Source organism: Nicotiana tabacum, chromosome 1 (assembly GCF_000715075.1).
Source record: "Nicotiana tabacum cultivar K326 chromosome 1, ASM71507v2, whole genome shotgun sequence".
NCBI classification, from domain to species: domain Eukaryota; kingdom Viridiplantae; phylum Streptophyta; class Magnoliopsida; order Solanales; family Solanaceae; genus Nicotiana; species Nicotiana tabacum.
The window spans coordinates 216,938,381-217,007,491 of NC_134080.1; the positions used below are offsets into that span (position 1 = coordinate 216,938,381).

A 69,111-nucleotide genomic window follows, 5' to 3' on the forward strand; every position below is an offset into this window, starting at 1 on the left:
AAAAAATTATATTATATAGATACCTTTTGATTTTTATAGACAAATATCTATTTATGGTTACCTCCTACTCTTAAGCCATAAAATACTCTTTGTATTATTTTTCTCTCTCATTTTTTTAGATTTTTCTTCACCCTCTTTCTCTCTCAACGCCAGTATTTCTCCATGGTTATCTCATCTCTCTCTCCGCCTCTTTCTCCATGTTTGAATGTCTAAATGACGAGTTATCTAGGTTGGTGAGCATCCGTACAAGGAGATTGTATTGGTGGTGATCTATGTCCCAAACACTTGGGTATAAAGAAGTGTGGATCTATGGTATGTTCAATTCTTAGAATATCTTGAAGGATCTGACACCCCACCTTGATTTCCAATTTGAATGTCAGTTACAGGTTTGGAACTGTTCATAGGACTGATTCAGTTATCACTACTGCCGGTCCCCGTGACTATCTATTCATTTAATTTATGCGAAGAGACCACACACATGGGTACACGTACAAAAAGCTATGCAAAAGTCATGAAAGAAGGGTTTTGATTTGCGTATCGGCGGTTGCTTCTGCTCAGGAAGTGACCTCGGCTCCGGCATCGCCGGACCAAGGCGGCGCGTTTTCACTACCGGCTTTCGGTGAACGGCGGATTCGCCGGAAATTAGGGTTTGTTCTTGAACAAAGACGACGGAGTTTGGGGCTGAGCAACTTGATTTTCTGTTAATATATTTCAATGTATTTTCATGTATTTCATTGTATTCATTGTCTTTTTTTCATTGTAATTCAATGTATCTCGTTGTATTCCATGTATTTCATTGTATTCACTGTCTTTTTTTCATTGTATTTCAATGTATCCTAATGTATTCTATGTATTTTATTGTATTCACTACCTCGCTATATGCCATGAATGTATTCATATATTTTTTTTAATTAATATAATTTATGTATTCAGATGTATTATATAATTTCTCTAAAGATTGCTATATTTTTTTGGTATTTTTCGGATGTGAATTTTTTTTGTAACTGAAAATACAAAATTTGTGTGTTATAATTGAGTTTGTTGAGTTATATTAGGAATCTATTATGTTAATTGATTCACTTTCCATTTTAAAAACAGTGTAATCCCCTATTTCACGTCGTGAATACAGTCGAATACAGTTGAATATAATAATTTGTCCAGTTGTAATCTCATATTTCACTCCATGAATACAATCGAATACACTCGAATACAACAACTGATTGGCTGGAGTTCCCTGATTCATGCCTATTTTTGTTACTGTATTCATGAATAGAATAGCTTAAATACATCAAATACATCTTATAACCACACAAAAGGTATCTGTAATCCGTTTTATAGCAAATGGTATCTATAGATGACTAATTAATACTAAAAAATAGTGATTTATGAAAATTTCTCTTAAAAACTGCAGTCTTGGTTTAACTAACACTAATATATCTATGTTTGAAAATGTCACTCAAATTTTCAAGTAGATCATATATTTTGAAGGACATACGAATAAGAACTTTGAATTAGAAAAAGATTTGGCTACCTTTCACATGACAATGTTCCTCCCACTCAAAGTGACACAAAAAGTCAACATAATATATGTTGTAAAACTTCGCTTCAAAATTTTAAAAATCAAAAGTGCACATTAAATTGAAAAAAGATTTAAGTCTCTAGAGAATTGCATATCCTAAAATAAAAAATAAAATCACTAAAAAGAGGACTTATGGTAAATACAATTTTTACGTATAATAGGCATTAAATTGTGTATCATGCACTTGCGACTTGATCTATTTTGCTATAAAATATAAAAGTAAACAATGACATGTTATATCTATATCTATCTATCTATCTATATCTATATTTTCTATATATATATTATTATAAAAGTATGAATATAATGTTGATTTACAAAAATAAACTTATAAGTAATATTAACCATAATAATTCACAATATAAGGACATAATAGGAATTCTAGATATTAACCTTATAATCCTATTAATTATTGGGCATAATACTACACGTTAAGAATCCTACATGATTACCTTTAGAAATCTTATTATAGTACAATTACTTCAGGGCATAGACATATAATACTATATGTTAGCATGTAAACCTAATACCTCTAGAAACATGTTAAATTTTCTATTAATAATTTCCGGATAGAGACGTATTTTTAGCCATGTAATCCCATTACGTTTAGGATATACTTCTTAAAACATTCTATTACTAATTTAATTTGAAAACGTATTATATTGTCCTATTACTAATTTAATTTGAGAATGTATTATATTGTCCAAATTCATTTAGAAAAAAAAGAGTTTATATATTATTAGAAAAGTACAAATACAATATTGATAAACCAAAATATCCCTAAAATATTAAACAGAAGACTCATAGGGAAAAGACATCAGTAATAACTTATTTGTTTTGGACTACAATACCTTCTATATGAATTTTTTTAATAAATATTTAAGATTTTAAAATTAATAAAATATTTCCTATTAAATTCTTATTAAAAATATATAGGAAGATTTAATAAAATTAATTTTATAAGAATCCTCCGTATTTGCAATATATTACCACTCTATAATGTCTAATACCCAAAAAATAGAAGTAATGTTAAATGAATTGAATAAAGCGTTAAAATTGAGAAAAAAAATATTCCCACGATAATATCTTTTTATAATATATTTGAACTAATTTGCTACTCAAATAATATTTTATTATTATCAATTTTTGGGTAATATTGAAAATATACCCAATTATTAAAAAAATAACTAAAAAATATTGAAGAATATAAATGTGTGAGAAAGAGAAAGAAAAATAGTTAATAAGAATTAATACCAATAATGATTTTGCAAACATAAAGATCTAAAAGTGAAATGTTAGATCGATCTTTTTACTCTTTAAAAAAAATTATAATGAATAAATTATAATTACGGTTAAATATTCAAAACAAGAGATGTACCAATAATAAGAATATGAATCAACATTAAATAAACTATTTTTTATGTTAAGATCCAATAATTTAATCTTTCAATTAATTATTTAGCAAGAGATCCAATTCAATTATTTTTTAAATTCATTTGAGTAAAATAATTTTTCAAGTTATAAAAAAATCTTAGGGTACATAAATTTATTCCATAGAAATAGTGTTAGACATTAAAAAAATTAGAACACAAAGTAAAAAAAATGTCCAGTATAGTATTAAGAATCAAAAGGTCATAAAAGTGTCCGAGGAAGCACAATCAAAACTAAATCCTAAACAAAAATAAACTTTCAAGACAATATTATAAAGAGTCGACTCAGCTATAGCGGGATTATCCTTTGTAGATGCCTCGAGCAGAATCGAAATAATATTCTTATGTCATGCATTACTTGCAAATATTAGATCAAGATACTATTAGCAATAATAATAAGCGGTGTACCAACATCGATTTTATTATGAGATCATACAAGTCACTTTAGATTTGATATACCTCTTCAAAGAACTGAAATAACCATCACAAATATATCAAAGCAACACAATGGTACTAAATTTATAAGGAAAACAAAATTGATAATATAAGATGAAGCGCTTACAGCTAAGCGTCAACTGATCGAAACAATTGACTAGAATTTAGAGATATATTAGATATCAATGAACCATTTGGCAGAAAAATAATGGTTTGGGAGGTGATTTCTTTCAAGTACTACCAGTAGTTTCAAAATCGACGAAAGTAGAGTCTGCAAAAGCTAACTTGCCAAAATTATACTTATGGACTCAAATAAAAAAGATTCAACTGACAAGAAATATATATATATCCAACATTCAATGACTTCTTGCTTCGCGTTGGAAACGAAGAAGAGTATCCAATAAAAGATGATTTTGTTCTTCTAGAATATTTTGTTATCAACTCCAATGGTAAGAGTAATGCATTTAATAGGGAAATATTTCCATCATTATATTAAAACGTAATTCGTGCAAATTATATGATAGAGATTAAAGAGATATCTTAGCTAGCAAAAATGAATATGTTGATCAACTAAATAAAAGGTTGATTGTTAAGTTTCATGGTAAAAACGAAATGTTTTTCAATATTTGACTCAACAGAAGATGATACCAACAATTAATATCAAGAAAAATACTTAATACCAAATGACCTTCTACCATACATATTTGTTGTCAAGTTGATTATTTTTTATGTATATTAGTGTCACTATATATACAATAGACTAAGTTAAAACTGATTTTTCATTGCATATAGATTGATTTTAAAGAAAAATATGCTTGTCATGCTACTAAACACTTAGATCCACCAAATAGGTTATGTAATAGCACACATATGGTATATAAAAGTTTTGACAATAACGTCATACATACAAGAATTATTATACTGGTCAATATGCTTATAAGTATGTGTTTATCTCCGAATTCAACTTTCGTCTTCAGAAAGTAAAGAATATCATTTTAAATTTATGTGAAAATAATTTTCAGTATGTTTATGTTTTGCAATTACAATAAATAAAGGACAAGGACAAACATCCTAAATATTGGACTATATTTATCGCAATATATTTTCTTGCACGAACAACATTATTGTACTCAAAAAGGATATCAATATCGACAACAAAAGTTCTGGTTATGGCAGAGCAACCAAAGCATTAGAAGAAAACATACATAATAATATCGTCTACAAAGAAGTGTTCGGTAAGATACCATCATATTAAATACTTTTAAGCTATAATACATAATTATCTAACTAACTTGACTAAATTGATCATTTGTGTAAGTTCTGATAATGCCCTTTCATTTTGAATTCACGCATTATGCTTATGTAATAATATTTCTTCGATATTTAGATGAGTTGTATTATTATGCATAAAATTTCTCTCATTAGATAAATTTTATTATTCCTTCATATAAATAAATATATAAACTATCATGTACCGTTATTAACGTGCAACGCATATTCATAGATACTAGTTAATTTAAAAAGTACTTCGGAGCAGCATGTGTTTCGTCAAATTTTTAAAAAGTACTTACAAATGTATTTTCTCAAAAATGCTTTCCAAAAAAGTATTTTTGGCGAGAAGCTATTTTTTTCTGCTTCTCCAAAATTTCTTCTACTTCTCCTTAAAAATATTTTCTTCTTCCAAAACCTTGGCCAAACACTTCATCTTTGAAAATAAAACATTATTTTTTTGAAAAAAATTGCTTCTAGGTTTGGAGAAGCTAGGCCAAACAAGCTATAATATTAGGATCATTTGGTTACCGGGATTAGGATTATAAATTCAGGTTAGAATTTGATATTATATTTAGTTATGAGTATTAGCTAATACAATATTTATTTTATACTAAAATAGTGGTATTAACTATTACATATTAGATGTGGAATTAACTATCTCTGGATTATAATCCTGAGATTTTTAATTCTAAGATATCTGGCTTTGCAACTGAATGACCCTAGTTTGTGAAATTGAAGTTATGGAAGCTTTGCAAATTTTATTCTTACCAACTTGATCTTGTTGCTCTTGATAACAAACATGCATGAACCATTTCACGAAGTATGAATCCAAATAGTCCAATGTCTTTTAATTAGCTTTTGATCTTCCGGTCAAAAAATAATGTAAATGAAGGCATGTAGGTATACTATTTTGTGGTGACAGTTGTGACTTTTTCATAAATTCTCATATGTCCTCTAGGGGTGTTCATAAAAATCCAAAAACCCGAACCAAACCAAAAATCAAACCAAACCGACCAAAAAGTCCGATACTTTTTGGTTTAGTTTGGTTTAGGTTTTTAAATTTAAAAACTGATCAAATTTAGTTTGGTTTTGATTTTAACTAAAAAAATATCGAACCAAACCGAATATAGGAGTAGCTATATTAAATTTATTATTACACCTATATATATGTATACTTTTATACAAAGTTTTAAATTTTTTATCGTAAATATTAATTGTTTGCACTTTTAGTATAGTTTTTTACCTTTACATTCTAGTTTAGTTGGTAGTTTTCTTTTGTTAAGTGTGAGAATCTATTTCATATTAAAAATAATATATTTTTAATTGAGTCCTTAAATTATTCATCACTATTTGATTCAATTATCATCAATATATCTTGGTAAATAACAGATTTCTCAAAGGGCAATTGATATGATAGTGTTACGTTGAAAATGTGATCGCCGAAATGTGTGTTTGGTAGTATATGTCTTATATTTAAGAAAAAACCGACAAATAACCGAAAAACCGACATAAACCGAATCGAGAAAAAACCGACTTAATTGGTTTGGTTTGGTTTGGTTCTAATATTTGAAAAACCGACTTGGTTTGGTTTCTTTTTAGGAAAAAACCCGATTCAAACCGAACTATGAACACTGATAGTAGGCTATATAGTCGATATTTACACCTTTATAGGACCATACTTTGTTGTTGTTTTATAGATAATTTGCCAACAAAATGCTCTAAATAGTATTCTTTTGTTTAGCAAGGAATATTATATGAGAGGAAGCAATATGGAGTGTTTTGGAGGCGATAATGTGAAGAAAAACACCCACTCGAGAAGTACCCGAACACAAAGAAGCATAGATGGCCTGGGCAAGAAGGCCACCGTGACCGCGGTGGCACCGCGGCATATTAGTGAAGTGAGGCAGAAAGGTTGGCGTTCACCGCGGTTGGCCGCGAACGCGGTGCACTGTTCACGCAGCTGGAAGTTTGAGGACCAAAGTATAATTTTGGGGAAACTTTTGTAAATCCCTTATAAGCTTTAGAAGCTCGCCCAACTGAAAAAAAAAACAATCTAATTTTAGACTACTTTTGGAGGAAGAACAAGTGTGAGAAGATCAACCAAACATTAGAATTTTTCTATCTCCTTTTAATTCTTGCAATTTTACATTATGAATAATTTAGTAGTTATTTCTTATTTTGTTATGAGTAGCTAAACATTTATCTAGGGTTGATGGAACCAATTGTTGGTTGCAGTTTTGACTCAAGTTGTTATAATCGAGCCAGATTTATGATATGATTGTTCAACTATGTTTTGTATGGTGATTAATTGAATGGGCCCTTGATTAATCGTGTCTAATTACCTTATATGGCTTGAAAAAGAATATAGGTTAGATAGTTGTTGAACAACACCACTTTTGGGTAATTGAAGAGATTCATTACTTGAACTTAAAAGTGGGTTTAGAGATAACAAAACTTAGGTGGGATAATTTAGAGTTGCATACCCATTGTCAGCTAGAGTAGTTCGAGAGAATGCTCTAGTAAATTATTGTAGTTGATTGAGAGATAATTAAGATAGCCCATAACTCTTAATCCTCATAGAGTATTACGGCGAGATTATAGCGGAAGACTCAAGACCTAAACTAGCAATTGGGAAAATCACTGCCCTAGACCTCTTTACCATTGAATTCTCTTTGTTTTAGCTTACTGTTGTTTTTAATAGTAGTTGAAGTAGTTATACAAAAAAAAATCAATCTTTATTGATCAAAAATCTTGCATCTAGATATTAATTGAGTTGATAATAACATTACCGAAGAGTGTAATAGATAGGTTAGTTCCCTGAGGATTCGATTCCGGACTTAAAATCGGATTATATTTGCAGCGACTGCTTTGTCCTTTGAAAGGCATAGTTAGGCGTTATCAAATTTTGGCGCCGCTGTCGGGGAGCTAATGGTGTTATTTATTACAACTTAGAAGTAGTGTTAAAAATTATTAGTTCAAATCAATTTTCAAAGGTGTTAAACAATTTTCATTGAAATTCTAACGTTTGAACTCTTGTGGGATTCAGGTGTATGCCTAGAAATTCTTCGAGGACTAGAGAACTGCTTGAAGGACTTTCAGACCCCGAGAAAATATTCAGGGCATTGAACCGTGCCAACAGGAGGATCCAACAATCACAACAACTACACCAGCTTGAATTTGACATGGGTGACGTAGAGAACGTCAACGGAAACATCAGGATTGATCCAGCTGACCCAAACGTTAGAGTGGTGGCACCTCTTGTGCCAGAAGCTGCACTTTATGATTGGGCTCAACCCACAGTTGACAACCTGGCAACTGCCATAGTTGTGTCTGCAATTCAAGCGGAGACATTCCAGATCACCAACAACATGCTACATCTGCTACAGAATAAAGGACTGTTTTCCGGGTCACACATTGAAGACCCTCAGCAACATTTGAAAATTTTTCTGTCAATTTGTGTTCAAAGGCAACCAAATGTGACCCCAAAAGCTATCAAGATATTACTGTTCCCGTTCTCTGTGACTGGGGAAGCTCAGACTTGGATGAATTCGCTCCCAATCAATTCCATTGTCACTTGGGAGGAATTAGTAAAGCAGTTTTTGAATAAGTTCTACCCGCCCAACAAGACTACAAGGCAGATTGATGAAATATTGCAGTACAAGCAGCAGCCGACTGAAACCTTGCAAGAAACTTGGGAAAGATTTAAAGGGATGTTGGTGAAGTGTCCACACCATGGCATCCCAGACCAGATGCTTGGCCAGAGATTCTACATGGGATTAGCTGACAATCTAAAGGCCAATGTGGATGCTTCAGCTGGAGGTGCATTTTTGAGTAAGACATTCACCGAGTGCAAAGTCCTTCTTGACAAGATGTCCCAGAATTCGGGGTGGATGACTAGAGGTACAACACTGGCACCTATAGTGCATTCAGTGCCTCTTAACCCAAATAATTCGCAGGCAGAGAACATGGCCACACTCATGACTCAAATGAGTATTTTGACAAAGAAGATAGATGAGATGGGTACCAAACAAGTGCATATTGTTGAAACGACAAATGGAGGACTGTGCACACCCTGTGTTAATCAGTCTTATGTGTGTTCATGGAGCGGAGAAGGTGAAAATCAAGGAGCAAGGGAAGATATGAATTATGTTAACAACTTTGGGGGTCAGAGACAAGGAGGACAACAATGGAGACCCGCACCAAATCAGCAATACAGACCCAACATGCCTCAGCCTGGGGGCATGTAAGATCAAGGCCAAATAGTGCCATACCACCAAAGACAATAGGGCTACCCACAGCAGAACCAGCAACAGTTGACATATCAGCTACCTCCTTAGCAGCAAGATAACAACATGGTAGAGATCAGGGGGATGCTCCAGCAACTCATTGGGGCAAATGGTAAGATGCAAGAAAGGTTGGCAGTACATGACTCAGCTATAAAGAACATTGAAACTTAGTTGGGGCAGTTGTCTATGGCTTTAAACAATCGCCCCCAGGGAACATTGCCAGCGGATACAAATATTAACCCCAAAGAGCAAAACCTGAATCACTGATGGCAGTAAGTCTTCGGAATGGGAGAGATTTAGACAAAGAGCAGGAGGTTGCACAAGCCAGCAAAGAGACTACGCCATCCACTCCAATTCTACTAGAGGTAGATGAACTAACAAATCTGACTGAAGTGGTAGTTGAACAGGGTCAAGATAAGGGTAGGGCTAAGGTAAATGAACAAGTTGCAGAACAGGTGGTGCCTCTTGTGCCACAGAACCCCAACAGAGAGAAGCCAGCAAGCAGTGAACAAAGTGTGATACCTGCACCATTTCCTCAGAGACTGGTAAAACAAAAGAAGGAAGATCAATACAAGAAATTCATGGAGATGCTGCGTCAAATTCAGCTGAATATTCCTTTGATGGATGCCTTGAGGGAGATGACAGGTTATGCAAAGATGATGAAAGACCTAATGTCACGGAAGTTTGATTTTCAGGACCTATCCACAATGACTCTGATGCAGACTTGCAGCGCAGTAGTGACCAGACCGATGGCTCAAAAGATGTCCGACCCGGGTAGCTTCACTATTCTATGCATGATTGGGAGTTACGCCTTTGCAAAGGCATTATGTGATTTGGGAGCCAGCATAAATTTGATGCCTCTGGCTGTATACACCAGACTAGGCATTGGCAGAGCTAGACCGACTTCGATGCTGCTGCAACTAGCTGACCGCATGGTAAAAAGGCCTACTGGGATTCTTGATGATGTGTTGGTGCAAGTGGAGAAGTCCGTGTTCCCTGCAGACTTTGTTATTCTGGATTGTCAGGTAGATGAGGAGATACCTATCATTTTAGGTAGGCCATTTTTGGCCACTGGGAGAGCCCTGATCGATTGTGAGACTGGGGAATTAAAAATGAGACTGAACGATGAAGAAGTCATATTCAATGTTCAGCAATCTATGAGGAGACCTAGTGAATATGTTAATTGCTCTCTAGTGGAGGCAGTGGATGTGATCCTGCAAGAAGATGATATGACCCTGACTGCTAAAGATCCATTGGAGGCATGTCTGACAAATTTAGAAGAAATGGATGGTGAAAGATTGGCTGAGTGGGTCATGGCACTTGAAGGCCAAGGATTCTGGAAAAGGGAACCTCAGTTCGAGCCCCTTGAGTTAGAAAAAAGGGCTACACCTCCAGCAAAGCCATCGGTAGAGGAACCACCCAAGTTGGAGCTGAAGCCGCTTCCAGCTCACCTCAGGTACGTTTTCTTAGGCCCTGATTCTACTTTGTCTCTTATTATATCATCCAGTTTGTTAGATGTGCAGGTAGAACAGCTCTTACAGGTACTGCAGGAAAGCAAGACTGCCATTGGCTGGACCATGGCAGACATAAAGGGTATCAGCCCAGCCTTCTGTATGCATAAGATTCTCTTGGAAGAAGGGCAAAAACCTTCCAGAGAACATCAACGGAGGCTGAACCCGAACATTAAAGAGGTAGTAAAGAAGGAAGTGATCAAATGGTTAGATGCAGGAATCATCTTCCCCATCTCTGATAGCAATTGGGTTAGCCCTGTCCAATGTATGCCGAAAAAGAGGGGAATGACTGTTGTGAAAAATGAGAACAATGAGTTGATCTCAACTCGTATAGTCACGGGATGGCGGATTTGCATGGATTACCGAAAATTGAACACAGCCACCCGGAAGGATCACTTCCCCTTGCCTTTCATTGACCAAATATTGGACAGGCTGGCCAGGCGCTCACACTTCTGTTTCTTGGATGGATATTCGGGGTGCAATCAGATATCAATAGCCCTTGAAAATAGAGAGAAAACATCCTTCACTTGTCTATATGGCATCTTCTCCTTTCGGAGAATGCCTTTTGGGCTTTATAATGCACCGACGACATTTCAACGGTGCATGTTAGCCATTTTCACAGACATGGTGGAGGATATTATGGAGGTTTTTATGGATGATTTCTCCGTGGTGGGAGATTCATTCGAGGATTGTCTTCACAACTTAAGAAGAGTGCTCAAAAGATGTGTGAAGACAAATTTAGTGTTGAACTGGGAGAAGTGCCATTTTATGGTACAGGAAGGCATAGTTCTAGGACATCGAGTGTCCAGTAAAGGAATTGAGGTTGACCATGCTAAGGTTGACGTGATTGAAAAACTACCATCGCCCACTTCAGTCAAGGCGGTGAGAAATTTTCTTGGGCACGCCGGGTTCTACAGGCGATTCATAAAAGATTTCTCCAAAATTGCTAACCCATTATGCAAACTCCTTGAAAAGGATCACCCCTTTGTGTTTTCTAATGATTGCAGGTTGGCATTTGAGGAGCTGAAGAAGAGATTGGTGACTGCACCCATCATTGTTGCACCCAACTGGGAGCAACCATTTGAGCTCATGTGCGACGCAAGTGACTACGCCATAGGAGCAGTCTTGGGGCAGCGATAGGGTAAAATAATGCACCCAATTTATTATGCAAGCAGAACGCTGAGCGGTGCACAACTCAATTACACTGTGACAGAAAAGGAGATGTTGGTTGTTGTTTTTGCATTCGACAAATTCAGGTCATACTTGATTGGCTAGAAAGTTATTGTTTACACTGACCATGCAGGAATTAGGTACCTGATAGAAAAGAAGGAGTCAAAGCCACGCTTGATTCGTTGGGTTCTTCTGTTACAAGAATTCGATCTGGAAATACGTGACCAAAAAGGGACAGAGAACCAAGTAGCTGACCACCTTTCAAGGTTGGAAGGAGCTGAAAAGAAGGTAGAGGTTGAGGATATAACAGAGACATTCCCGGATGAACAACTACTGGCAATGACAATGGAGGAGGCACCTTGGTATGCTGATATTGCTAATTATTTAGCAAGTGGTATTGTACCTTATGAACTCTCCTCAATTCAAAAGAAAAAGTTCTTTTGTGATTGTCGGCATTACTATTGGGATGAACCTCTATTGTTTAAAGTATGTGTAGATAACATGATCCGGCGGTGTATCCCCGAGAAAGATCAACATTCTGTTTTGCAGGCTTGCCATGCTTCACCATATGGTGGACACTTTGGAGGAATTCGGACAGCAGCTAAGGTGTTGGAGTCAGGCTTGTACTGGCCTACTCTATTCAAGGATGCCCATTCTTGGGTTAAAATCTGCGATGAATGCCAAAGAACTGGCAACATATCTCGTAGACACGAGATGCCAATGACCACGATTCAAGAGGTGGAGATTTTTGACATGTAGGGGATTGACTTCATGGGGCCATTCGTCAGCTCGTATGGTAACAAGTACATATTGGTAGCAGTTGACTATGTCTCCAAGTGGGTCGAAGTAGTGGCTCTCCCGACCAATGATGCCAAGGGGGTACTAGGCTTTCTAAAGAAGAACATTTTCACGCGTTTTGGTACCCCAAGAGCTATACTCAGTGATAGTGGAACCCATTTCTGCAATAGAGCATTCGCACGGCTGTTGAAAAAATATGCAGTTCGTCATAAAGTGACCACCCCGTACCACCCATAATCGAGCGGGCTAGTTGAAGTGTCCAACAGGGAGATTAAAAGTGTCCTCACAAAAACAGTGAATGCAACAAGGACTGACTGGGCAAAGAAATTGGATGATGCATTGTGGGCATACCGCACAACCTTCAAAACCCCAATTGGTAAGTCATCGTACAAGTTGGTATTTGGAAAGGCATGCCACCTCCCAGTTAAGCTAGAGCATAAAGCACTTTGGGCATTGCGGCATTTAAACTTAGACATGGAGACAACAGGTACTAACAGAATCACTGGGTTACATGAGCTAGAGGAATTCAGGTTCCAGGCCTTTGAGAGTGCTAGATTATACAAAGAAAGGATGAAATTAATGCATGATAAGCACATCTTGGATCGAAACTTCAAACCCGGAGATCTAGTGTTGTTATACAACTCGAGATTGAGATTGTTCCCAAGTAAGTTAAAGTCCCGATGGTCAGGACCCTTCAGAGTGGTGCAATTGTTCTTGAGTGGAGCTATAGAGATTGAATCAGAAAATGGGACAAACAAGTTCACAGTAAATGGGCAAAGGTTGAAACATTACCTTGGCATGGCTGAAGAAAAAGGGGATAGAGTGGTAATCACTTTGGGAGAGCCCCAGTGCGCAGATGAGGAGTGATGATCAAATGCTTGCGTCGTGTCGCGACGTTAAATCAGACGATGCGTGGGAGGCAACCCACGAGTGTGTTGTTAGTGTGTTCATGTAACTTCATATATTAAAAAAAAATCAGCGCCAGCACCGCGACCGCGGTGGAAGGCAAACATTCTGCCTCATATTTTTCATCTCACTGCGACCGCGGTGGATCGCGGTAAACCGCGGTGAGGCGTAAACTTTCTGCCTCAGATTTTTCATCTCACCGTAACCGCGGTGGATCGCGGTAAACCGCGGTGAGGCGTAAACTTTCTGCCTCAGATTTTGAAACCCACCGCGGTCAGTCCCAGGTAATTTTAATTTTTTAATTTTTTTTCCGTTTTTCTTATTTCTTTTCCTCCTCTTTTAATTTTACAACCCAAACTCCCCCTCTCTTAAACCCAAAACACCGATCCCCGCCCCCATATTCCCAATTTCTCTCCCCCCTAAACCCTAACCCCTCCAATACTCTCTCCTTCTTCTTCTTCTTCTTCCCTCATACTAACATCTCCCACTTCCATTCCTCTCCCCATTCTTCAACTACGGTATATTCCTCACCTCTTCTTTCTCTTTCTTTAGTATTGTGTTGTAGTTTATGTAATTTTATGTTATGTTGGGATGTACTTGTTGGTGTACTCTTTTTCTTCTTGTTTTTGCTTTTCAATTTTGTTTTTGAGTTTGATTAGTGAAGGGCTGTGCATTGCATGTTTGAACGGTGTTATTGGTGGGTGATTGACTGAAGTAAGTGTGGGGTGTGTTGGTGTGGTAGTATACTTGATTGGGGAGGAGTTTTGATGTACCCATGAGGGCTATACGTGTCTGGATAGTGCCTTGCTCACAAGGTGTTTGGGAAATTGCCCCAATGGAGATATAAGGAGCTATTGTGACATGGTTTTGGTGAAGTCTGAGTAACCATACATAGTCACATATTTTGCGCACTCACTAATAGGCGTTTCGTTGTATGATAGGTACAATGAGTTCTTCCAGGAAGAGACGAAACACCGGACCCTCTATTAGTGGACCGGGAAGCTCCTCACGAGCTAGGAGCCAAGCCAGTGCACCTCAGTTCGATAGCACTCGATTTGTATCCAGGGTAGCGGAGGATAGGTACAACCAGAAAGCAGCCAAAAAGCTACAACCTGAGGTGCACATTGATCGAATGGCTTTGGAGGTGGAATGCCCCAATATGTTTAATGAGCTGCGGCGGTGTCAGCTGGACATCTTCTTCGAGGTACCAGAGGAGGCTAATATTCAACTAGTAAGGGAGTTCTATGCAAACTTGCTAGAATATGAGAATGGGGTTGTGATGGTGCGCAATACCCCGGTAAATGCATCCCTTGACGCTATCTGCAGGGTATACAGGCTACCTGTGTTTCGGGGTGAATTTGATCCTTATCGTACTTTTAGTGGAACACGGGTCTTGTGGGGCACTCTTCTTGAAACTATCTGTGTTCCTGACGGAGAACACCTATGGATCAAGCACAAGATTACTCTCAACTCCCACTATCTGAACTGGGAGGCCAAGTGTTGGCTCACCATTGTCAACAGTCGATTATTGCCATCCAGCAACACGACAGATGTTAATCTACCACGGGCGTCCGCAATCCATTATTTTATGTCCCACAGTGATTTTGATGTGGCCTGGCTCATTCATGAAGAGATGTCCATTCGATCACCTGAGCTAACCAAGGGCCACTACTTTCCTTCGTTGATCACTCGGTTGTGCCGTATTGCTCGAGTCCCCGAAGACCCTCGGGTTGATGGGAGATTGCCACTAAAAACCCCGTTTCAGGCGAGAAAAATTGGAACTGGACGAGAGCCGGTGGTGAATGTTGATGACTCTGATGATGATTCGGCTGATGATGATGATGATGCTGAGGTAGTTGAGGTTCCCCCTCCTCTGAGAGTTGATGTGGCAGGCCCATCACAGCCACAGTGGAGCACCCGTATGACAGCTTTGGAGCAGGATATGGCTGGGTTGCGTACCTCAGTCACTGATTTGGGTGTTCGTGTTGATGCGGTGGCTGAGAGGCAGGTGAAATCGGAGAAGAAATTCTTGGGTTGGTTGAGAGCGCTGGGACGTGCATGCAACGTGAACCTAGACACTGTCTCTGATCAAGAGTGAGCCTTCAGGGAAGTTCCTTAACCTCACTGTTCTTTAAATTTTAAACCATGGGGACATGTCTTCATTTTAAGTGTGGGGTGGGGATACTTTATTGTATGTTTGTAATTGTAATAATTGACTGTTTGATTTTGCTTGTTTTGTCTTGCTTTGATTGTTTTGATGAAGAGTAATAGTTCATTAGGAAAGCTAAAATAGTAAGTGACTTGCCCCGATGATGGATCTCTTTCGGCGGGGTTCTTGAGGGACTAAGTCGGAATAAAAAAATTGGAATATGGAGACTCTTCCTGATGACAGACCCGTTAGACAATTTTCTTGAGGGAAGTAGTCTAGAGAAAAGACCAAAAAGATTTATTTTATTTTATTTTTAGGTAGTGTAGTAACTCCCCCTTGGTTTTTCTTTGGGCCACGGTTCTTTTCCAAGAGTTTAGCTTGAACCGGGTATAGGTAGTTTTTGTTTTTGTGCTTTTTAGTTTTAGGTTAGGATTAATGGGCTATGAGCGAAAAATCGATTTTTTTTACACCTGAACACAATAGACACTAGAGTGTAACGCCTAGCTTCATTGGTTAAATCCTGTTAGAGTGCCTTAAAATTGTACGTTTGTATCTAACTTGAACACTTAAAAGAGAATGTCTTGATAACCCAATCCGGAGTAAGTCATGTGTCATGTGTGTGTGAGTTCTACTGCCATGTTTCATATTTGATGCCTAGAACTTGCCCTATGTGTTTGCAAAGCGAAATAATAGTTTCTTTCAGTTTTAGAAGTGATATAGGCATTTCTTTGTTGAGCCGGATATATAAAGTAAACCCACCTGAATGTAATATATCGTAGTTAACCCCGTTGAGCCTATAAGTTTATTTCTTTGGCAACCACATTGCGAATCTTACCCAATTGTTTGAATAGCTTGCCGTTTGAACCCTTTTACCTCCCAATAAGCACTTGAACGGCAATGGAAATATGCAAAAGTAAAAGTGTGGGGTGGTGGTTTGGTTTTTGAGTGAAACCATTGAGATAGAGAAAAGGTGTGGAAATTGAAGCATAAAAAAAATAAAAACATATGGGTTATAAATAATGATAATGGTTGATAACGAGGTGGAGTGTTTAGTTGGCACAACTATTGTGAGCACGTGATTTTTGCCTCACATGAATTACTCCAAAAGAATTCCTAAAATTAGGTCTTTTCTCTAATTATTTGCTAAAATTAGGAATTACTGTGCAATTTGCCTGAGTGTTTGCATATTTTGTGCATATTTAATTTTATTAATGCATTGAAAATACAAAAAATATAGCATCTACATTTAGAATTTAGTTTTACATTTTTAAATTAACTAAGTAAATTGTTGTTTTACAAAAATGAAAAATCCCAAAAAATAACGTATTTTGCATTTTTAGTGTTTAAGGTCAAAATTGTGTGATTTTCTTGGTATTCAATTATTGGTGATAATTATTATTTAGAGATAATTAAGTTAATTTGATAGAATAATTTGGTTTGGGGATAAATTAAGTTTTTATTTTAATTTTGAGAGGAGGAAAAGGAAAGAATAAAAGAGAAATTGGAATTCTTGGGCCATGTTTAATTAATTCAAAGCCCAAATCAAATTACCCCAAAACCCGTCCGGTCCAGGCCAAAAACATGCCCCATACCCGGTCCAAACTTTTAGTCTCTGAGACCATTGAAATGACGTAGTATAGGGACAGAACTACGTCGTTTCGATTTCAACAGATCTCAACCGTCCATTCATCTACATCCAACGACTAGAACTTAGCCCCATTTCCCATTACCCGACTCTGACCGGCATTCCCCGTGCCCGACCCAACCTCAATCAACCAAAACGACCTAGTTTCCTTTAATGATTTAATCAGAGTCGTTGGATTCCAATCATCCAACGGTCCTAATTAAATCAATGATTTAGTATACCTAAACCCCAAACCCCCTTACCCCCTAAAAACCCGCCTCCTTCGTCTCTCGTCTCTCTTCAGAGACCAACCTCACATCGCTACTGACCGCCCGCCGAAAATCGCCCGCGGCGGCGGACGGTGGCCAACCAGCCCCAAATTTACACCGTAGAACCCCCTCACTCCCCTCTTCCCAAATCCGTAACCCGTTACCTTCGAACATCCCTGGAGCCCTTCGAATATCGATTCGAATGGATGAACCCTAGCGCCGCCCTAACTTTCTCTGGTGGTGGCGCCACCTCCAATCGACCCCAAACTAACACCCCATACCCTCCATAACCCCCTCATGCCCAATATATCATTAGTTTCCCTCGAATGTATCCAGGACTCTTCGAATATCAAATCTGAGTTCGAGCCTTAGAACCCTAAATTCTGACTAGTGCATGAAAGGTCATTTTGCTAGATTTCTTGGCTTATTCAAGCCTGTTTCATCACAAAATAATGACGCTCGTTTTTTCTCCACCAAGAACAAACGTTTGATATTATTTTGGGTTGATTCAGAGTGCCAATTCCAAGTTCGAGTCTGGCCGGTGAGTTCTTTCCTAGTTTGTGTTTATTCTCGTTAGTATTATTCTATTGTTCGTCTTTCCCCATCTCTTTTTCTTTTCTCTGGTCGATTTCAATTGAAAACTCGACCAATCTTCTGATATAAACTATCTTATGTTCGTTGTTTTGTTTTTTAGAATGTTTGGTGAATTTGTTCTTGGTTTCATAAGTTTGTGTGGTCAGTATGTTTAGAATTTGGAAATCATATCTCGTTTAATAATTTAGTCAGTTAAATTAAGGATTAGCTTGAGTTTGGTTAAATGTGTATAATAATCGGTTGATTAATGTAAGTTTAATTCAAGTGTTTACCTACTTAAAAAGTTTCTAGTGGATAGTAGGGTTAGGATTGCACTAATGGAGTAGATGATTAAAGAAATGAAAAGTTGAATTGATAGTGGTAAATGCACTAAGTTGAATGCCTATATATAGATACTAAGTTCATATAAAAGGGGCAGGAGTCTGGTACTCTGAAAGAGTTAGAAGAGAATACTCTAAAAATACTAAACAATATACACACACACACACTGAGTTCAAAGACAAGGAGATCCAGAAATAGTGAAAGAGAGGACTAAAAAATACAAACACAGATAGAGATTAGAGAGAAAATTTTGAGAGAAATCACAAACGACTGTGTTCTACTGTTTCATTAAGTTTTTTTTCCCAGGATTTTCTGATTTCTTTTACTTCTGAAAACAAAGGTCCTTTATTCTAATATTTGAATTGGATTGACATTGGTTTCAAAAGTTCTTTCTGATCCAAGCTTATTAAGGGTCACTGTTTCATTGAGTTCTTTCTATGATCTCTTCGGTTTCTAATTCCTGAAATAAGTTTCTGATCTATCTGGACTAAAATGATTTGAATTGGGTGGTTTAAAAGTGTGGTTTGAAGTTTTGGTAGAATCCTGTTGATTGTTGCACCTCATTTCTTGGCTTAAAGTTGGTTTTCCTTGGTTTTCTCTGCTGCTGATCACTGTCTTGCTACTGTTTCTGCTGCTGATTCCTCACTTTTGTGTTGTTTTCGAATTCCAGGTACTTTCTCAGCCCCCTGGATGTTTTGTTGAAACATGTAAATTGAAAGAAGGGTTGAATACAAGCTGCCTTGAATTTCCTTTGATCTTTCTGTCACTTTAGTATTCTGCAATAAATATATAGTTTTACATGTTATTTAGGCTATTCACCTACACATTTAAAGCTGTGTATATTCATTAGTCATAGGTGTAAGTAGCGGGGTATGTATGCTTAACTATCATGTGAAATCAGTAGGTAATGTCAATCTTGCAAGCATGTTCTGCTTTTATGCTTGTTCTTGAATGGGCTTCGAGTATCCTTTGGTACAATTTTTCTGAGACTCATAGGAGCTGGGTTTTAACCTACTGATTGTCATTGTCAGGAAAATTTAATTGAGAATAACTATGTTTATCTATAGCTTGTCTGTATGAGCATGTTTGGTTGTTTAAATACATGGTTTTTAAATCATACAAGTTTGTTTATCTATAGCTTGTCTGTATGAGCATTTTTTTGACGGAATCTGTATTCTTACTCTGATGTTGATGGCTTAATTGATTTATAGTTCTTTTCAACAACCCAAAATGTTGAAAAGAACTCGTTTATGTATGTGTGAATGTTATTATGGATTACAATAGTTTTTCTGCAAATAAACTCCCTTGGACTAGATATACCAACTGATTCATGTAGGCTCCTTTGGATTATATGCACATAAAGTGGATTAAGGATATAGATGATTAATATATTTGACTCCGAATTATTTTTGCAATTAAGTCCTAACTGTTGTTGTTTCTCTAAATGAAGTAAGAGTTTATTTTTATGCTCTTCGTCTACTGGGATTTCAACGATAACATGGCATTCCTTTGTTTCTGCCATTGATGGAAAATGATTTCTTGGGAAAAATGGAAAATGAAACTAATTGAAATAGTAATAAAAAAAAAAATACACTAGCAATAAATTAGATCTATGAGCAATGAGCATATAGATAAACTAGAAAAGCTTTGACATCATGCTGTTGACACCAACGATAGAAATATAGGCTGCATAAATGAAATTGTGGTTCACAAGACATTTTGGGGAATTGATCTTCGGGATTCGACTAAAGGAAGTAGTGGTTTGGGCTAAAAAATGAGATTAAAATGAATGTTTGGCTGACATTTTAAGCCTTACATGAGCGTAGCCTTACATAACATCTTAATTCTTTTAAATTTCGAGGCGTGCCATTTAGCGAAATTTCCATGGCCCTCGCAAATTAAAAATGTGTAGTTGCTTTAGGCGCGTTGTTTTAATAATTTACCTTTTTAAAACTCGGGTGCGCATTTATGTGACCCAAATCCAAATCTCAACAATGTTAGATAAAATATATTGCGGACCACTGGTGTATTTATGTGACGTGGTTCAAGACGTGTTTTAGATGACGTTGAATTTTTCTTAAAAATTAATTAAATAAAAGCGGTTATAAAGTTAAAATTGCACATAGGTTTAAAAGTGTTTTAAAATCAGATAATTGAGCCAATAATAACAGTTGAGTGACCGTGCTAGAACCACGGAACGCGGGAATGCCTAACACCTTCTCCCGGGTTAACAGAATTCCTTACCCGGATTTTTGTGTTCGCGGACTGTAAACGGAGTCAATCTTTTCCTCGATTCGGGATTAGAACCGGTGAAAAAGCACCACGAAAAAAATATATGGGTTATAAATAATTATAATGGTTGATAAGTGGTGGCTTGTACAAATTGCACCTAATGGATGAGGATGTTTTAAACAAATGAGGTGAAGTGTTGGTTGGCACAACTATGATCTTTAAGTTTAATGTAATTGTATTAAAAGTGCTTAGGGAGGTTAGTCACTATATCTAAATATATCCTACCCGTCCCTTAGCCTACATTACAACCAAGTAAAGTCCTATTGATCTTAGACTGAATGGGCTCAATTAGTAAAGTATTACACTACGGGCAAGCCTATGGTGCATCTTTGTGGCATGTGAACGTTCTTTCTGAGAGTGAGCGAATTTTGTCTATCTTAGTTCCTACTTGTTCTAATTATCGTTATATGTGGAACTACTCTCGTGTGTGGTGTGAGGGCATGTGATTCACAAAGGAAAGGTAAGTCTTGACTCTTGTATAGAGTAGTTTGAGTAAGTGCAAATGTTGCATGGTACAAAATGTTTGACTCTTGAGGTAAAGGTTGTTCACTACTAGGTGCAAATTGTTGTAAAATGTTCATGGTGTTAGTCGTTAAAGGAAAAGATTAGGGAAGAAATTTTGATGGAGTGTGGTGGATTGCTCGAGGACTAGCAATGATTTAAGTGTGGGGTGTTGATAGTAGGCTATATAGTCGATATTTACACCTTAATAGGACCATACTTTGTTGTTGTTTTATAGATAATTTGCCAACAAAATGCTCTAAATAGTGTTCTTTTGTTTAGCAGGGAATATTATATGAGAGGAAGCAACATGGAGTGTTTTAGAGGCGATAATGTGAAGAAAAACACTCACTCGAGAAGTACTCGAACACAAAGAAGCATAAATGACCTGGGCAAGAAGGCCACTGCAACCGCGGCGGCACCGCGGTGAACCGCGGCGAACCGCGGCATATTAATTAAGTGAGGCAGAAAGGTTGGCATTCACCGCGGTCGATCGCGGTTGGCCGCGACCGCGGTGCACTGTTCACGTAGCTGGAAGTTTGAGGACCAAAGTGTAATTTTGGGGAAACTTTTGTAAAACCGTTATAAGCTTTCGAAACTCGCCCTACTGAAAAAAAACAAGCTAATTTTAGACTACTTTTGGAGGAAGAACAAGTGTGAGAAGATCAACCAAACATTAGAGTTTTTCTATCTCCTTTTAATTCTTGCAATTTTACATTATGAACAATTTAGTAGTTATTTCTTATTTTGTTATGAGTAGTTAAACACTTATCTAGGGTTGATGGAACCAATTGTTGGTTGAAGTTTTGACTCAAGTTGTTATAATCGAGCCGGATTTATGATATGATTGTTCAACTACGTTTTGTATGGTGATTAATTGAATGGGCTCTTGATTAATCGTGTCTAATTACCTTATATGGCTTGAAAAAGAATATAGGTTAGATAGCTATTGAACAACACCACTTTTGGGTAATTGAAGAGATTCATTACTTGAACTTAAAAGTGGGTTTAGAGATAACAAAACTTTGGTGGGATAATTTAGAGTTGCATACCCATTTTCAGCTAGAGTAGTTCGAGAGAATGCTCTAGTAAATTATTGTAGTTGATTGAGAGATAATTACGATAGCCCATAACTTTTAATCCTCATAGAGTATTACGGCGAGATTATAACGGAAGAGTCAAGACCTAAACTAGCAATTGGGGAAATCACTGCCCTAGACCTCTTTACCATTGAATTCTCTTTGTTTTAGCTTACTGTTGTTTTTAATAGTAGTTGAAGTAGTTAAACAAAAAAAAATCCAATCTTTATTGATTTTGCATCTAGAGATTGATTGAGTTGATAATAATATTACCGAAAAGTGTAATAGATAGGTTAGTTCCCTGAGGATTCGATTCCGGACTTAAAACCGGATTATATTTGCAGCGACCGCTTTGTCCTTTGAAAGACATAGTTGTGCGTTATCAAACACCCCTATGTCCCTCAACAACAAACCTTGCTTTTTTATTTGGAGGATCAACGAATCAAATGCTATTTCTGTTCCAATTTTTGCCTCTTCTTCTCCCTCTAATTTTTTAGAAAATAGGTAACAAATAATGTTATTTATATATTTGATAGTATTGTAATTTGTAGCACATAGCTATGATTAAGAAAAAAATTAGGTTTCAATTTAAGATCAGGATGAGATTCTTCTAACCATATAGCAATATAAAATTGCACGGGAATCCTATTTGGTCGCCCCCATTTAATCTATACCTATTTTTTAAAAAACTTTTAACTTGTATCCACTTGTTAAAAAACTTCAGCTCCTTTTCTCCTCCCCTTCTCCTCCTTCATTTTCTTTTTTCTTCTTCTACAATTTGATTCCATCGAATCCATACCTGTAACAGTTTTTACTTCTTAAACTCATCAAAGCCTCTGTTATTTTATGACCACGTGAATTTACGTGTTGTTTCAACTGCACATCTATTTAAATTATCAATGGATTGACTTAAGCACAGAAATACAGTATATTTTCATACATTAATATAAAGAGTACGTAGTTTATTTTTTCGAAATATGAACTGAGGAGGAACTTTACAGTGTTTGCGTACTAGACTAGATATTGCAGGGCATACGTAAAGGTGAGGGAAAAAGAAAAAACAAAAAAAGGAAGGCAAATCCCTATGTACAAAAAACTTCAGCTCTAGAGCTGAAGTTTTTATTTTATAACTGGCAAACTTTAGCTCTAGAGCTGAAGTTTTCGGGTTACTAAACAAAAACTTATAAAATAAAACTTCAGCTCTAGAGCTGAAGTTTCCAGTTACAACACAAAAACTTCAGCTCTAGAGCTGAACTTCAGGGCCGGCTACTAGAATGCTGAAGTTTTGTGTAATTGCCTTTGCTACTTCAGCCTCGTATGTTGAAGTTATGTGAAAAAGCGGGTGCGCTTGCAATTTTTTTTGCAAAGCGAGCACAAGTTAAAATATGATACAAAAAACGGGTATAGATGCAAATGCCCCACATAGCAATACAAACATAATTCGAGTCTCGAGTGTAAGTAAAAACATCTGGTCTATATTGAAAATCTTTGAGGTAAGGAATGGAATTGGCATGTTTTTATACTATGCACTATGACATTCCCCACCTTTTGTTGCTAAGCTTAACAGCAACAACATATCCAATGAAATTCCACAATTAAAGTCTGAGGAGGTTAGTGTATATGCAACCTTACCTCTACGTTTATAAGGTAGAAAAGTTGCGTCTGATAGATATTCGGCTCAAGAAAAAATGCAAGAAATTAAACTTCTATGAGTGACCCCTCAACTTAATATTAAAAGTGATACCCATAGAATATTTCTTTTAGGTTGTGTTTGGAGTGAACGAAAACTTTTTCCTTAGAAAATATTTTTCTAGAAAATGAGTGATTTTATCACTAATTTTCTCATATTTGGTTGGTGAGTAAAATAAAATTTCAGAAAATATTTTCTAGTGTTTGGTTAGAGAGTAAAAAATATTTTTAAAAAAATAATTTTCTATGCTACTCTCCTAACCCCTCTTCCCCGAAATCCGCATGTTTCATGTGCTCCTCTCCCCCTCTCCCCAAAACACTCAACCTTTTTTGGACTTTATTTTCTTCAAGAATTTAATTATTCTTTTAAAAATTCACACAAACCCAAAGAAACTGTGCTTTACTTTTTCAAACATGAATAACGTTGAAATGTGAGCTCCATAACTAAAAAGAAAATACTCTTTTCTTATTAAAACAAAACAAAAATACACTTTCTACAACATGAAAAGAAAGTATGCATTTTGTTGAAATGAAAGAAAATATTTTTCCTGCAACATGAAAAGAAAGTACCCATTTTATTGAAACGAAAGAAAATACTTTTTTTACATCATGAAAAGAAAGTACTCATTTTGTTGAGATGAAAAAAGTACCCTATTGACAACATCAAAAGAAAATACTCTAAATAATATTTATATTTAGGATGAGGGTAGGGTGGGGGTAGGGGCAAGGGCAGGGTTGGTGGGGTGGGGGTGGGTAGGTGTGTGCAAGGGATGGGGTGGTGGGAGTTGGTGGGCATGGAGAATAGAGTGAAAAGGTTGAAAAAGCGTTTTAGAAAATGTTTGTTCGGGAAAACACTTTCCTCCAAAAATGAGTGCATGAGGAAAATATTTTTCAAAATATTTAAGCCAACCAAACATGAGAAAATTGGAAAATATTTTTCAAAATACACCCTTAGAGCTAAATGAAAGGAATTCATTAATTTAATCAGGGAAGTCTACTCAGTAAATGCACTGAGCTCTCTCACCTTTATATCTCATCAAGGAGGATAAAATCCATATCTGCATAAATAAAGTTTGCTAGATTGTCTAATAACATTGTTGGTCTCCTATTTGTAGCAAATAATAAAGTTGCCAATCTCCAAAATTCACAAAATACGCTATGGCAATACGCGTAAAGATAGGCATTCCTATTATACACCTTAAATACTCCAACCAAGCCACCAATGTGGGACTCAGTGAAAGATCCAAGGAAGTCTCAATTAAGTCCTAATTGTGAGAACTCAATGAGTTCACCAGCATATGATCAAAACCTCCAGCCTGCAAAGAAACCCGAGGCACACTAACATTATGGATCAACTGTTGTAGCCACCTCCTCGTTGTTGGATCCTCCTGACAAGCATAATGGGCAAACTCAATCAACAATACAAAGAAAAAGTATGCTTCATGTTTTATGGGAGAAGCAGGTTGGGTGTGGGGGTGTGGGGTGGGAAGCTACTTAGATTGCAAGCATTACGTACACGAAGACAGCTGCTGAAGGTGGTATCTCTAAGCATATCCGGAAGACAATTTCTCAGTGCATCACATGCCCTGCCATAACCAGTGCATATCAGTTTTAGCCCATAAAAAAGGGAAGACACGAGAGGGCTGTGATATATTACACATAAGCAAGCTGCAAGGAAAACTGGGATGGTGATATACAGAAAACTAACCTAACATTATCTGACAAACGAAGGTAGCACCTAATTATGTGTTTCAGCAGCCTTGATGAAGGCTGTTCAGCGAGTGCACCAACCATATTCCCTAAAACTCGGGCTACTGCAAAAAACCTCTCAGCTGTGGCACAGATGTAATCCAGACCCACATCATCAAGAAGGATTTTTTGCACAATGAAAGTTGCAACCTGTCAGCATGCACAAATTAGATGAATGAAAATCTGATCAACAAGTGAGGATATGGTCGGAAACTGTCATTGAGGAAGCACTCACTGTTTTTGACAGTTCACTCCCCATCTCCATCGTACGCAAGCACAGGGGAATTATCTCTGTCGATAGGAGAAAGCTGATAACTTCAGTGTCATCTACCTGCACAGAAAAAATCAAAAGAAACAGAGTACCCTGAACTTTAGAACAAAAAAGGATTAAGGCTAGGGAAAGATTCCATAAACAGCATCTTGAGCTCCTGAAATTATAACTAATCATGGTTTCCTTCTCATAGACTGTCATTCCCAGTAGATATGATCATGAACAAAACCTTAATAACACTAACACTGAAAGAGAAAAAGATGCATGAAATTCAGCAGACTTATTACCTTCACCAGGGCACCAATGACACCTAAGCTAGTAAGCCTCAGATATTCAAAAGGTCTTGACTTGCTTGTTGTATTAAGAAAAGGGTACAAATACAACGGAATATGCGCTGCAAAGTAGGAAACAGTCAGAAGGATTTATCAAGGAAAGCAACAAAAGATCACAACTAAGATGGATCACAATTACGATTATCATCAAACTGAGGTCGATCCAGATCTCGGAAACACATCACAATTATAAACTCCATCTATTTGGTTCTTTTTTACAATATGTATTAGTTTTTGAAGGTTACAAAGCATTTTACATGAATAATATGGGGGCCAGGATAGTATATCTAGGACAGGCTTGTGTTGCACTAGCCAGTGCTTCAATGAACCTAAGGCCACAAACATGTAATTTTCCTCCTCTTTATGGACATCAGCGACTGCCGAGGAAGGACAGTCTCTATAGCTTGACAGCTGTGAATTCCAAGAAAAATGTATAATCTTTTTTCCTGAGTAATGGATAACATACATCCAAGTATAGTGTTTTCATGTGAAAATCAAATTCCAGTTCTCTAAAGACTTATCAAGTGAATGCCAAGTGATACTAATTTGATATTATTTGGGTTTTATTCTTTGATTGTGTCTGTGTTTGACAAGTAAATAAGAATTTTATTAAGTGAAAAGCACGAAGCAAGTGCCTGTGGTATAAGAGATGTAACTATGAGGGGTTTTAAGAATTGTGTCTGTGGCATTGTTAAGGGAAACACTTTGCATTCATGAACAACTGCAAATCAACAGAAGTAACAATTTACAAATCAACATAAAACAATTTCTAGCATTCCTGCACTTGAACAAACATAAGAAACAAGGCAATAACAATGCTGTCAAGGAATTATATCAACTGAATAGGTTAATGATCTGTATCAAGCAAATCATATATCCATATACAAGAGGATGTTTATGGATATTGTCATCTTCTCTCCAATGACATTCCACCTAAAAGAGCAGCCAGAAAAGCCTTTTTTTTTTGTATATCAAAAAGGCCAAGCTGATTGCAATTGAGAAACAGCTAAGAAAATTTAAAAGAAAAAAGAAAAGAAGAAACAGAATCTTTACCATTGAGGAACAACATTCTGGTGTCAGGGTGAGAGGCTACACACTGCAAAGATACAAAGCAATTGAAGGCAATTTCATTAGAAAACAGTAGAAGATTTGACTTGCAAAAAACCTAAATAATGGAGGCACTGTGAATTAGATTATCCTGAAAAACCAGTTACACTATTATTAGAACCTGATCTTTGACATGCAATTTGCTCCATGTAATAATAGAACTCGAATCTTTTTCTTTGATAATAAAAACTTAAAACTACTTCACTATTAACAGGTATTGCCAACTACTAATATTTATAGGATGTCAATAAAATGAAATTTGAACACCTTCAAGTCTGGTGCATAACCCCTCCTTCACCTTTCTTGATACATAAACCACAATCCCAAACCTATACAATTTTCTATACCCTACTGCTGAAGATTTATCCAAGCTGACATTGATGGTCTTTGGACCAGTTTATAGCTTGATATTTGACTTCACTATTTTGGCTTTCTCTCTCTCTCTCTCTCTCATTAATCTCTCGTCTCCTTCGTTCGCTCTTTGGGTACTTCTCGTTCTCCGGCAACTCTCCGGCAAGACCATGCCGGACATACAGGTAAACATCTCCATTTCTCTTTCTCATCTTCTTCTCCTCTCCTCCTCTCTTCTTCTCCCCTTCTGCTCCGTCTCTCCTCCCCCCTCTCTCTCTCTTCGCCCCTACATCTTCTTCTTCTCCTTTCTTTATTTTCTTTTCCTTTCTTCTTCGAATCTTTCCCTACCTATCATAGACCATCCGAATCCTATCCCCCTGCCCCCCCCCCCCTTTTTCCCTCTTTTTCGTTCTCTTCTGTAGGTTCACCGGCGGTAAAGGACAGCTCCGGCAGGGATAGTGAAGGTGTGTGCGACGCTAGGATCTGGTTCTACAGCAACACCTCGACTCCAGGAGGTGTTACAGCAGGCTTCAGTAGCAGGCCCCACTGAAACAAAGTTCAGTGTGGGCGGAGGCAGCGGCTAGAAATCCTCAAATACGTTCCAGGTTCTATCTTTCTTTGTCTTTATATATTTTGAGTTATTCTGTATCCTTTTGTCATTATATATTTTGATTTTAATTTGTATCACTCTTTCTCTTTATATAGTTTGATCTATTCTGTATCGTTCTTTGTCTTTGCGTTTACTCTTTTCTGTAGTTTCTTTCTACCGGTGCCTTAAGGTGCAATAGTTACCTTGTTGCGTGCTGTAGTAGTACTAGCTTAGTATCCCTTAGATTATTGTGGCTGGGGCGAGGTATGGTAGAGTGAGGTCATGTCCTTGGATGGGGCAGGGGGCGGGGGCAAGGGTGGTAAGGGAACCGCTAGGCTGAGGATTGAGTCCTGGAATATAGGGACATTAGGTCTTTAGAGTTAGGGAAGATTTTCCAGAAAAGGAAGATTAATATAGCGTGTGTCTAAGAGACTAAATGGGTAGGTACTAGAGCACGGGAAGTTAACGAGTTTGAGTTTAAATTGTGATACTCAGGAGTTTCTAGGGGCAAGAATAGAGTAGGTATTTTAGTTAACAGGGATCTTTGGGAGCTAGTGGTAGATGTTAGGAGAGTAAACGATAGGCTGATGACTATTAAGCTAGTGGTTGGTGGGTTCACTTTAAACGTGATTACTGCATACGCGCCCCAAGCGGACTTGGACGAGGAGGTCAAGAGTCACTCCTGGGAAACTTTAGACGAGGTGGTTCGAGGTGTCGCCCTTACCGAAAAGCTTTTCATAGGAGGTGATTTTAATAGCCATATTGGGGAGACTACTAAGGGCTATGACGATGTGCAGGGCGGGTTCGGCTTTGGAGGTAGAAACGAGGCAGGAATTTCGTTGTTGGATGTTGCTAAAGCTTTTGATTTGGTGATAGCTAACACGTGTTTTCAGAAGAGGGAGACCACTTGATCAGTTTTTTGAGTACGGTGGCCAAGACTCCGATTGATTACCTTCTCTACAGGAAGGACGATAGAGGCTTGTGCACTGATTGCAAGTTTATCCCGAGTGAGCGTATTTCGACACAACATAGGCTCTTAGTCATAGACCTGGAGATTAAGAGAAAGAGGAAGAAAAGAGCGACATATGGTCAACCCAAGATCAAGTGGGGAGCCTTGACTAAAGACAAAGCTCATGAGATGGGGGAGAAGTTGGTAGCTATGGGGGCCTGGAGGAGTAGTGGGAACGCAAGTAATATATGGTCCATGATAGCGAATTGTATCAGGGAAGCTACTACGAGAGGTGTTAGGGGTCACGAATGGAAATGCGGGATGCCACAAAGGGGACCAGTGGTGGAATAAAGAAGTCCAAGAAAAATCAAGAAAGTAGCATATCTGAAGCTAGTGGAGAACACAGTCGAGGAGGAGAGGAGGACCAATAGGGAGTGCTATAAGAAGGCTAAGAAAGAGGCAAAATTAGCCATCATGACGACTAAGAATGTAGCGTTTGTGCGCCTGTATGAGGAGCTGGGGAGTAAAGGTGGTGACAAGAGAATGTACAGGTTAGCTAAGGTTAGAGAGAGGAAGGCGCGGGACCTGGATCAATTGAGGTACATTAAAGACGAGGATGGTAAAATATCGGTGGATGAGGCGTCTATTAGGCTTAGGTGGCAGACATATTTCGAGGATGGTGACAGGTTCATCGTACTTAGTGAGTTGGAGAACTCAGAAAGCCAACGAGATTATGGTTTTTGTAGGGGCTTTAAGGTGTAGGAGGTTGAGTGGGTGATGCAGAAGACGAGTAGGAGTAAAACGACTGGGCCGGACAAGATTCCGGTAGAATTTTGGAAGGATGCAGGCCGTGCAGGCTTGGAGTGGCTTACTGGATGTTTAATGTCATTTTTAGGACGCAGAAGATGCCCGATGAATGGAGATGGAGCTTGATGGTCCCGGTGTATAAGAATAAAGGGGATGTCCGGAATTGCAACAACTATAGGGGTATAAGATGTTGAGTCACACTATGAAAGTTTGGGAATAGGTGATGGAGAGGAGGGCAAGGAGAAGTGTGTCTATTTCTGAGAACCAGTTTGGATTCATGCCGGGAAGGTCAACCACAGAAGCCATTCAGAGTCGACTGGTGGAGCAGTATAGGGAGAGGAAGAAAGACTTGCATATGGTGTTCATTGACCTAGAGAAAGCCTACGACAAAGTCCCGAGATAGGTCCTATGGAGATATTTGGAGGTTAGTGGCATCTCAGTAGCATACACTAGGGTGATTAGAGATATGTACGATGGTGCTAAAACTCGGGTGAGGACAGTGGGAGGAGACTCGGAATACTTCCTAGTGTTGATGGGGTTACATCAGGGATCGGCTCTTAGTCCATTTTTATTTGCTCTGGCGATGGATGTGTTGACGCGACAAATCCAAGGGGAGGTGTCATGATGTATGTTATTTGCAGATGATATAGTGTTGATTGATCAGACGCGCTGTGGGGTTAACACTAGGTTGGAGTTTTGGAGACATACCCTGGAGACTAAAAGATTTCAAGTTGAGTAAGATGAAAACAGAATACTTGCAGTGCAAGTTCAATAGGGGACGCATGGGGCAGAAGTGGATGTGAAGTTTGATACACAAGTCATTCTCAAGAGAGGTAGTTTCAAGTACCTTGGGTCTATTATCCAAGGTAACGGCGATATTGACTAAGATGTTACACATCGTATTGGAGCGAGGTGGATGAAATGGAGGCTCGCATCTGGTGTTTTGTGTGATAAGAATGTGCCACCAAGACTTAAAGGCAAGTTCTACAGAACGGTAGTTAGACCGACTATGTTGTATGGTGCTGAGTGTTGACCAGTCAAGAAATCCCCAATGTTGCGCGGACTCTCCAAAATGCCGCCGCACTTGTGTTGGATCCTCCAAAATTGCACTACTTTTGGAGGATCCGACACGTACCTATTGATATTTTCAAAGAGTCCGAGCAACATAGGAAATCCCTTGTCCAGAAGATGAGAGTAGCCGAAATGAGGATGTTGAGATGGATGTGTGGGCATACCAGGAAAGATAAATTAGGAATGAAGTTATTAGGGACAAGGTGAGAATGACCCCTGTGGAAGGTGATAGTTAGTTATGTAAATAAGCATAGTCCTACATGGAATAGGAGTAGTGTAGGTATTGTGTATTGTTATAAATAGGGGTACTTGTATTATAGTTAGGGTACATTTAACAATATAATTTTTCCGTGTCATATTTTTCACATGGTATCAGAGCGGCAGTGATAAAACATCCGGGAAAACCCAGCCGAAACCGTTGTCGTGCTTCAATTCTGGCGACCTTTTAGGGTTTTTTTTCCGTCAAAACCAATTTCCATCAGTGTTGTGCAAAAACCAACACCACTACAAGGTCCCCCAACCCCCGGCGACCAAACACCAGTAAACACCTCCGGCAGCCGACGACTCACGCGCCGCCATGCGCCGGCCGGAGACAATTTTTTCCAACGAGATCTGCTCCACGTGCCGGCGCATTGATTCCTTTCCGGCCATTTTTTCAAAACCCTTCTTTATAATTCCGAGCCTACCCGTAATTTTCTTTTTTGATTCCGATAACTTTGAAAAATTTCCGGCAACTACAGTAGTTTTCTGGCAGTTACAATATTTTTTCCGGCAATTTTCCGGCAACTACAGTTGATTCTTTGTTTTATTTGGTGCTAATTTGCTAGACCTCTTTTCAATCCAACAATGTCTTTGGGAGTTGGTGTATTTGGGTCTAAAAATGGAAGTTCCGGTATTATGATTATCTCAGAACCTTTAATGGGAAGTTCAAACTACTTAGCTTGGGCTTCGTCTGTCGAGTTGTGGTGTAAAGGTCAAGGTGTTCAAGATCATTTAACAAAAAGGGCTAGCGACGGTGATGAAAAGGCCAAAGCACTTTGGGAGAAGGTCAATGCTCAGTTATGTAGTATCGTGTGGCGATCTATTGATTCCAAGTTGATGCCCTTGTTCCGTCCATTCCATCCATGTTATTTAGTTTGGGAAAAGGCTCGTACTTTATACACTAATGACATCATGTTTCTATGATGTAATATCGCAAATGACAAGCTTGAAGAAACAGGAATTGAATATGTTTACTTACTTGACAGGCAGTCATGGAAGAATTTGAGAAGTTGATGCCAGTTTCTGCTAGTATTGAAAAGCAACAAGAGCAACGACAGAAGATGTTTCTAGTTCTTACACTCACTGGACTCCCTAATGACCTTGATTCAATACGTGGCCATATTTTGGCTAGTCCGGCTGTCCCTATAGTTGATAAATTATTCTCTCAATTACTTTGCCTTGCTGCAGCACCAAGTCACCCAATGATCTCATCACAGACACTTGATTACTCTGTTTTCGCATCTCAAACAGTGGAAAATCGGGCATCTCAAACTATGGAGAATAGACGAGGAGGAGGTCGTTTTGGAAGATCTAGACCCAAGTATTTTTATTGTCATAAACTTGGACACACTCATGAAGTGTATTATTCCTTACATAGTCGACCACCCAAAAATGCTTATGTTGCTCAGACCGAGACTACGGGTAACCAGGGATTTTCTTTATCTGAAGAAGAATATAATAAGTTTCTTCAATATCGAGCAAGAAAGCAGACATCTCCACAAGTAGCCTCAATTGCTCAGACTGATACTTCTGTCATTAGTAATTCTTTTGCTTGTATTCCAGTCTACTACTCTTGGACCATGGGTCATGGACTCAGGCGCTTCTGATCATATCTCTGGTAATAAATCACATTTGCCGAATATTGTGTATTCACAATCTCTTCCCACTGTTACTTTAGCCAATGCATTTCAAACTAAAGCAAAAGGAATTGGACAAGCCAATCCTCTATCTTCTATCACTCTATATTTTGTTCTTTATGTCACCGGTCGCCCTTTTAGTCTTGCATATGTTAGTCGTTTGACTCGTGCCCTCCATTGTGGTATATATATTTTATTGATGATTCTTTTATTATGCAGGACCGCAATACGGGACAAACGATTGGCAAAGGGCGTAAATCAGAAGGCCTTTACTACCTTAACTCACTCAGTCCCTCCAAAGCATGTCTAGTCACATATCCTCCAGGCCTAATTCACAAACATTTAGGACATCCGAGCTTATCCAAGCTTCAGAAGATGGTGCCTAGTTTGTCTAGTTTGTCTACATTAGATTGTAAGTCGTGTCAGCTTGGGAAACATACTCGAGCCTCTTTTCCGCGTAGTGTTGAGAGTCATGCAGAGTCTGTTTTCTCTTTAGTTCATTCTGATATATGGGGTCCTAGTAGAGTCAGTTCAACCTTGGGATTTCGTTATTTGTTATTTTCATTGATGAGTATTCAAGATGTACTTAGCTTTTCTTAATGAAAGATCGTTTTGAGTTGTTTTCTATATTCCAGAATTTTTGTGCTGAAATCAAAAAGCAATTTGGTGTTTCTATTCGGACTTTTCGTAGTGATAATTCCTTAAAATATTTATCCTCTCAGTTTCAGCAGTTTATGACTTCTCAAGGAATTATTCATTAGACATCATATCCTTATACCCCTCGGCAAAATGGGATTGCAGAGAGAAAGAATAGGCATGTCATTGAGACTGCTCACACACTTCTCATTGAATCTCATGTTCAGTTGCATTTTTTGGGCGATGCAGTTCTCACAGCTTGTTATTCGATTAATCGGTTGCCTTCATCTCCCATCCAGAATTAGGTTCCATATTCATGATTGTTTCCTTAGTCACCCTTATACTCTCTTCCCCGTCGTGTTTTTGGGAGCACATGTTTCGTTCATAACTTAGCCCCCGGGGAAGATAAGTTAGCTCCTCGTGCTCTCAAGTGTGTCTTCCTTGGTTATTCTCGTGTTCAGAACGGATATCGTTGTTATTCACCTGGTCTTCGTAGGTACCTTATGTCAGCTGACATCACATTTTTTGAGTCTAAACCTTTCTTTACCTCTTCTGAATTGAGATATCTGAGATCTTACCTATACATACCTTTGAGGAGTCTACTATAGCTCCTCATCCACCTTCAGCCATAGAAGTCTTACCCAAACCAACTGTTGAAGAGTCTCGTGTTGCTCCTCCTAGATCCCCAGCCACAAGAACACCACTCTTGACTTATCATCGTCGTTTGTGCCTAGCATCAGGCCCAGCTTATTCATGTCCTGCACCTGACCCTGCTCCTACTGCGGACTTGTCTCTTCCTAGTACGCTGATTGCACTTCGGAAAGGTATGTGGACCACTCTTAATCCTAATCCCCATTATGTCGGTTTAAGTTATCATCGGTTGTCATCATCCCATTATGCTTTTATATTTTTTTTGTCCTCTGTTTCCATTTCTAAGTGTACAGGTGAAGCATTGTCTCATCCAGGCTGGCGACAGGCTATGATTGACGAGATGTCTGCTTTACATACGAATGGTACTTGGGAGCTTGTTCCTCTTCCTTCAGGTAAATCTGCTAATGGTTGTCGTTGGCTTTATGCAGTCAAAGTTGATCCGGATAGCCAGGTTGATCGACTTAAGGCCCGTCTTGTTGCCAAAGGATATACTTAAATATTTGGGCTTGATTACAGTGATATTTTCTCTCCCGTCAAACTGAGCGTCTGAATAAAAGGACTCGGTCCCCGTGAACGGCCTAATGTCTGCCGCCTCTAGCCGATGCGCACTATAATGAGTTCAAATGCTTTCTTTACTTTATTATTAAACTTAAACAAAGAATCGTTTGACTTTGAATGCCGAAACCTTGAAAGCAAGGAAGGGCCTCTTTCCATCCGCCAGCCAGTTCCAGCAGAGTCAAAGTCAAATAAGAAGGGCCTAAAATAGCATTAGTCCACCTTTTTCTATCCATGGTTGTTGTTCGCCATTGGCCTCTCTATGAGTTGGACATTAGGAGTGCTTTTCTTCACGTGACCTTGAGGATGAAATTTATATGGAGCAACCACCTGGGTTTGTTGCTCAGGGGGAGTCTCGTGGCCTTGTATGTCGCATGCGCCAGTCACTTTATGGTCTAAAGCAGTCTCCTCGAGCCTGGTTTGGTAAGTTCAGCACAGTTATCCAAGAGTTTGGCATGACTCGGAGTGAAGCTGATCACTCTGTATTCTATCAGCATTCTGCTTCAAGTCTCTGTATTTATCTAGTGGTCTATGTTGATGAAATTGTTATTACCGGCAATGATTAGGATGGTATTACTAAATTGAAGCAACATCTCTTTCAACACTTTCAGACTAAGGATCTAGGCAGATTAAAGTATTTTTTAGGTATTGAGGTCGCTCAGTCTAGCTCATGTATTGTGATCTCACAACGGAAGTATGCCTTAGATATTCTTGAGGAGACAAAAGGAATGACAGGCTGTAGACCTGTTGACACTCCGATGGATCCGAATTCTAAACTTCTACCAGGACAGGGGGAGCCGCTTAGCGATCTTGCAAAATATAGGCAGATAGTTGGTAAATTAAATTATCTCACAGTGACCAGGCCTGGCATTTCCTTTCCTGTGAGTGTTGTAAGTCAATTTATGGATTCTTCATGTGATAGTCATTGGGATGTAGTTGTCCGCATTTTTCGGCATATAAAATCGGCTCCAGGTAAAGGGTTATTATTTGGTGATCGAGGCCATGAGCAGATCGTTGGATATTCAGATGTTGATTGGGAAAGATCACCTTCTAATATACGTTCTATGTCTGATTATTATGTTTTAGTTGGAGGCAATTTGGTGTCTTGGAAGAGCAAGAAACAAAATGTAATTACTCGGTCTAGTGCAGAAGTAGAATATCGAGCAATGGCTATGGCAACATGTGAGCTAGTTTGGATCAAACAATTGCTCAAGGAATTGAAATTTGGTGAAATCAGCCAGGTGGAACTTGTGTGCGATAATCAAGCTGCCTTTTATATTGCATCAAATCCGGTGTTCCATGAGAGAATTAAACACATTGAGATTGACTGTCACTTCGTCGGAGAAAAGATACTCTCAGAAGATATTGTTACAAAGTTTGTGAACTCGAATGATTAGCTTGCAAATATTTTCGCCAAGTCCCTCACCGATTCTCGTATTAGTTATATATGTAACAAGCTCGGTACATATGATTTGTATGCACCAGCTTGAGGGGGAATGTTAGTTAGTTAGTACTTAGTTGTTATGTAAATAAGCATAGTCCCATATGGAATAGGAGTAGTGTAGGTATCGTGTATTGTTATAAATAGGACTTGTATTATAGTTAGGGTACATTTAATAATATAATTTTCCCATGTCATATTTCTCACAGAAGGCAAATTGCGGGAATCGAGGTTGAGATGGTTCGGGCACGTGATGAAGAGAGACATCGATGCCCCAATTAGGAGGTGTGAGAGGTTGACCATGGCGGGTCTGAGTAAGGGTAGAGGTAGGCCAAAGAAGTATTGGGGAGAGGTGATTAGGCAGGACATGTCATTACTTCAGCTTACCGAGGACATGATCCTCGATAGGAAGGTGTGGAGGTCGAAAATTAGAATTGTAGGTTGACAGGTAGCTGAGAGTTTCTCCTAATCGTACCGGTAGTATTAGTATTATTCTTACATTTTGTGTTCCTTGACCTTTGTTATACCATATTGTGTCATTCTTACCAGTATTGTTAGTCGTATTATTCTATTTCTTATTTTTAGATTTTTGTTACACATAGTGTCTTTGTTTTTTTTTGTGTTATTACTGTTGGTCGCTTCTTGTTTAGTGTTTCTTTAGCCGAGGGTCTATCGGAAACAATCTTTCTACCTCCATGAGGTAGAGGTAAGGTCTGCGTACACACTACCCTCCCCAGACCCCACGTGTGGAATTACACTGAGTTTGTTGTTGTTGTTGTATTGCTGAAGATTTAATCATTATTAAGAAATCATATAATGACAATAACTCATTACTTTAAAGATCACCAACAAGAATGAATAATAGAAACAGTATCAAGAAAAAAAAATCCACAAGGAAAAGAAGTTTCTATACCTGAAGAAGTGCTAGTGCATTACAAACTCTATTGGATTGAGCAGGAGTCAGGTTTGGTGGTGACAAAACAGGGTAGATGGAAACTATCTCCTGCAAACATGCAAAATAACATTTAAAAAACATATAGAAAAATCTAGAGACTTCCACAATAGAAGTTTAAGAAATAAGAATCAAATAGTTGTACTGAAAAATTCCACAACAGAAGTTCAACAAAGAATAATTAAATGGTTGGACAGAGAATACAAATCTGGTTTCTCGCCATGGTAAAAGAGCTAATTTAACTGAACCAGATTGGGCTCTGATAAAGCATATGAACACCTACACATAGTAGTTCCTGTTTACCCTCTAAGTTGGACATAGGTACAAAAACAGTTAAATGGAGAGTAAATTTGAATGATATCCCAGCACAAGACAGAATAGTCTCTCCTCCTAGTGCTGCGGTTTTTCCTTCTTTTTTTTTTTTTTTTTTTTTGGGTGGTGGGGTGGGTGGGTGGGGGGGGGGGGGGGGTTATCCTAATCTAGTGCCGTTCGGCTCCCTCTTCTCCATCTACCTCCACAACAAACAAGGAAAAGCACGTTAGGATTCTACTTTTAAATCTCCCTGTATATTCATTCCCAATTTTTTAGCCCACAATCATTTTCATTTATATCTGTTCCTACCAATAATAAGCCAACCCAACATATACAAAGAAAATGTCATACATTGTCTAGTTTCAGAAATTGCTATGAGCTGAGTCCAAATATAATGGGGGAAGAAACCCATGGGCCGATGGAGGACTAGCTCCCACTGCCTCCCCAGCCAGAAAATTTCACAAACATCCTAAGACTCTACAAGACCACCATCCCCCCCCCCCACACACACACGCACTTTTTTTTAAAACTAAGCGCCTAGGATTTTACAAGATATTTTAAATTTTAACAATTTGAATTCCTCACTAAACCCCAATCAAAGGTCACTAAGATGTTTTATTGATAGCTTTGCTGTAAAAAGCCATTCAGAAGTTTCCTTCAGTCCTCGCTTTTAATAGTGCACAGTGTGAAGCATTTGTAATCACTGAAGAAATATGCACAAACAGAGAAGAAAGCTGGAATTACAGTACGGAATGGTACATTTAGCATGCACGTGCATCTGAGAAATGATATCAACTCTAGAAATATGATGAAACAATTCTCGGAATACCTGTAGCAGTGCAGCGATAGTACCAAATGAGTTCCACAACAAGGGGGCCAAATCCTGGAACAGTTCCCTCTTCTGGAAAAGGAAAAGAAAAATAACAAATCTTTTTAGGCAAATCTCAATACTACCAGTAGAACAACAAATTGGTACCCAACCCGAAATGCCAAATTATATGGTGTCCCACATATATACAAATATGAGCACATTTCTGAAGAGGATTGAGCAACAAAGTAGAGTATTGAGGCAGAGACCAACTATTCAACCATTGCTCCAAAAGAAGAATTTATAATTCTCCCCATCCATCAAAAGAGTTATGCAGCCTGAGGAGAAGACTGAGTTAAAAAATCCCATTAGGGCAGATTGATAAAGTAGAATATAACCGCTAATCCACTAAATAGCCTGAGGAGAATACTGAGTTCAAAAATCCCATTACGGTGGCTTGATAAAGTAGAATACAACCACTAATCCACTAAATCAGTTGTGCAGCCTAAGGTAGAAAACTGGATTGAAAGTCAGGAACTAATGCTGTTTGCCAGGATTCATCACATAGAACCACCAATTCGGCAAAATTTCTCATAGTATTTGACAGTTCACACAGCCAGCAGGAAATGTAGAAAAAACATTGCCTTTGTAAGCACATCTGCAGTCGCTAGCAAAGGTAGAAAGAATATTGTCTTTGTAAGCACATCTGCAGTAACTATTCCAGTAAAAGAGTGATAGTAGGAGTAAGATGGTAATTCCAAGTTTATTTACTATACAGCGGTAGCAAATTTTCAACTTTCTAATTTTGAAGCTATCAGTATTGATTGGTTTCCTTTTCTCCAGAATTAAATCTTCTACATTATTAGACAGATAGATACTGATGCAGATTATTTTTGAACCATTGTGATTATAAAATGGATGTCTATATTGCTAACTAATAGCACCAGCTACTTAACTGTAAATATAACTAAAGGAATTGCTCAAACCAGTGCAGGAAATATAGCATGCAATAGGTAATTCTGTTTTTGGACTATGTTAACACGATTAGAATTTCCTTCCTTTTTTCTTTGGATGGTGCAACTTCTACCTACAGTTCTTAGTTGTTCTTCAATTTGGTATCTATCTTCTAATATTACTATACTTAAAAATAATATTGATACACTAAAGAAAAACATAAGGAGATAATTGGAGTCTTTTTCCGAGCACCATTATCTTTTGCAGGATGGAAACAATTGAATGCTTCTCTACTAAAGGTAAAGGGATTGAGTGAGGTGACTGCTTTCTGAAAAGTTGGACAAGGTCACTTCCTCTGTAAAAATTGTGGCAGCAATCTCCTCTTTTCAGGAAAACAAAGCAAGGACGTATGGGATCTTGTTGGTTCTTTCCAGAAAAAAAGGAAGAAGCGAAAGTCGTAAGGCTCGACCTAGCCGGGAGAAAGAGAGCTAATCCAGGACTTTTACCAAAGTTGCGCAAGGTCTTTCTGAAGTTCAACAAACCCCCCTTCCATCATATCCATCATTCAGAATTGTAACGGTCGTTATTCCTTATGAATGAGTGAGTTCCATCTACTTGAATCAACATTCACCGAGTTAAACTCGTTAGATAGCTGTGAAATGACTATAATAGCCTAATTAGCACTCACCTGATCTGGAATCTTAAACTACCAAAACAGAAACTACTTTTAGAGAAAGTGTGCAATGACTATCATCTGAATCGAAGAGAAGAATATACAAAGTGGGATAGATTATCTGCTAACCCCTACTAACAAAAAAAATTAAGAAATCTATCAATTGGAAAATCCAACAATACTCATGACCCCAAATTTGGTAGCCTGACAACTGTCAAATTGAGCTACTGAAGCTAGCAGCCATGTAGATGCTATTTGAGCTGTGAAAGAAACATATCTAAGTTAACAAAAAATCTAACAGCTTGCACACAACAAAATGCCTTAAGGTACATTTGGCAGTCGCTGGGTCATTTGGCATCCGAAATTTTCCGAATCCAAATTGCTCACTTTTTACAATTCGACCAGTATCTAAAAGTTATCAAAACCTACTATTTTTGTTCTACTAATATTCTCAACAAGCATCTAATAAGTACATTTGGCAGTTGTAGACATCAGTTACTATCTCAAATTTCCGGAATCCAGAAGATCAATGCCTCATAATTGAATTCAATTCTCTGAAGCGACAAGCATCTATTAGGTACTAAAACCTACAATATTCATCCTTCAGCTACTATCCTTAACAGGCATCTAATAGGTAGAATTGACAGTCAGCGACATCAGTCCCTATCCCAAATTTCCCGAATCCAAGCTCATTTTAGAATTCAATTCTCTGAAGCTGCAAGCGTCTATTAGTTACCAAAACCTACAATATTCCTCCTTCAGCTACTATTCTTAACAGGCATCTAATAGGTACATTTGGCAGTCAGCGACATCATTTCCCATCCCAGATTCCTGAAGCCAAAAAACTTAAATACCAATTCCAGCGTTTTAAAATTCAACTTTATGAGGCAACAAGCATATATAATCAGGGGTGGAGCTAGTAAGAGAGAAAGGAGTTCAACTGAATCCCTTCGTCGAAAAATTATAACGTGCAAATAGGGTAAAAATAATTTATTTTAGTTATAAATAAAATTCTAGTGTAGTGGTAAAAGGGGTTTCAAAAGTTGCTTTAGGTTACATATTCAAATCCCAACTAGTATTTTTTTTCTCCGTATATAAACTCCTCGCTCCGCCACCGTGTGTACTCATCAAAACCTACCATTTGCTTTCTCCTACTATTATCAACAAGCATCTAATAGGTAAATTTGGCAGTCATCAACAATCTCTTCCATCCCAATTTTCGGTGAATCCAAAAATTCCAGTTGCTCTTGTTTTTTTCCTTTTTACAATTCAACTCAGTGAAGCGACAAGCATCCATTAGTCATCAAAATCTAGTATCTCCATTCTCCTACAATTCTCAAACTTTAACCCTCGGACGTCAAAAAAAATCCTAAGCTCTTAAGTTATATAGAATTTTACGGTGTTCCAGAATTGAATTACACAAAAATCATGCCACGGAGTCGATATAATCACGCGATATGTCAGTAAAACGAAAACATGAATGCAAAACTTTTAAGAGAGGAAAAAAGATAAACCTTGGAAAGTTCTAGAAGAGCGTTTTCTCGAAGATCAGGATTGCTGAGATCAAGCACAAGCTGTTCAGCGGATTGCATTTTGCGATCCTTATCCGCCGGAGCTCCGACTGAAGAGGAAGAGGATGCTGCCGCTCCGCCGCTACCGAAACCGCCAACGCCGATTGAGAAAGACTGAGGTAGGTTTGCCATATCAGAGGCTCAACTGAAAACTTTATTGTTTATGTTTTGCCTTTTTCTTCTGTTCCGAACTGAACGAAGACAGAATTTCACCGTTTGATTTAAAACCGTGGCATCATATTATGAAACGTGCCATTCACGTGCTCCTTCCCTACTACCTCTAAACATTTTAATTTTCTTTTTCTTTTTCTTTTTATTTTTATTAATAATTATATGACGACGATGTTTAGGCTAGCTTTATCATTCAATATTTCATAATTGTAATAATTTTTTTAAATAAATATTGACTTGAAATTAAGTTTGTTATGATAAAACTTATAATAACAGCTATTGTATTACTTTTTAATCATGTTTGAGTTAGATCTTCAAACTATTATAACGAAACGTAAAATGATCACATAGTAATTTCTTTTTAATGTTGCAATAATGATTTTCTATATTATAGAAGTTTAAACTTGAAGGTTGAATTCTCTTATACAATCAAAGTTTATTTTTTCTTTTTATGCATTTCTTCTTTCTTTTTTAAGTTTTCTTGATCGTATCGCCTTAAAATTTTAAATTGTCCGGAAAAAAATCACTTGTATTTGATATCTCATTTTTATATTTAAAGATAATTAACCCAAGATTACCAAGATACCCCTAAGCCACTAAAACAATGGATATAGGCCCAAAATTAGTTAGGCCTCAATATTATTCATATTACTATAATATGTATGAAATTATGTACTTGTGATAAATGAAATCTTTTTAATCATTTGTAGCCAATTTTGACCAATCATTAAGCATATATTTTCAAAATTTATGCTATTTTGAAATATGACTATAGTAATTATGGTAGGCAATTAAAATTACAGCTATTTCCTATCTTTTTGTATGATTCACTCCAAATTGAATAAATCTTGTTAACAAATTTGATTTTATAAGATTTTCTTCATTCTTTGAGTGCCTTTGTAGATATTTTTCAAGCTACACGCTAATTAGATTATTAAGCGATGATTTGTTAAAGCATTGTCTCAACCGTTAATATTTTCTAAAGGGCATTTGTAACCATGAGATTGATAGTTATAGCTTATTATTGGATTATGCGCTAAAAACAATTATATTTCACATACTTAATCACGTAAAGTCTTAAATTCTTTTTCTAAATATTTCTATTGCTTATAGAATAATTTTAATAGTTTTTTATAGTAGTTGTCTCCGTTGGAAAAAAAAAAAGATTCAAAATAAATAAAACTATAATTTGTATGAAATTATGTACTTGTGATAAATGAAATCTTTTTAATCATTTGTTGCCAATTTTCATCAATGATTAAGCATATATTTTCAAAATTTATGCTATTTTGAAATTTGACTAAAGTAATTATGGTAGACAATTAAAATTACACCTACTTCCTATCTTTTTGTCTGATTTACTCCAAATTGAATAAATCTTGTTAACAATTTTGATTTTATAAGGTTTTTTTCCGTTTTTTGAGCGCCTTTGTAGATATTTTTCAAGCTCACACTATTAGATTATTAACCAATCATTTGTTAAAGCATTGTCTCAACCTTGAATATTTTCTAAAGGTCATTTGTAACCATGACATTGATAGTTATAACTTATTATTGGAATTTAAGCGCTAAGAATAATTATATTTCGCATACTTAATCACGTATAATCTTAATTCTTTTTCTAAATATTTACACTGCTTATAGAATAATTTTAATAGTTTTTATAGTAGTTGTCTCAATTGAAAAAATGAATTTTTCAAAATCAATTTAACAAAATATTACCTAAGATAAAGAATATCTCAAGGAACATTACATGAATTGACTATTATCAACTTACAAATAAATTGACTACAAAAATATTAATAAAATACTTTATTTTATATCTTAAAAAGCCATAAGAATAAACTTAAGATAATATATAGAATTTTATTATTAAATAAATGTAAGGCCTCTTTATAATTTTTGGCTTTATGCCACGTATTCTATTAAATTGCCTCTATTAGATAATATAGGCTTTAGTTGGAAATGGTAAAAAATGTTGAACTGTGTTTTAAAATTTAATGAATTGTATGCGATTTTATGTGCGTGTATTCGCGCGCGTGGCAACTGAAGTACAAAATAAAAGGACAAATAATGAAATAAGAACAGCAAACCCTTAATATTTCTCCCTTTTAATTCCCTCAGTCAAGCAAAGGCGGACCTATATATTATCGACCCCGCAAGCTTCGATAGAGATCTTATATATGTATATACCTTGAAAATGGTTCATTTAAAGCACTTGGCACCCTAAACACTAGAAGCGGAGACATTGGTCGAGCAGAATACTGTAACCCGTCGTGTAAAAATCATGGGGCCAACTCAGTATCAAGGGTGGTAGTTTTATGTATTATATAACACATACAAAGCTTCAAAACAAAAGACTAAGTGGATCAAAGCAATTTAAGAGTAAGGGGCACTTAATCCTGTTGTAGAAGTATGTTAATAGAGAAAAGAAAAATGGAACGTAGTATAGAGCAATTCACCGTAAAACAATTTTGACATAACTTTCTGGTAGGGCGGGCTTCGAGTTTGAAGCAACAACATCCTTCTCTTGTGATTGCTGCTTCATTCTTCTCCCTCATTGCACGAAAATTCAGAAAGGCGGCACTATAAGTCCCTATTGCTTTCAGTATCAGAAGCATGTCACGCAAATGGCTCTATGCGATGAAGTTCATACTGATATCATTGTCTCTTCGGATACTCCCTTGGTCCAAAGATGGTGGATCCAATTCTCACATTGGTGCTGCCCATTTCTATCTGCAGCATTACCATAGACGATCAACACATTACACATGTCTACGTTCTTTAAGTCTTAACAACCAGTTTCTTAATGCAGCTTATATATTTTTGTATGAGCAAAGTAGAACCAGCTCATTTTTTTTCATAATTCATGCTTACTTTGGGAACAACACGGACTATACAAATAGACAACAAAATATATTCAGAAATTCATTGGCAGAAAAGAGAAAAATGAATTACATGGTCATCTCGAACATTTGCAACTTATTCACAAAACGTCTTTCGTCATTTCTGTTGAATTTAAGTGGAGCAAAATATATTTTTGCATTAGCACGCTAGAGGCCTTAATTTAAACTCAAAAGGCAATCAAGAAGATTGATGGACTATCCGCTTTCACATGATAAAAGCAGCAGCAAAATGAAACTAGCAAAGGAAATTAATCAGAAGAAGTGATTCTTTCACTCAGAATTATTACTTTTTTGGATGAAAGAGATCAGAGATTTATGAACAAGGTAAGAGAATAGCAGCTTACCGCTAGCTCAAAGTCACTAGACATGCCCATTGATAACTCACATTGAGACTCCCCCATCCCAAGCACCTTGCAAACTTCAGTTCTACAGTTCAGTAGTGTCTATTGCATTAAAACAAGAGAAATGATGATCAGCAATATGAAGAAATTGGCAAATTAGATGAAGGTCTTAATATAAGATTTTTGTCATGAAGCTTCTAATATGCATTAAGATATTACGATAACAAACTTCTTAAGAATTTCATATTAAGATATTACTTAGCACAAGAAAAGCATCCCTCTATTATACGTAAAGGTCAAAAAAAAAAGGAAAAAGAACTTCCGATAACTATGAAGAAAATTTTATGGTGACTATTATCATTGACGAAAAAGACCTGCTTTCAGTAGTTTACAAATGTTCTTCCTTTGCATCTTTCAGTACAGGGTGGGACATCTTCAAATGGCTTAGAGAGCTTGGAATTTTTACAAGTCATTTACAACTAAATTTCGGATTAATTACAGAGTATCACCTTGAAGTTTTCTGGGGTTGAAGTGTAGTCAGGCCTTCCAATTGTCATTAGGCCAGAGAACTCAAGGTTTGGGCAATCCAGCTTGACATGTTTGGCCAGCTCTACGCAGTTTGATGGATCAATACCAGATTTTGCTGCAGATAGTCGAATTAACTAATTCGTTAGTTCCTTTGGAAGTAGGAAGAATGGAGCCTTCCTTTTTCCCTTGAACGCCATAAAAACAAGCATTGTACAGTTCGATCAAACATGCATTACTAGCAGTGAGAACAAAAAGAAAAAAGCTAACAATTCAGAGTTTCAAAATTGGTGAGATTTCATTTTGCATTCTGCAAGTGTAACCAGTAATCTGAGGACTTGAAGCAATGCGTTAAAACCTTTCATAACCTAAACTGCTCCAAAAATGAGAAGGAAATATACTCACACTCTTCTCCGCTGGTATTTACTTGAACCAAAACTTTCAAAGGCTGCCTGCCAATGCTTGAAACCATACGATCAAGATGATTTGCAAGCTGTAGATTAGAAAAAGGTGTTGTATGATTGATCAACTTTGTTTGATTCGAACAATAATAAGCATTGAAAGAGACTATAATCTGACAAAACAAACTTATTAAAGCTTCAACTTGTGCTTGACAATGACCAGAACGAACTCAGGAGAAAAAAAAAATGAAATAGCACACTCCTCATTCTTTTGATGATAACTATATGGAGCTAAGTTATATTGATATCAATTCTAGTTATCCTGCTGAACTCTGAAAGTAAATTAAAAATCATATTGCTGCTAACTTAGTGGAAATAGAAGCAGCATGTAATATTTTCGAGATTAAGCGGAGAGAATACTCCTCAAGTTCATCAAGCATTAAAAAAGCAGGTTAAGTCTTTACCTTCTGATTATCAACACCATGTACCATGGCTAGACTGGGAACAGCAGCTGCAATAATGGAGGTAAACTTTACATAACTGAAATATGATATTCTTATCCCATTTACATATACAAGCAGAAATGCTTCCTGAGGCTGAGAGTAAGACCCCCCCCGGGGGGGGGGGGGGTTCTGGTCTTGTCAGGATACTAAAGAAAAAAGCTCTAATACTCTAGTTAGACGTTCAACTCTCATCTTTCAGGTCCTTAGCACTAAATAATAAATTCTTAGTTGAAAAGGTAAAAGCAAGTAAATTAATCTCTTATAGAAATAAAACAAGAATCAAGAGCTTCGAGCCAATAAGGATTGAGAAAATTGACTCAAGAACCGACTTCATTCTGAGCTCCATCGTAGAATTTGGATAGAAGATAACAATTTGAGAGAAAATATGTCCGGCTTGTAGTTCACAAGTTAAGCATCGAAAGGCAATTTTGGTCATATTGGGATACTAAAAAGAAAAGCTTTTACACTCGAGTCAGACAATTCGATCTTATCTTACAGGCAATTAGCACAAAATAACAAACTTTTAGTTGGAAACAGTTAGAAGATAATACATTGAGGCAAAATATGCAGACTTGTATTTCAGCAAGATCGCAACTGGAAAAGTCAAATCAACCAAATATAAGATCCTACAGAAGTTCGCACAAATATTCGGATGAGCTCATACTCAGGAGTTGCTTCACTTTGTTGCTCTGCAAATGCCCGATATAGTGCCATTCGATGTCCTCAGGAAGCTGCATATCAACCACAAATACTCAAAAAAAATGTCTGCAACTATCAACTACTCAACAACTCCCTCAGTTATTACACCTTTCTATATTTAATAACAATTTAATCCTAACCCTCTTATTTACCCCTAATAAGATGATTTATAACCATTCAATGTCCTCAGGCAGCTGCATATCAGCAACACATACTCAATATTGCACAAAAAAAAAGTCTGCTACTATCAACTACTCAATTACTCCCTCAGTTATTACACCTTTCTATATTTAAAAGAATAATAATTTTGACCTTCTTATTTAACCTTAATAAGATTATATATAGCCACACAAATATATATGACTTATTTTAGACCATAAGTTTCAAAAGTTTTTCTTTCTTCGTGCTCAATCAAACTATGCCACATAAAATGGCATGGAGAGAGTATGTCTCAATCCCCAAATTAACTCAGCTATATGAATCCTTTATATCTATTCAGCTCAATTTACATCCAATTTTTTTTTCCGGAAACAATTTGTCATAACCTAAAACTCAATTAGCGTTACCAATGCTGAAATGGAGCAGATGAGTACCTCGGGAGCCTTCTGGATAATCTCTTGGACATAATTTTCACCGAAACAGCGGTGACCAGCATCATAAACTTGGTTAATTAGAGAAATAGGTTTGGTCTTGCTCACGGCAACCACTCTCACGTCATCAGCACGGCGGCCGGACCTTTCCGCAGCTTGCCGGACACGATGGAACACCGACCGCAGCGCCGTTACAGCCAAGCCCTCGGCAGCCGGAGCAGCCATCGCTTTGCTCTCTATGTGTTTGGTTATTCTCTCGCGGGCTAATCATTGTTTATTAGTTTCAATTTACAATCACCAAAAAGAATGGTAGGTAATTGTTTACGTCAAGAAATGAAAGCCACACATAACCTTGTACAATCAAACCTCACTTTTTTTCCCTGTTATAGATTAATTTGCATTTTCAGTTTAAATCTTATTTGATTGTTATAGATAAAAAACATTTAAATTTCTTTGAATGTTTTCAATGTTATACAATTTATAAAATGGTTTAGATTAAAATTAAAAAATATTTTCATATTTTATTAATTAAAATTTTAAAATAAAACTAATATAATATTGATAAATTAATAACTAATCATACAAAGATTTAATCTGGAAAGCATAAAGATTATTTACAAAATTATTAAAGTTATGTCTCCAATAAATAATTAATAGAGTGATTATTATTATTATTATAAAGTAATTAAATACATAGATACTTGAGTAAAACTATTATAAACGCGTATTCAAAGAGTATTGTAGACAATAAATTTCGTCGAGAAAATAAAATCAAGACCAAAAAATATCGCAACAATCGTAGTATTTTATTTCAAATATTTGAGTGTTACAATCTCTATGAATCCCCTGATTCTACTTTTCAATAGTAAATAAATTCAAGGGCCTTTGAGCTTGATCTTGAATATGTATTTGTTGCCTCGAACGATGATCTTGTTCTTGAGCTTGAACTTGATTGCTTGAACTTGACCTTGATTTGTTCTTCGTTCTTGAACTTGCACTTGAAGCCTGAAACTTGTGGAGGAATTTGCAGCGTTTGATCCACGAGCTCTTTCTTGCTTCTTGTTATAACTTCTGGTCTCTTTTCTGAGTTATGAAAACCCTTATTTATAGTTGTGGAAGGGGAAGAGTTGTGATAAGAACAAACCCTTTCCGACCAATCAAATTGAAGTGTGACATGACTGCATTTGATTGGCCACAACATGTCACTTGCACACGTGGCACGATTTCATTGGCCTTTTAGTATAACTGGACATGCCTTGTCATTTTGACACGTGGCATGGTCCTATTGGCTCTTCCGTTTGACTTGGTGCGCCACGTCATTTGACACGTGGCACTAAATTGAGCCTCTAGGAAGATGGCATCTTGGGCTTAATGAAGTGGGCTCATCACTTTTAGCTCAATTAAATGGGTTAGCCTAATGGATTAAGACTTATTTATTTAATCCATATATATTGGACTTATATAATTAATTCAATTATATTAACCCATAATATTTATTCAAACTAATATATTTAACATATAGTCCAAATAATTTTATTGAATTTAAATCCAATAAAATTTAAATGCTTACAAATGCCCCCTACTTCAAAACTTGTTGAGGTTTCGTCGAAATCGAATCGGACCTTGAAGTACTACTTTAACGCTCGTTTAGGTTAATAATAATCTATGCACTGTACTTCTTGTATGCCCAAAAATGATAATAGACCAATATCTTAGGCCACGTTTGATAGGAGCATGTAGAAATCATTTTCATGTTAATAATATTTGGTAGTACTTTGGTATGTTGGATTTTAAAATGATTTCAAGCACTGTAAATGCTAGTGCCAGGAGATCAAGGATAATTGAACAATAATTATTATTACTGTTATCACTTCATCATGCCTTTTATTTATTCATTTTAGAACAATCTTACGGGCCCTCTAAAGTTAATTTTCTTATAGAGATGATCCCATTCTTTGTCTGGATTGAAGGATAATATTTTGCAATAAGAATTCTTCCATCATGAACTTAACTTAGACACGTGGAATCTACTACTCAAGTAAGAATTGAAACCAAAAGCTTTTTCTTTCATAGCAATTTCAATCACAATTGGACGCTACTAACCAGTTCCAATTCAAAATGGAATTGGAGACGTCGTTAGCCTGCCGAGTCCGTATAGGAGAACAATTGTGGCAACAATCCCACATCGGAAATAAGTTCTCGGCAATCGCTTTGCAAACTCTATATAAACCCCTGTGCTCGTATTTGTTTAGTATCAATTTGCAATATTTGCAAAGCCATTGAGCCTAGTTTTGAGGGCTCGAAAGCATTGATGCGAATGTAATTTCTTCTTCTTTTTTTGCTTTTTTCTTTGTTGTCTTTTTTTTTGTAGGTCAAGCGAGAAAGATATGTTCTTCTTCAATAAGATGATCCACGCATGAAGAAGATAATCTTGGGGTGTGAGGGGATGGGTACTCATCCCTGCCCAAATATCGGAGGGATTACTTTCATGACCCAACTACCGGAGAGATTACTCTCAAAATGGCCCGATTCTTGGAGAGATTACTCTCAATGTGGCCCAATTCTTGGAGAGATGACTCTCAAAATGTCCCGATTCTTGGAGAGATTACTCTCAATGTGGCCCAATTCTTAGAGAGATGACTCTCAAAATGGCCCGATTCTTGGATAGATTACTCTCAAAATGGCCCGATTCTTGGAGAGATTACTCTCAATGTGGCCCAATTCTTGGAGAGATGACTCTCAAAATGGCCCGATTCTTGGAGAGATTACTCTTAATATGGACCGATTCTTGGAGAGATTACTCTCAAAACGGCCCGACTATTGGAGAGATTACTCTCAAAATGACCCGACTATCAGAGAGATTACTCTCAAAACGACCGGACTATCGGTGAGGCCCATTTAAGGTGAAAAGGGACTCATATGTCTACCTTAAGATTGGAAAGTTATAGTTCTTTTTAAGGACAAACCCACGAAGAGACCAACTTAAGGTGCAAAGGGGCTCATATGTCCACCTTAAGATTGAAAAGTTATAGTTCCTCTTAAGTACAAACCCACGAAGAGGCCAACTTAAGGTGCAAAGGGACTTATATGTCCACCTTAAGATTGGAAAGTTATAAAGCTTCAACTTGAAGACGACATCGACTTGAACACTTGGAGAACTTTGAAGATTTGGCGGACTTTGCAGACTTCAACTCGAAGATTTGGAGGGCTCAAACAATTCAACTTTAAGATCGGCGAATTTGAAGACTGAAACTTGAAGATCGACGAACTTGAAGACTTCAACTTTGAGAATTGGAGGGCCTAAATATTCAACTTGAAGATCGGCGAATTTGAAGACTTCAACTTGAAGACCGACGGAGTTGAAGATTTCAACCTGAGGACTTCAACTTGAATACCGACGGACTTGAAGACTTCAACTTGGAGACTTCAAGGGCTTAAAATATTTCAGCTTCTCTTTTGCTTTACATTGTCCGACTTTTATCTTAGTCGCATAATTTTCAGTTTTACGCGCTTATAACAAAAGATTCATATCTTGTCGTGGGAGAATCCAAATAATGAACCGTTTGATGACTTCAATATCTAAAATATATCCAATACTTAGAATCAAAAACCTTCAGAATTGCCCTAGATAATATTTTGGAACCAACTTTAGATCCCACCATATTGAAAATTACAGATTTGCGCAGTCTTACTAAAAAAATTATATCTTGGTGTAGGAACGTTGAAATTACGAACCGTTTGATTTCTTGAAATTAGACTTCAAAATATAGAACATATCTAAAATTCTCAATCAAATAACTTCACAATCTTCCCAGATAATATTTTGAAATCAACTTTAGGTTCCACCACGTTGAAAATTTCAGATTTGCGCGACGTCGCCAAAAGTTTTGTATCTTGAAGTAGGAACGTCGAAATCATGAATCGTTTGATCTAGTGGAAACTTAACTTCCAAATATATAACATATCCAAAATTCAAGATTTAATGCCTTACGGATACATTCATATAATATTTTGAAGTCAACACTAAATTCTGATACACCGACAATTTCATATTTGTGCGACTTTACCAAATATTTTGTATCTTGATATGGAAGCCTCGAGATCGGAAGACGTCTTACTTGCCATAAATCAAAATTTAAGAGCCATATTCTCACAAATATCTTGGGGTTCAAATCTCACTGAATTTGAAACGTTGCACCAAGCAATCATTTCCTTATACTTGTGTTTCCTTTTGACGCCTCGCTTCTCTTCCCCCCCTTTTTTTAGGCAGAGGGAGGACTTGGACACCAACAACTTGAAGGTTTGGCGAACCTGAAGACATAGAGAATCTCTGTACTTCAATGCAAATACTTGACATCTTTCTAAAATCGGCCCATTGAAGATATCAATTTACCAAGGAGGGTTGCCCCCTTTAAATCAAATGAGATCAAAGTTCAATAGGAGAATGGCATTTCAGCTTGATTTTGCATTCCTCCATACTTCACTCGAACAACAATTATGGCAATATGTATCTTTTGAACTTATGCGACTGAACTTAGAATGAAACTCCAAGCTGCCTACGTACCTCGGTGAAGAGGATCAAGTCATACCGTAGTTCAGACTGGGTAGATTTTTTTTATTACGTCCTAACTTTTGCCTAGGCCGCCTCTTTCGAGATTTTCAACCTAGCGGATTTTTTTTTTGGATCGTACACAATTTATACTCTTGCGGGCCATGAGTATGGCAACATGCAGTTTAGGCTCATGCGTCAAGGAGCATCATGACTTGCAATTTAGGCTCGTATGTCGAGGAGCATTATGACTTGCAACTTCATGGATAATACTTCTTTAAAAACTTGTCGTTGATAGAGCCGATTCTCATACCATCTACATCAACCAGCTTGTAAGCCCCACTTGAATAAGCTTTTTGTACGACATATAGCCCATCCCATTTTGAAGTAAACTTCCCTACAGGTTTATGGGAAGTAATTATGGGTCTTCATATGGCAAGGACTTGATCTCCTACTTGAAAGGATCTCAGACGAACTCTTTTATTGAAGGCGCAAGACAATCGAGCTTGATAACATTCAAGACTTTGTTGTGCTTCCAATCTCTTTTCATCAAGAGCTTCCAACTCTAGTAATTGAAGTCGAGCATTTTTTTCATCAGTGATCCCTTCTTGAATAGCCAGTCGTAACGAAGGTATTTGACGCTCAAGTGGCAAGACGGCTTCGACTCCATAAACGAGTGAATAAGGAGTCGCATGTGTTGGCGTACGATGAGTCGTCCTATATGCCCATAGAGCTTCTTCCATACGGTCATTTCAATCTCGTTTGGATTTGGAGACAACTTTCTTTAACAAGTTGCATAGAGTCTTGTTGAATGCCTCAGCTAGACCATTGGCGGCAGCATTGTACATCGGAGAGTTACGTTGCTTGAAGCCAAAGAGATCACAAATCATAGCCATCAACCTATTATCGAATGGCTTTCCATTATCCGTTATTATGTAACGAGGAATGCCAAAGCGATAAATAATGTTTACTCGGATGAAACTTGCAACATTTTCCTTTTTTACTTCCTTAAGAGCAATAACTTCAGCCCATTTTGAGAAGTAGTCAGTTGCAGCCAAGATGTATAGGTGCCCACCAGAGGACTTTGGCAGTGGTCTAACAACATCCAATCCCCAAGCGTCAAATAGACAGGATGCAATAGTCGGGTGCAACACTTTAGGAGGTTGATGAATAAAATTCGCATGGAATTGACAAGCCTTGCATCTTCGAGCGTAGTCCAAGCAATCTTTTACCATCGTTGGCCAATAATATCCCATCCTTTTTATATGGAAGTGGAGCTTTGGTCCGGACTGGTGTGACCCACATACCCCAGAATGTGCCTTTTGTAAAGCTTGGAGAGCTTCTTCTTCTTCTAGGCATCGCAAGAGTACTCCCTCGAACGACCTTCTGTATAGAGTATCCTTATAGTAAAGGAAGCAAGGTGCACGGCGACGGATTTTAGTCCTTCTCCTCGGATTTTCTGGAAGTATCCCATAGCATAAGTAGTCGATAATGGGTTGTCGCCATTCTTCTTTCTCAACTTCAGAAACAACAACAAGATGCTTGAGTTCGTTATCTTCACCTTCGACCTCATTTGGCGGCGGTACTACCCATTTTTGGCAGACGGTAACTTGCGCTTGGTCAGGCAGGGCTAATGATGAAGCTAGAGCAGCTAAAACATCAACCTTCTTATTTTCTTTCCTTGGTACATACTGAATAATCACATCGCTAAGCCACCCCATCAACTTTTTTGCGTAATCATGATATGGGCGTAGTTCAGGCTTCTTGACCTCGTAACTACCCAAAAGCTGATTGACCACTAATTGGGAGTCACCAAAGACTTGCAATTGCAATTGCTTCATATCAACGGCCATTTCAAGCCCAAGTATTAATGCTTGATATTCAACAACATCGTTGGAACAGAGTTGTGTCAAGGTGAAGGAGTAGGGCAAGACTTCACCTTGAGGAGTGACAAATACTATGCCAGCCCCTCCCCCACGATGCGCAGCACCATCAAAGTACATCTTCCATGGAGGTTGAACTTCAACGACCATTGCGTCCTCATCAGGTAGTTCATCAGTTAGCTCCTAGTCATCAGGTATCGGATGATCTGCCAAGAAGTCTGCCAATGCTTGTCCTTTTACACCCTTTTGAGGGATGTACAAAATCTCGAATTGTTGAAATTGGAGGTACCATCTCGCTAGTCGATCACTAAGAACAGGTTTTGACATCACGAACTTGATGGGATTTGCTTTAGAAACAAGACGGACAACATGAGCTTGAAAGTAGTGCTTCAACTTTTGAATTGAGAAGACTAGCGCCAAACACAACTTTTCAATTGGCGAATAGTTCAACTCGTTAGGTGTCATCATCCTGCTCAAGTAGTAAAGAGAGTTTTCTTTCCCCTCATTATTTTCTTGGGCCAACAGTGCTCCAACAGACCTTTCCTGCGCCGCAATGTATAATATCAATGGCTTTCCTGGTATTGGAGCTGCTAAAACTGGAGGCTTCATCAAGTAGGTTTTGATACTTTCGAAGGCATTGCTACAAGCTTGATCCCACTTGAAAGGAACGCCTTTCTTCATGAGGTGACTAAATGGTTGGCACCTCCCAGCCAGGTTTGATATGAAACTTCTAAGGTATGCTAGCTTTCCTTGCAGACTTTTCAATTCATGGATATCTCGAGGCCCAGGCATTTTCAAAATGGCATCCACTTTGGCTTGATCAATTTCGATACCTCGATGTCGGACAATGAAACCAAGGAACTTTCCGGAAGTAACTCCAAAGGCACATTTCAACGGATTAATCCTAAGTTGGTACCTCCGGAGCAATTCAAATACCATCATCAAGTCTTTCATATGGTCGCCCTTCTCTCTTGATTTCACCACCAAGTCGTCAACATAGCATTCAACATTCTTGTGGAGAAGATCGTCGAAAATATTCTGCATAGCCCTTTGGTAAGTAGCACCAGCATTCTTCAAGCCAAAAGGCATTACCTTGTAGCAATAAATACCCTTAGGGGTGCGAAACGCAGTAAGCTCTTCATCTTTTGGTGCCATGCAAATTTGGTTATAGCGCGACGAACCGTCCATGAAAGACATCGCCTCGTAACCAGTAGTAGCATCGATTATCAGCTCTAAAATATGAAGCGGGAATTCATCTTTGGGACATGCATTATTGAGGTCCCTGAAGTCAACACATACTCGAATCTGGCCATTCTTCTTCCTTATAGGGACAATACTTGAAACCCATGTTGGGTATTTAACTTCCTAAATAAATCCAGCTTCAATGAGTTTGTTAACTTCAATTTCAATCAGGGGAACCAAGCTCGGCCTAAAACGCCTTTAAGCTTGTTTAATAGGGCGAACACCATTTTTGACTGCAAGGTGATGGACTGCTACTTTCGGGTCCAAGCCAGACATCTCTTTGTAACTCCAAGCAAAGACATCCCTGAATTCTTTGAGTAACTCAATATAAGTGCTCTCTTCATCAGATTCTAGTAAAGCACTTAGGTATGTGGGTCTTGGTTCCTCATCGGTGCCAAGGTTAACTTCTTTTAAGGCATCAACTGTCGTCTTCACTTCTTCTTCAAGTTCAGGTGGAGCATCTTTCGCATCTTCATCTTCTTGAGGGTCCCCATCATTGAAGGATATGTGATAACACGGTGAAACATCCTCCGATTCCGTATTATCTTTCATCGAAGATGAAACACCATTCTCGCCTTGTACAGTGACATGATACGAAGAACCTACACTTTCTTCATCTTCGTCACGTTCCTTAGTTTAGACCACAGTATATGGCTTTACCTTCAGTACTTCTTCACATGAAACCACCAGTTTTGTTTGTCGCCTCATTCTGGAAGGAACCAAACTTTGGAAATCCTTAGAGATCTCCTGAATTTTGGGTGAAGCGGGTGTTCTTGTATTTCGATGATTTCTCTGGAACTTATTCCCCTTCTTTAATGGACCCAATCTCTCAAATACAGAATTTCTCACAGTTGATTTTCCAAGCCGATCAAAGACAGAAGGCCTGTTAGAAGCGGCAGATTCGTCTTCTAAACTAATATAATTGCTACTCGCCCTTCTTATTGGGATGCGCACTAGTGACGGTTGCTTATATCCCAGACCTTCATGTGGTTGCCTCGTTGCATCTTCTGATGGGAGCTTCCCTAAATTTGACGGCTCATTGGGATTGTATCCAACTTTTGCAAATAGCTTGTAAGCGTTAGGATCGAAACCTTCATCTGTTCGCTTTGTAGGGAGTGCCACATTCTGCAAACGATTTTGGGCTACAAACCCTCCAAGCGGCTTTGAGGACAATTTTACTGCCTCAATTCGTTTTATCGGAAGAGTTAACTCCCTTAGCGTCTTGCTTTGGAGATTATGTGATCCGCCCTCGTCTTTCTTCCTTGTAGGGACATATTGGAGCGCGGGACTTACTTTCTTTCCATGAGATACAATACCCCATTTATGAGATTTATTCACGTTGGCGGGTATCTCCTCAGTAATAGTTTTGGCTTTACCAATAGTCACAGCAGCTCTTTTAGTTATGGGTTTGTCATTCTTACTTTTCGTACCATCATCAACTTTCAGCTCCTTCACACTGCGGTTCTTCAAGTAGAACTTTGCATCGGCAAAGTGTGACTCAGCCTCGGTGAATGGCTCATCATCAGCAACTACCGTCTTCTCAACGTCACCCTCGTAGTATTTTAAACATTGATAGTAGGTAGATGGAACAACTTTATTCTCATGTATCCAAGGCCTCCCAAGCAAAATATTATATGAAGTTTTCGCGTTGATCACATGCAGCCATGCACTTGATTGCATTTCTTCAATAGTGATTCCCAGCCTGATCGCGCCTATGGCTCTTTGCCCCTCTTGGTTGATTCCTTGGATCATCACACGACTTTCTGAGAGTTTGTTCATGGGAATACCAAGTTCTTTCACTGTATGGATTGATAAAATGTTCACTGAGGATCCTCCATTAACCAAAATTCGATTTACCCTTTCATCGCGCATATAACCAACTAGGTACAATGGACGATTATGAGGAGTGTCACCTAGCAAAAGATCGTCATTTGTGAACATGGCCTTTTCCTCACAAGCATTAACTTCTTGAGGAGTGGACTCGATGGGCTTTTCCGAAGATGGTGCCAATGGTAGGTCATCACTCTTTTCTTCTCCTTTGTCAGCATTGGCAACAAGAGGCATCAATGCCATCATGGAAAATCTTCGTGCGGAACCAATTTGGTAAAAACTCTTCCAAGGTCACTGGATTTCATGGCTTTTGAGGGTGGTGCATCTCCACTTTTGCTTTCTTCAAATGCCTAACTTGATTCTTTTTATTGGTCTTTTTACCATCATCTTCCTTGTTGGTTGTTCCACTGATTCTTTTTGTGGGCTTCTTTTGTGGCGCCTACGACGAGTCACCAAAGTTCAACCTTCATCATCATCAGGTTGGTTGACTTCAGCTTTGTCTCTCTCTAGTAATTCTTCATTTTTACTTTCTTTAAAATCATATAATTCATCTGGACTGAATGAGCCAAAGGTGATAGAGACATGGTTTGCGCTTGCTTTCTCTTCTTCAAGCACGATCTTCTTTTCGCGAGCCAAGTCCATGACTTTATCCTTGAAGACAAAGCACTTCTCTAGAGGGTGGCTTACAAGTCGGTGATATTTGTAGTAGTTTGGGTCATTTGTTTTCCCAGCTTCATTTGGTCGCTTCATCTCCGGAAGCTCGATGAGATTTAACTCGAGGAGTTCTTCGAAAATGGCTGGCATATCAGAATCCAGGAATGGGTACTCTTTCTCTTGCATTTCTTTTAAAGTCAGCTTCCCACTTGGCTTATCTTGAAACGAAGTGGATTTCATACTCTACTTCTTGCTCTCCTTCGTCGTGAACTTCACAAGTGACGTATTGACATTCATAGCCTCTTTGCTTTCAGACTTGGGTACGAACTTGCCCCACTTCCTGACTTCTTGCTTGTCATTCGCTTTGCGAGGTTCATAGATGGGCAGCCTTTCATTTCCAGCGGAGGCCATGCTCAATTCCATGTCATGGGCACGAGTTGCAAGTTCTTCAAACGTGCCAGGCTTGATACCTTGCAAGATGTAGCGCAATCCCCAATGCATGCCTTGGATGTATATCTCTATGCCCAAAGCTTCACTAAGCCTGTCTTTGCAGTTGAGGCTTGAATTCTTCCATCGATTGATAAAGTCGATAACTGGTTCCCCCTTTCGTTGACGAGTATTTGTAAGTTCTATCATACTCACAGTACGTCTCGTACTATAAAAGCGATTGAGAAACTCTTGCTCTAGTTGATCCCAGTTGTCGATAGATCCAGCCTCGAGGTCCGTGTACTAGTCAAAAGCATTTCCTTTTAGCGAGCGGACAAACTGCTTGATGAGGTAATCTCCATAAGTCCCAACATTGTTGCATGTCTCCAAGAAGTGCGCAACATGTTGCTTTGGGTTACCTTTACCATCAAACTATTGAAACTTCGAAGGTTGATAGCCAGCAGGCATCTTCAACATATCGACCCTTGTAGTGTACGACTTTGCATATGTAAGGGAAGATTTGGTAGCAATTTTATATTTGTTCTTAATGGTTCCTTCGATGAACTCCTTCAGTTGATCGATTAGAATCATCCCTTTAGATGAGACAGGGATAGCCTTAGTGGATGCTGCTTGTCTTGGAGGAGAGTCACTCTCTAAAACTTCTGGGAGCTTTCCGGGTGCATGGGTGGATTCTTCTTCCATCAAGATTCTCACCCTGTCTGTTAGATTATCAATTCTAGCCTCTTAATTTTGCATGCATTTGGTCAAGCCAGTGATTGCTTCCGTCAAGTTTGCTAACTGCTCCTCTACGTATGAAGTATTTGTCACCATAGCTTGCATGATTGTCGTGGACGACGGAGAGTAGCATGGATTTTCACACATATTGATCCTTGATCGGCTTACGCTATGTGGTGTAAGTGGGGAGGATCCATCACTTGAAGTATCATCATTTTCCTTTATAGCAGAGTGCTTGGATCCGGAGAGGTCAAGTAGAGCAAGAGTATTCTTGATCTTTTCAGCAACATCACTTTCTCATTCAAATGCGTTTGTGGAAGATCTTGCTCCTTTTGAGGATGAAGATCCGAAAACAAGGGTTGACGCGGACGACACTTGGGGTGCTTGTTGACCTAAAGAGGTTGCTTTGCTCCTCATAACTGGTCTGAAGCTTCCAAAGGTAACATTGAGGATGTTTTCCACATCAACATAGAACTTGGAGTTAGCAGCCTTGGTGGAAGTTGAACCGGAGTTGATTTTCTTTGAAGCCATTTCAATGTTCTTGGTATTTGGTGAATGAAAAGTTGAGATGAGAGGTAGAGATTGTCCCACTGGGCGTGCCAGAATTTGTAGATAATAAATTTCGTCGAGAAAATAAAATCAAGACCGAAAAATATCGCAACAATCGTAGTATTTTATTTCGAATATTTGAGTGTTACAATCTCTATGAATTCCCTGATTCTACTTTTCAATAGTAAATAAATTCAAGGGCCTTTGAGCTTGATCTTGAATATGTATTTGTTGCCTCGAACGATGATCTTGTTCTTGAGTTTGAACTTGATTGCTTGAACTTGACCTTGATTTGTTCTTCGTTCTTGAACTTGCACTTGATTTCTTGAACTTGAACTTGAAGCCTGAAACTTGTGGAGGAATTTGCAGCGTTTGATCTACGAGCTCTTTCTTGCTTCTTGTTATAACTTCTGGTCTCTTTTCTGAGTTATAAAGACCCCTATTTATAGTTGTGGAAGGGAAGAGTTGTGATAAGAACAAACTCTTTCCGACCAATCAAATAGAAGTGTGACATGGCTGCATTTGATTGGCCAGAATATGTCACTTGCACACGTGGCACAATTTCATTGCCCTTTTAGTATGACTGGACATGCCTTGTCATTTTGACACGTGGCATGGTCCTATTGGCTCTTCAGCTTGACTTGGCGCGCCACGTCATTTGACACGTGGCACCAAATTGGGCCTCTAGGAAGATGGCATCTTGGACTTAATGAAGTGGGCTCATCACTTTTAGTCCATTAAATGGGCTAGCCCAATGGATTAAGACTTATTTATTTAATCCATAAATATTGGATTTATATAATCAATTCAATTATATTAGCCCATAATATTTATTCAAACTAATATATTTAACATATAGTCCAAATAATTTTATTGAATTTAAATCCAATAAAATTTAAATGCTTACAAGTATATCGTTATAATGATAGTTATTGCTTTTATACATGAAAATTTATTAATAAAATGTATTCTAGAAAACTAAAGATTCATTACTTATTTATGGTTGTAATTGAGTGATTAATATTCTGTTTAGCTTATATTGTCTATTCTTAATGATTTGAATTTGTTTGGTTGAAAAAAATAAAAATAAAAATATCATTATTGGGTTTTGTTGAGCTTGTAAAAAAATTATTAAAGAAGACAATATAGGTTTTGTAGGTTTAAGTTGAGTTTAACAAATAAAAATTGACGAGATTGTATTAAAAGTTTGTATATCAAATTCAGAGTTGATTTAAATCAATTATGAAGCAAAAATATGTGGGCAAATCTCTATTGATCCAGTTATGGTGCTCACTAGGATTTAGGCCAGAAATCTTGACGATCACGTGAATTTTCAGTCAAAAAATCATGTCGATCAGTTAGAATTCTGGCAAAATCTTGGTGATCACCATATTTATACACATCATGTTATGGTGATCATCAGGATTAATGTTGGGCATATTTCTAAATATTTTAATGTTACTTTTACCAATATTTTAACCGCTTTAGGTGCTATTTGGTGTTAAAAATGTCCAACATACATTAATTATTATTTTTTCGACTAATAAGTTGTGTGTAATGATTAGAATGTTTGGATTGCAAAAAATATGAAGAAAAGATGCTCCATCTATATAAGAAGAGGTTGCATGCGTTGTATCCAACCTAGCAAGCAATGCCATTTGAGGCAGTCTTAGTAGTGAAGCCTCAAGAAAGCCTCCGGCTTAGATCCGCACCTGGAGCGCAACAAAGTTGGAGGAATAGAGAGTGGATGCTAAGCATCCACCCTAGCATCCGATGTTGGGAATTTCAAGCTGAAGCGGGCGTGAAACATCCCACTTAGCATGAATTCCTAAAGCTACTCGAAAAGGAAAATGAAAACTTTGGCCACGACTCTTGTACGTAATATATAAAGGATAAACGTTTCCTTTAGGTCATCGAACACACTTGGAAGTAGAGAAAAGCCATCACTGAATTTGGAAAGTGTAAAATTAATCTTGAGTTCTTCTTTTTCCCTTTTTTTATTGATTTTTATATATTATGGGAAATTAATTCAGATTGGTATCGTGACTATGCGTCGCCAAACTTATTTATTTTGGGTTATGATTTTATATGGATGTTGATATTCTGATATTGATTTGACAATTTAATTTATCATAGGTTGTTTATTCATATACTGGGTTTAATTATTTTACTGCCTAACTAACAATGAAATATTATACATAAATCTTGAATTGAACTTGAAAGAGGTTATTCTTGATTGCAATAGGATTTGAATTGAGCGTGATCTTGAACCTAGTCATTGGGAACTAATTTGCGAATACATATAGAAATATACCTATTTGCCCTGCTTAGCCAATTATGCAAGAAATTATTAATGCCTTTTTTATGTCTAACCTCGTATGAATATAATGTTTATAATAAATTGAATAGGCGAGTACAAGTTGTCAATTTTCTAGGAGTACTATTATCCTTCCAGGTTAATAACCCAGATAAATTTATAAGGCAAGTTGATTGAAGAATTCAAACAATATCATTGTCCAACAATGACCTTGGAATATTAGTTCTCAACAATAACAACAACAATAACAATGACGATTCAGTAAAAGTCTACACGCGGGATCTGGGGAGGATAGTGTGTGCGCAGACCTTACCCCTACCCGATAGAGTAGAGAGGTTATATCCGATAGATCATCGGCTCAAAAAGACAAAAAAAGACAATATATCATAGAAATATAACAATATCATAAGAACCAGGAAATAGATGAAAAGCAAAAATAATACTCCCTCTGTTTCAATTTAGATGTGGTAGATTGACTCGGTACGGAATTTAAGGAAAAAAAGAAGACTTTTGAAATTTATGGTCTTAAAAGCTTAAGGGGTAAAAGCTTTGTGGGGCCATGATATTTGTGTGATTATAAAAAGGTTCTCATTAAGGGTAAAATTTGGGTAAAATGAATGATAACAACTAGGTCGGGAATCTAAATTAGAGTAAGAATTTGAGAAGTAAATGAGGAAACAATAACAACAAGGAATTCAATAACTAGAATTAAAGAGATGAAAATAAAGGATATGGGAAAAATTCAAGGAAAGAATTCCAAGAACTTCCAAGAACGCAAGTTCTATAGCCTTGACAAGATCAAAGTAACAATATCTTGATTTATGGAAGAAATCAAAGCCTTCACTTAAAAAGCAAATCAAAATAATAGATTCGGATCTTGACCGCTTTACGAGCAACTTGATACAATAATTAATAACTAGTATTAATCGCCTTCTAAGAATACCACAAAGGAATCAAAGATATCATAAAAGAGAAGTAATCTTACTACCTTGAACTATGAACTAGTAACGGTTGAAAGATAAATCTCAAAGCACAAGTAACAAAAGTTCAAAAGAACTCTTAAAGTATGATATACTTAATCAATAATGTAGTGTCTTATGAATAAGAAGAACTCCTTATTTATAGGAGTACTAAGGCATAAAAGTCCTTAAAATTAGGTAGGGTGGTTGCTAAGGCATACAAAGTCATTACAATTAGGTAAGGTAGTTGCTAAATAGTAAGAAAAGTCATTAAAATTAGGTGGGGGCGGCCAAGACCCTTTGGGGCAGATTTGGACCTTAAAACAACTAGTTTGGGCCATTGGTTTGGACTGCAATTGGGCTCATTTTGTAACACCTCCTTTTGGATTTCTTTTAAGCTCATTTTGAGCCCATTTAGTGGACTTTAAGGGCTGATTTGGGTGACCCAATCTTCCATCTATTGGACTTTAATTTGAGCCACCAAATAATTGTAAAACTTAGAAAATTCTTCTCCTTTGGACTTGAGCTCTTCCTCTATAGTTAGAAGCTTTTTTATTTGCTATTGAAGTCCAGCAACCTTAGTCTGCAATTCTTTAGCTTGAGAACTTGTAAATGGTTTTCTTGGAGCTTCCAAAACTCTATCCTTATCAGTGATGCTATCATTCCCCTCTTCTTGAAAAGAATTCGTCCCCGAATTCGATCCTGCATCAAACAAAGACAAGTCAGCAACATTGAATGTAGCACTTACTTGAAACTCACCAGGAAGGTCTAGCTTGTAAGCATTGTCTCCAATCCTTTCAATGACTTGAAATGGGCCATCTCCTCAAGGATGCAGCTTTGACTTCCTTTTGGAAGGAAATCTCTCCTTCCTAAAGTGAACCCAAACTAAATCTCCAGGTTTAAAAATAACTTGTTTTCGACCCTTATTCTTTCTCAAGGAAGTTTGCTTATTTTTCTTCTCAATTGCAAGCCTTGTTTGCTCATGGATTTTTTTCATCATCTCATCCTTTGTCCTACCATCAAGATTAGCAATATCATTAGTAGGTAATGGTAATAAATCAAGTGGAGTAAAGGGATTAAAGCCATAAACAACCTCAAAAGGAGACATACCTATAGAAGAATAGATTGTTCTATTGTAAGCAAATTCAATCATAGGCAAGTGATCTTTCCATAAAGTTAATTTACCTTTCAAAACAGCTCTCAACATGTTTCCTAAGGTTCTATTAACTACTTCAGTTTGTCCATTAGTTTGTGGGTGACAAGAATTAGAAAACAACAATTTAGTGCCTAACTTCCCCCAAATACATGCCAAAAGTGGCTCAAAAACTTAACATCTCTATCACTAATAATAGTTCTAGGTATAACATGCAATTTGGCAACCTCTTTTACAAAAAGATCAGCAACATGTGAAGCGTCATTAGTCTTTAAACAAGGAATAAAATGAGCTATTTTGGAGAACCTATCTACCACAACAAATATACTATCCTTACAATACCTTGTTCTAGGCAGACCTAACACAAAATCCATAGAAATATCAATCCAAGGTGAAGTAGGAACAAGTAATGGCGTGTAAAGACCACGTGGTAACACTTTAAATTTAGCTTGTTTACATTCCAAATACTGTGTGCACATTCTTTCAACGTCTTTTCTCATTCTAGGACAAAAGAAATTTTCAGCAAGTATGTCTAATGTCTTTGGGACTCCAAAGTGTCCCATAAGTCCTCCACAATATGCTTCCCTTACAAATACTTCATGTAAAGAGCAATTAGGGATACACAACTTATTTTCCTTAAAGAGAAACCCATCTTGGAGGTTAAACCTCTCAAAAGGACCTAACTTACAATCTGCAAAAATTTTGCCAAAATCAACATCATTAGCATAAAGTTCCTTGATTTGATCAAAACTCATCAATTTAGAAATCAGGGTAGAAACTAAGACATGCCTTCTTGAAAGTGCATCAGCAACAACATTCTCTTTCCCTTGTTTGTAAGAAATTACATAAGGAAAAGTTTCAATGAATTCAACCCACTTAGCATGTCTTCTACTAAGCTTACCTTGACTCTTCAAGTATTTCAAGGATTCCTGGTCAGTTTTAATGACAAACTCTCTTGGACACAAGTAATGTTGCCATGCGGCTAAAGCCCTTACCAAAGCATATAGCTCTTTGTCATAAGTGGAATAGTTCAATGTGGCTCCACTCAACTTCTCACTAAAGTAGGCAATAGGTTTAGAATATTGCATCAAAACAGCACCTATTCATTTGCCAAAAGCATCACACTCAATTTCAAAAGATTTAAAAAAATCAAGCAATTGTAACAACGGAGCAGAGCATAACTTTTCTTTCAACAAATTAAAAGCATCATCTTGTTCCTTTTCCCATTTAAAAATCTTATCCTTTTTAATAACTTCAGTTAAAGAGAAGTAATGGTGCTAAAGTCTCTCACAAACCTCCTATAAAAACTAGCAAGTCCATGAAAACTCCTAACTTCAGTTACACTCTTAGGTTTAGGCCATTCGTTTATTGCTTTGATTTTCTCTTTATCAACCTCAACTCCTTTAGAACTAACTACAAAACCCAAGAAAATCACACGATCCATATAAAAAGTACACTTTTTAAGATTAGCAAATAAAAATTATTTTCTAAGAAATTCAAAAACTTGTTTTAGGTGTTCTACATGCTCTTCTAAAGTTTTAGAAAAAACCAAGATATCATCGAAGTACACAATAACAATTTTTTCATGAAAATCCTTAAAAACATGATTCATTAATCTCATGAAAGTGCTAGGTGCATTAGTCAAGCCGAAAGGCATAACTAACCACTCATAAAGTCCATATTTGATCTTAAAAGTAGTTTTCCATTCATCTCCAGGATTCATTCGAATATGATGATAACCACTTTTTAGATCAATTTTAGAAAAGATTTTGGATCCATGTAATTGATCCAACATGTCATCAAGACAAGGAATAGGGTGCCGATACTTTACCGTAATCTTGTTGATTGATCTACAATCCACGCACATCTTCCAAGTTCCATCCTTTTTTGGTACCAATAGGACTGGAACAGAGCAAGGGCTCATGCTCTCTCTCACAAAGCCTTTCTCAAGCAACTCCTCAACTTGCCTTTGAAGTTCTTTTGTCTCTTCTGGATTACTCCTATAGGCTGGCCTATTTGGGATTTTTGATCCTGGCACAAAATCAATTTGATACTCAATGCCACGTAAAGGTGGCAATCCATAAGGAATATCTTCTGGAAAGACATCTTCAAAATCCTGCAAAAAGAAAAGAAATACTACTTGGCAAAGAAGAAGTTAGCAACTCGGAATTAATCAGAGCTTCTTTGTAAGTAAGTAGTATTATGGGCAGTCCCTCTTTTCTTGAATTTAAATACTCTTTGGCTTTTATATAGAAACTGTCTTTTTTTCTTCTTTCCTTAGCCTCTTTCCTCTCACCAAGACTGTCTATTTTTTCATTCAAACCCCTTTTTATCTCTTCTCTCAAATTGCTGCCCTCTCTCTCTTTCTCTCGGCCATCTCTCCTTTTTTCTAATTCTTGGCCTCCTTTCTTTTCTTTTTCCTCAAGCTCACTTTTTATCCCTCCCCTTGGTTTTCCCATTGTTTCCCTTAATCTCTTTTGATCTTCAAACACTTGAGAAGGAGATAAAGGTGCAAGAGTAAATTTCCTGCCATTTAGTTCAAGAGAATATCTATTCTTTCTTCCATCATGAAAAACATTCTTGTCATACTGCCAAGAACGACCCAGTAATATATGACAAGCTTGCATATGTACTATGTCACAAAGAATATCATCCTCATATCTTCCAACATTAAATGAAATCATGTATTGTTTGTTTACCTTTAGTTCACCACTATCATTTAACCATTGGAGTCTATAGGGAGTAGGGTGTTTCATGTATGCAAGTCCTAGTTTTCCACAAAGTATGAACTCACCATATTAGCACAACTACCACTATCAATGATCATAGAGCAAGTTTTTTCCTTTATCCCACACCTAGTATGGAATATATTCTCTCTTTGTTCTTCACTATTGTTTCCCAAATTGATAGTCATAATCCTCCTAACTACCCCAACCATGCCATCATTAGGTAGTTCTACATCATCTTCATCACTCACATCTCCCTCTTCTGTTCCCTCACCTTTTTCACTCTCATATCCTCCATCTTCTTTTAGAATGATGTTTCTTCTACTTGGACATTCATGCATCATATGTCCCCTTCCTTTACATTTATGACATTGAATAGAACTAGATTGTATAAAAGGTTTAGGATTAAAGGTTTTACCTCCCTCTTTGTTCTCAAATTTACCTTTTTCCTTGTCTTCTTGAGGTCTAGAAGAACTCATCTCATGATTTGGCCATGGCTTCTTCGACAGGGTGCTTGTCCAACCTTTCCACGAGCTAACTTGCTTTCTTTTATTTTGATTTTCTACCTTTACAGACAAATCAACTAATTCATGTATTGTTACATATTGTTGTAATTCTATTACGTCAGCTATTTCCTTATTTAAACCATTTAAAAACCTAGCCATTGTAGCCTCTTCTTTCTCCGTACAATTGGTTTTGATCATAGCCATATCCATAGCCTTAAAGTACTTATCCACATACATGGATCCTTGCTTCAATGTTTGAAGACGTTGTTGTAGTTCTCTTTGAAAGTGTGATGGTACGAATCTCTTCCTCATCACCCTCTTCATCTCAGCCCAAGTAGCAACTGGTGCTTGTCCTTCTTGCAATCTGTCCCTAGTAAACTTTTTCCACCAAATAGCAGCATAGTCAGAAAATTCAACAACGACAAGTTTAACTTTCTTACCCTCAGAGTAGTTGTGACAATCAAAGATGGCTTCAACCTTTCCCTCCCAATCAAGGTACAAGTCTGGGTCCCTTGTTCCCTTGAATGGTGGCATCTTCATCTTTATACTACTTATATTGTCATCTTCTACTCTACCTCTTTGTCCCCTCCTATCTCTTCCCACCTTATCAAAATCAATATCATTAAAATCATCTATAAGGTTTTCTTGATTTACAATAGGAGCATGGGGTACATTTCTCCTAGCTTGGGGCCTAACATAATTTTTCCTCCTAAGTTCAGCTATTGTATCATTTTGATCAGCAATGGTATCCCTCATTTCTTGGAGTTGCAAATTCAACCTTTCAAATTGTTGATGCATAGCTTGCAAGGTAAAATCATTTCTTGCTTTGATTTCGGCTTCTTGGAGAACTCTTCATTCATCATCACTACCTGTATGCGACATCTTTAAAAAAAATAAACTGTATCACACAAATTAGCTTCTTTTTTTTCTCTCGGAATAACTTTTGAACAAAATACTTTGTAGATTTATAGTTAAACCCAACTTGTATGAAGTTCTTAGTAGTAAAATTTAGATTTTTTTTGGGACAAAAAAAAAGGAACCAAATCTTAGAACTTTTAGGCTCGATTGAAACAAGACACGAACAAAAAGAAAAGGATAAATATCTAGATTAGAAAGTGTAAGAAAATCGAGGATCCCCTTTTCTTGATTCCTTTGTTTTTGGAGAGCAAGCAATTCTATATCTTCTTTTTATAAACTGATTTTTCATTTTTTTTTTGTTAATTCTTTTTTTTTTTGCTCTTAGTATTTAAGAAACCTCAAGACTTATCAAGAATGAAATCTTGATAGAAACCGCTCTGATACCACTTGATAACAACTAGGTCGGGAATCCAAATTAGAGTAAGAATTTAAGAAGTAAATGCGAATGCAATAACAACAAGGAATTGAACAACTAGAATTAAAGAGATGAAAATAAAGATATGGGAAAATTCAATGAAAAAATTCTAAGAACTTCCAAGAACGCAAGTTCTATAGCCTTGACAAGATCAAAGTAACAACGTCTTGATTTATGGAAGAAATCAAACGCCTTCACTTAAAAAGCAAATCAAAACAATAGATTCGAATCTTGACCGTTTTACGAGTAACTTGAGACAACAATTAATAACTAGTATTAATTGCCTTCTAAAAATACCACAAAGGAATCAAAGATATCATAAAATAGGAGTAATCTTACTACTTGAACTATGAACTAGTAAATGTTGAAAGATAAATCTCAAAGCACAAGTAACAAAGGTTCAAAAGAACTCTCAAAGTATGATATACTCAATCAATAATGTAGTGTCTTATGAATGAGAAGAACTCCCTATTTATAGGAGTACTAAAGCATAAAAGTCCTTAAAATTAGGTAGGGTGGTTGCTAAGGCAT

At 37.3% G+C, this 69,111-nt stretch overlaps 3 protein-coding genes and 1 long non-coding RNA gene across 4 annotated transcripts; 2 read left to right on the forward strand and 2 right to left on the reverse strand.

The window, feature by feature from the left end:
* Positions 1–9,268: 9,268 nt before the first annotated feature.
* Positions 9,269–13,348, forward strand: LOC107769969 (uncharacterized). The gene is made up of 2 exons (XM_075223408.1): positions 9,269–10,595; positions 12,777–13,348. The coding sequence occupies exons 1-2, from the start codon at positions 9,269–9,271 to the stop codon at positions 13,346–13,348; spliced, it is 1,899 nt and encodes a 632-aa protein (XP_075079509.1).
* A 5,104-nt stretch (positions 13,349–18,452) lies between these two features.
* On the forward strand, positions 18,453–21,979 carry LOC142163393 (uncharacterized). Its single transcript, XR_012694479.1, has 2 exons — positions 18,453–19,014; positions 21,423–21,979. It is a non-coding gene; the product is annotated as an uncharacterized LOC142163393 (long non-coding RNA).
* A 2,884-nt stretch (positions 21,980–24,863) lies between these two features.
* Positions 24,864–41,786, reverse strand: LOC107769964 (uncharacterized). Its single transcript, XM_016589223.2, has 9 exons — positions 41,526–41,786; positions 38,406–38,477; positions 37,226–37,315; positions 27,311–27,353; positions 26,213–26,319; positions 25,890–25,985; positions 25,614–25,804; positions 25,422–25,491; positions 24,864–25,293 (listed from the first exon to the last, which is right to left on the reverse strand). Exons 1-9 carry the CDS (start codon positions 41,712–41,714, stop codon positions 25,171–25,173), a joined length of 981 nt encoding a protein of 326 aa, XP_016444709.1. The 5' UTR covers positions 41,715–41,786; the 3' UTR covers positions 24,864–25,170.
* A 2,265-nt stretch (positions 41,787–44,051) lies between these two features.
* Positions 44,052–48,076, reverse strand: LOC107769965 (uncharacterized). The gene is made up of 7 exons (XM_016589224.2): positions 47,722–48,076; positions 47,094–47,160; positions 46,391–46,437; positions 45,931–46,018; positions 45,510–45,643; positions 45,004–45,102; positions 44,052–44,489 (listed from the first exon to the last, which is right to left on the reverse strand). Exons 1-7 carry the CDS (start codon positions 47,941–47,943, stop codon positions 44,415–44,417), a joined length of 732 nt encoding a protein of 243 aa, XP_016444710.1. The 5' UTR covers positions 47,944–48,076; the 3' UTR covers positions 44,052–44,414.
* Positions 48,077–69,111: the final 21,035 nt, after the last annotated feature.

Excerpts from the sequence above, each read along its gene's own strand:
- LOC107769969 (XM_075223408.1), top strand. The coding sequence starts at position 9,269 with ATGGCAGTAAGTCTTCGGAATGGGAGAGATTTAGACAAAGAGCAGGAG. Across the intron at positions 10,596-12,776 it reads GACCATGGCAGACATAAAGG|TGAATGCAACAAGGACTGAC; the intron begins GTATCAGCCCAG and ends TCACAAAAACAG.
- LOC107769965 (XM_016589224.2), bottom strand. The coding sequence starts at position 47,943 with ATGGCTGCTCCGGCTGCCGAGGGCTTGGCTGTAACGGCGCTGCGGTCG. Across the intron at positions 47,161-47,721 it reads TTATCCAGAAGGCTCCCGAG|CTTCCTGAGGACATCGAATG; the intron begins GTACTCATCTGC and ends GTTGATATGCAG. Across the intron at positions 45,644-45,930 it reads AAATACCAGCGGAGAAGAGT|CAAAATCTGGTATTGATCCA; the intron begins GTGAGTATATTT and ends GACTATCTGCAG.
- LOC107769964 (XM_016589223.2), bottom strand. The coding sequence starts at position 41,714 with ATGGCAAACCTACCTCAGTCTTTCTCAATCGGCGTTGGCGGTTTCGGT. Across the intron at positions 38,478-41,525 it reads CTCTTCTAGAACTTTCCAAG|AAGAGGGAACTGTTCCAGGA; the intron begins GTTTATCTTTTT and ends TTCCTTTTCCAG. Across the intron at positions 26,320-27,310 it reads CAGAATGTTGTTCCTCAATG|CGCATATTCCGTTGTATTTG; the intron begins GTAAAGATTCTG and ends CCTACTTTGCAG.